At 40.8% G+C, this 72,089-nt stretch overlaps 2 protein-coding genes and 1 long non-coding RNA gene across 7 annotated transcripts in view; 1 reads left to right on the plus strand and 2 right to left on the minus strand.

Annotated features, from left to right (window-relative positions):
* Positions 1–752: 752 nt before the first annotated feature.
* Positions 753–30,202, minus strand: VEZF1 (vascular endothelial zinc finger 1). 5 transcript variants are annotated; one of them, XM_088152574.1, is made up of 9 exons: positions 29,964–30,201; positions 17,599–18,317; positions 16,974–17,037; positions 12,554–12,737; positions 11,051–11,092; positions 7,814–7,957; positions 4,520–4,558; positions 3,705–3,749; positions 753–3,104 (listed from the first exon to the last, which is right to left on the minus strand). In XM_088152574.1, exons 1-9 carry the CDS (start codon positions 29,994–29,996, stop codon positions 2,677–2,679), a joined length of 1,698 nt encoding a protein of 565 aa, XP_088008700.1. In that variant the 5' UTR covers positions 29,997–30,201; the 3' UTR covers positions 753–2,676. The 5 variants fall into 5 exon arrangements, with proteins under 5 accessions (XP_088008700.1, XP_088008701.1, XP_088008702.1 ...); XM_088152575.1 differs by having other exon boundaries at positions 17,620–18,317; positions 29,964–30,200; XM_088152576.1 differs by lacking the exon at positions 3,705–3,749.
* Positions 30,203–30,342: 140 nt separating this feature from the next.
* Positions 30,343–45,254, plus strand: LOC112540477 (uncharacterized). The gene is made up of 4 exons (XR_003084559.2): positions 30,343–31,083; positions 35,730–35,791; positions 36,785–38,653; positions 42,981–45,254. It is a non-coding gene; the product is annotated as an uncharacterized LOC112540477 (long non-coding RNA).
* A 15,192-nt stretch (positions 45,255–60,446) lies between these two features.
* The window catches only part of SRSF1 (serine and arginine rich splicing factor 1), a 14,728-nt gene continuing 3,085 nt past the window's right edge, over positions 60,447–72,089 (minus strand). The window contains exons 3-8 of the mRNA XM_088152204.1: positions 71,101–71,273; positions 70,657–70,843; positions 70,128–70,247; positions 68,982–69,323; positions 66,836–66,908; positions 60,447–63,571 (exon numbers count right to left, since the gene is read on the minus strand). Of these exons, the coding sequence (XP_088008330.1) occupies positions 70,225–70,247; positions 70,657–70,843; positions 71,101–71,273 (383 nt within the window). The 3' untranslated portion in view covers positions 60,447–63,571; positions 66,836–66,908; positions 68,982–69,323; positions 70,128–70,224. The remainder of the gene's footprint in view (positions 63,572–66,835; positions 66,909–68,981; positions 69,324–70,127; positions 70,248–70,656; positions 70,844–71,100; positions 71,274–72,089) is intronic.

Here is a 72,089-nt window from a genome sequence, read left to right on the forward strand (position 1 = left end):
TTAGCTTATGATCCACTTCAATTACTCTGAATTCTTTCCGCTAATTCACTAATCAGTCATTTCCCTTTTGCATCTGTATCCTCATCTTATCCAACTTGTTGAGTTTCAAACCTTGCCTTTTTCAGTTTGGGTTTTCATTCACTGTATTTAAAAGATGAGGTGATCTTTAGTACAGTTCAGGCAATTAAGAAAAGTTCAGGCATTTCACTATTTGCTTGGTGCTGACCAGCTTTATCATTATTTCAAACTGGCTTTGAAGCAGAGAGTGTCAAGATTTAGTGAACTATTTATCGGTGGAAGTAAGCTGTAGTCAAAAAAAGACACAACCCTTAATGTACAATAATAAATGTTGAGAAAGCAACCCAAAATATAAAATGCTAAAAAGCAATGCGTGGTGATCACATAAAAAGTTCCATAGATTATTGGAACTTGACCTGAAATGAAGTACTGCAGTGTATTCTCACCACCAGTAAGATATACTTCAAGCTCAAGGTATCTTGAACACATCAGTTACTGCATAAATGTACATACTTACAACCAAACTGTAGCTCCAAGTCCTTTGCATCCATTTTCTCTACGGACTGGGATGGTACAGGAAGCCATCCATATTTAACACAATAATTATGCCCTCCACCCACAAAACATATCCTTAAGATGTACTTCAGGAACAGATTTCAAATGCAGGATGCTCTGAGTCAATCGAGAAACAGGACACACATTTAAAGACTGCAGGGTAATGCACTCAGCTCAACTACAAGGTCTCTACATTTCTGTTTATTGAGACAAACTAATTAAAAGGCACAAACATGGGGCATATGTTTACATGACATTATAACAAACATATACATTAAAAGTGTAGGAATGTGTTCTTTTTGCTACACAGGAAGTTCCTAAGCTTTTATATATACAAAAGTTGTACAATTTGATGTCCTAAGGTACAAAAGTTCATTTATAAAATTATTTTACACTAAATTCTATTATTTTTTTCCCCCATTTTTACTATGTAATCCAAGCCCCTAGAACCATTTTCACATAATCTGGACATCAGTCTAACCCCAGACATTTGCCTCAGAAATACGAAATATGTCGCTTTTACACTGACACGATGGGTATAAACACAAAAACAGTAGACTTCCACCCTCTCAGGCTTGCCAGCATCCTGTTTAAAAAAAATGAAAGTATTGATTGCTATTGGATTGGCATCCTTGCTCTGAGCAAAAGCCTCTGAGTTTTTCCCTTCCAATTATTTCTTATACTGTCTTGGCTATAGGGTACGTCTTTAAAAACAAAGATTAAAAAGTGACTGTGACATGATAGCCTAAAAAATTGCTTCCCTAGATTTTCCATCCTACTTTATGTACAGATAAAATAAAGGATGTATTTTTGTGTATTTTAATGGGATTGTTCGGGGGGGAGGATTTCCCTTCGCTGGATAAGTCAGTTAACGGAAAACCTCCACAAATCAATAACTATTTGTTAACACAATTAACTAAAAGTACAAATGATGGTTGTCGCTTCTTCTGCAAATATTTACAAAGTTGAAGAAATCTGCACAACACTTGATTAAAGAGGGAACAAAAAGGTAAAAAAATGAAACACAAAATAATAAGATGCACTCTCTTGGCTTGTCCTGAAGGGGCATCCTAACTAGTTAGTGGTTAGAATAAAAACTGTATACCATTTTATAATATAAGACAAAAAACTTTTAGTGAACAACACCTGCTCTCTTGTCACAACATCAGCAGGTTCTGCTTGAGAGAGTGAGAGCAGACGCATGTTCTACCCCAGCACCTCCACAGTCTTCAAGCTTAAAGCCATTTTCCATGTTTCAAAGCTCACGGTTTGCTCTCCAGAAAGAGTCCCAGCTGGATTTCGACTAGAGACTGCACTCACGTAGATTTCAAATCCTCTTCTACCAGCCACAGCTGTCCCTTGCCAAACATGAAACAGTTCTTTTTAATATGCTGACTATTATGTTATATTCCCTTAGGGTAATATGTCACTTACTATTTACATTTCCAAAATATCAGGTCACAATCCCTATTGTTATTTAGAAGTTAGAATGATAAAGTTACCATATGCTTTGCATATCAGAGTTGGTATCACTTTTCCCATAGGGAATTCGGCCTGAAATCATCATATTCCCAAAAGGTAAAATGCATAATTACTCAAATGCATTTTTTAAAAAAAATAGGACCATGAAATGTATTTATTTAAAAAAACAAACACTACAATACTTTCTGAATCAGAGAGACACAGAGCTGGCCAGTTAGTGATTCACCTCCACCCTGTAGTTGTGGAAGTCTCCATATTTAGAGCCTTCTAGTGTTTAGATTAAAAACTGTTTTTTTTTTTCATTTGCGATTTCCTCAGTTACCAGTAATGATGATTTTTTAAAAATGTTTAGCAACTGGGCTCAGTTCTCATCTGATCTTCTTCAAACATCATTGCCAGTTTAAAGGAAAGAAAATGACCCAGAAACAGGTCAACAGCCAGCCAACTGTACAGGGATTTGATTATGTTTTTTTTTCCCTTAAACTGGAGCATGATTTTTTGCATCAAATGAATTAGCCTGGTTTCATTACTATGAACTTAAAAAAGAAAGGTTAACTGCTGATAAGGACTTGCTTTCTATTCCTCTTTTTAATACTGCATGAAGTTTTTGCTCTAGATTTTTTACCAGGGGGGAGAGGTTGGCAATGCCTGGGGAAGGAAAGGCATGCTTTCCACAGGTCTCATGGCTATATTTAAAGGACCAGCTAATGTCATTGGTGTTGGGAGATTCATTGGTGAGGTGATAGTGACAGGATGTGCGATGTTCACTGGAGCAGTGACTGGAGTTGGTAAATTGACAGGTGTGGTGAGGGTTAACGGAGAAGTCATGGACAAAGGACTTGTTATGGTAACAGGGTGGCCTAAGCTCATTGGGCTGGAGATGTTAACTGCGCTTGAGACATTGGCTGGGCTTCTCATATTCATTGCAGCAGCCACGGTGACTGGATTGGTGATTGTCCCAGATGCCACGGAGGAGGTTATATTGAAGGGAGTAGAGAGAGTCACAGGCGTAGGGGCAGCAGTGGACGTTTGGCACAAGTTGGCAGCTTCTAGAAAACAAGAGAAGAGATGACACCAAAGTTGTTGCTTTACTAAAAGACAGAGTAGAGAAGATTCTGAAGCACCAACAGGACAGTCCTTAGAATAAATTTTGATGCAAGCTTTTGCAAAGCCAGCCAGCCCTTCTCCTATCTACAAACCCCTTTCCCACTGAACATTTAGCCCTCTCCAGCTCTAGCCCGTTTTGCTGACAGTTTATGCCACAATAGCAAAAACATTCAAATCACAATACAGGATGGCTATCAGCAATTAAGGGCTTGCAGACAAGTTAACAAGCCTGTGTCTCATGTATCCTGGTAAACTGGCAAACCTAACATTTAAAAAAAAAATAGCAATGAATATATTCTGTGCTTTAACATTTTCTTTCATTATACAATAATAAATACTCTCAGGCAGAATACTCTGAAATGCAATTATTAAACACTAATTCTATAGCCTGTAATATCTTTAGTCATGCAATTCATCTGTGTTCAAGACATTCCCTGGCAATTTTTAGTAATAAAAAGAGGGGGATTTGTTCATTAAAACAGCACAGTATTAGCAGAAAGTCCTCTCAAGAGGAATATTATAAGTAGAGAGAGTGTACATACCGAATGGTACGTACTCTATAGCCTTCTCAAAGTTGTACTGACATTCTGTGAAGGTTTTAAAAAGTCATTATTAGGGACCAATACACAAAGCTAGTTTTCACTATTACCTGCTTATTTCATTTTAAAATAAATTTAACCACAACTTGTGGAATCATTCAATCAGTGTAGTTGCTTAGTTATTGTAAAACCCCAGTCAATGAGATGAGTGCATCAAACCCCACCAGTCAGATAGCTTTCATCTTGATTAAAAATGGGTTCCCTCTGGAAACTGAAAGAATGTGGCTTATACTGTAACACCAAGAGCACTCTGGGACTACTTGAGCTAGAGAGAACTGGAATACTATATAGTAAAGACAGATACTTTTATGTATCAGCACCACCTGCTGGCTATCAATAAAATACTAATGTTCCCATGGAGTTGGAAAAAGAACAGACTAACTACTGGTATTAGGAAAACCAGCAGCCACTGGGAATCTCAGCCTAAACAAAACTCGGCCATAAAGCCATTTGTGTCCATTTCATCAGATCATATTTACCAGGCGACAATGACATGGTTTCATGAGAGGCTTGGGCTATGACTCCAATGCATCTAAGAAAGTGGGACATAAGTGGGAAGACCAAGAGAAGACTGCACAGTGCAGGTGGTGCTACTGCCAATGCAAGAGAACGACAGGGTGCTTCTCTTTGTGCTGAGCAATTATCATGTTCAGTCTGGAAACTGCAACCGTGTACCCCAAGATACTTCAAACGGGGAGATTAAGAGAGCTGGAAGTCTAGCCTTATAATACAAGCTATATAAATGTATCTGACCCTACCTTGCTTGACTGAAGTTGGCCTCAGAGTCTGTTGACTTTCTGCAATCAAAATTGGGAGGTGGAGGAAAGGTGTTGCAATTAAGCCATTCAATGATACAGTTTTCCCTTTCCCATAAAATCACACAGATTGTATTTGAGCATGTGCACGATTAAGAGGTCCAGCTCTAAAGTTCTGGAACAAGCATCAGGCATTTATGTCTAGCATTACTTAAAGGCTGTGTTCACACAACCAACTAAATCTGGTTACTGAATTAACCCATTTTTTGAGTTTGCATAATAATGAACAAGCAGCTAGCCAAACAGCCTGGGTTCACAACACACACATATACACACAGAACTATTCAAAGTAAACATTAACCGAGCTTACCAAGTGTACATGCAACTAAGTTTGTAACTGACCTTGTTAAATATGCTATGAGCCTGAATGTATGATAAGACCAGTCCATCTAGCACAGTTCTTTCAAGTCTGACCAACGGTGCCCCTCCAAGGTACAGAACAATGATTGTTCCAAATCAAGGCTTTATTTTTTTGATCTCAAGATGCCAGAGCAGTTGTATTTTTCACTATCTACCGTCTACTACACAGGGAAAATTAATGTCCTCATCCTGACCACCATGCTCCTTAGGATACTGAATGTACACAATGCTACTCTATTTAATAACTCAAAAAACTGACCCACAAATTCGTTTCACAATACATGGGGGGGGGGAGGTGTGCCAAAGGAACTTCTGGATTTGATCTTTCATCTGAAAGCAAGGGGCAAATAGTAGTAATGTATACAAGCTTCAAGGTACCAAACATCTGCCTTGTGTGCCAGGAAGCCAGAGCAAGAACAGCAGTCAGATTTACTGCCTGGGTCTTGAGCAGCTTCATGCTGCAACTGGGGTCTCTGCCTCAACCATTCAGTTCTACTTTCAAGGTAACCCAACTGTGGCATCTTACTGTATGGCTGTGTTGTGCAGCAATCAAGTTGCTGGACTAGGACCATGTTCAAGTCACCCACAACCATGTTAGCTCACTGGGTGACTTTGTATCAGCTCTATCTCTCAGTCTAATATACCCCACAGGGTGGTGGTGGTGGTGGTGGGAGGAGAGAGTGCTACATGGGCTGCCCTGAGCTCCAGGAGGAAAGGTGTGGTATCAATTCAGCAGGTAGATTGTTGAGCCTTCCACACAAGAGATTCAGAATCCACCTCTGCTTTCTGTCCTTTCCAACTACCCTTCTGCTCTCTTCAGGCACCCTCCGCTATGAATCTTTCAGTGATTACCTCTGCCTCGCATTTTCAGAAAATACACAGATGCTTATCCTGCATCACATAAAAGGACATCTCTCACATGTGTCTGGATTTAGACCTGTCTTGAGGAATGATCACTGCCAGTCGCCTGCAGGAACCTAGGCTCTCTTTCACTGCCTGCATTTTTCTCCTTTTTAAGTTGAAGTTATGCTCTACCCTTTGAAGAGTTTAGTATTCTGTAGGTCAGCTCTACCTCATCAATTACTACCAGCTTCCTAAAAACTACTGGACTATGCATATGGAATTCTATATAAAACAGGGAGTAAAATGCTCAAACTCATCGTAGGCATCAGCAATAGGTGAAAAAAACATTAACTATAGGGGAATTAAGGTTTATAGCTGATGTGAAAAATGAAGGGGAACTCTTGCAATTCACCATGGTGCATCATAGTATGTAAGTAAACTGGATTTGAACTGCAGAAATCCAGGTCACAGAGCTCAACAGATGGCTGTGGGCCAGTTACATTCTCAATTTAAGTGTGTAACAAAAATATGCCATAAGGTAAGAGCAGGATTATATGTCTGTGGATGCTTAAAAGACTGCCACATGGATGGAATTCATTCACTGATTCAGCATCCCCAGGAGTCTCAACTTTTTTACAAAGCAATCTGGGGAAGCTAAGCAGGGAAAAAACAATACACTCAAATCTCTTATTGTAGGCTTCTCCAAAAGCTCTAAATCTCAGGGGGTGGGGCAAGTTACACAAGGAAGAAAAGCCAGACAGTTCATTCAGAATTCACATTTCTTTGGCATATTTAACACAAACATATCGGGGTCAACAATATCCTTCTATACAACTTCTAAAACCATATAATTTAAGATTGGTAAAAAGACAAGTCGGTGGTAAAGTAAAAATCAAAACAAGGCACCAAATCCCAAGGATGGAAATTACTCTAAATTTCTATTCTGCATAGTACATGTCTGGTATACACTATTATATTTGCTTTAGGATTCTTTGCAATGAGAAGTGGTATAAAATAGATTTAATATTATAAAATAAAAAGAAACACTAATTTTAAACACTGAAATAGATGCCTTGGTAAAAATCATTACAATAATAAAAACTGCTTATTTATTTTATATAAGCCATCAAAATACATACAACTCTCCCCTTCCATTAATATGGAACACACAGACACACACACACACAAACACACGGTTCCATATTAAATGTGTAGTTCTTTTAACTTCTAATAGCTATTGAACATCTTCTTGTCTCACTAGTTTCCAGAGTTAAAAGGAAATGTGCCATAAAAAGGCAACCTAATGGCTAATAGAAGTCACCATGGCAAAAGGAAACCACAGCATTTTTTATTTCTAAAAATATATAAGCAAACAGCAAGAATTAATAAAAAGTCAAACCAACTTTATAAAACTGGAAGACAGATGCAACTGCAATAAGACAGGCATCAAGGTCAAGAATCATGGAGGCTGGATGCCTTCTAGGCAAATTAAAGTGCTTGAGAAAAACTGAAAATATCCACCTTATGAAGAATTATAAACCAGTTTAATTTTTCAGGCTTCCTCCAAGTTGTAGAGAATTTCCTCTGTGGAAGCCTGAAAACCAGTGTTGTAAAGTGGCCCTATTGACATCAGACTGAAGCTCCAACAAGCAACTTAAACGGACAGCTAGGGCATTGAGTATGTGTTATGCATAAACTGATTAAGTAACAGAAAACTCAGATCCTCTTGGAAATTATGTCCCCAACTTGGACATAGGGCAAGAGCTCAAAATTTTGACATAAACAACAAATGGGCAACCCAGCAAGCTACAATATCTCCTAGCCTGGCTTTCATAAAGCATCTGCTTGAGACGATCAAGAAGTAAAAATCTATGGCAAGACAGACTCATCATCACAGTCACCTGAGATTATCCAGTAGCAGTTGCCCCTGCACATTTATATAGCATGAATTTATTCCATGTTTCTTGCCCACTATACCAGTCACATATACATATACGAAATTAACTCCGACAGCCTGCAGCCATCGATTTTTACCTTTTTTCCTTGCTTTAACAGCTTCTTCCCATAGTCTCAAGGTCTCTACTTGTTTTCCAGGCCAGTTTGTGACATGTTGTTGTTGTGGTTGCTGCTGCTGCTGCTGCTGCTGCTTCTGGTTGTTGCTCTCTTCATTCATACAGGCTGTTCCAGTGAAATTATTTTTTAAGAAAGAGGTAGACATACACATAGGTGCAAATTAGAATTTTCCCAGTCAGAAGGAAGAATGTGGCTGAAGTTAAGAAGCATATTTTACAGACTCTAAACACAGTATTAATATTTCCACAAATGTTCTCCATAATGAACAACAAAACAAGTGATTTTGTTGGTTTAGCACAGGAACAGCCCAAGTGAGCCTCTTCGCAAGCTAAAGAAGGAAGGCAACAGGAGAGAATTCCCACTAAAATAACAATTAATATCCAGCCGCCCCAGTTCATGGGTTTAGAGATTGACAGAAAAACAGGGAGAGTAAGCAAGAATCCATTCTGCTTTTGGATGCTTGTCTGCAGGCATATTGCAACTTTGTTGTATGCAGATGACATAGTACTCCTATCACAAACACAAATTGGACTCATAGGAGCCATGAGTGCTCTGGCCAGTTATTGCTCTGAAGAAGCTTTCAAAATCAATTATAGCAAGACTAACATTTTGGTCTTTGCAAAGAAACCTAAACTGCACATCTGGAGGATAAACGGCCAGAAAACTGAACAAGTTAAATCCTTTAAATATTTGGGCATGGTTTTTCATAGCTCCACTAAACGCAGTGCGCACCAAAGCTACATTATACAAAACGCTCAAAAAACAGTGGCTGCAATTCAATCCTTTTACTTTACGAGGGGAGCACAGCATATCCCAGCAGCAATGAAGCTATACTCAGCTAAGGCTCGCATACAATTACTCTTCGGTGCCCAGCTAGGACCCTATCCCTCTTTTACAATTTGGATTGAACCCTTTCCAAATTCAAATACTTCAGGTAGACCCTTGTATCCCAAATGTAGCACTAAGGAGGGAAGCAGTGTTTTCCAAAGTCGAAACAGGCGCATGGACTTGCATTATAGCACATTGGCTGAAACGACTGTTTTTCCCTAAAGGTTTGGGTTCTTTCCTTATCAAGGATAATTATAAATCAGTATGGTTCAAGACTATCTTATAAAAACTTCAACATCTCGGCTTCTCTAGTGAGGCATTCCTAATGATGGGCTACAAGTGTGCACTCAGTGAATTCAAACAGCGTGCCAAAGACCTGGAAATCCAGCAGGACCAGTCCGCTTTGCCTAAGAATGTTTTTTTGAACAGTCAAGCCTTTTCTTACAAGCCAGCAAGATACCTAAATTACATAACTGTCTCCAAATTTCAGAGGGCATTAACTCTAGCACGCCGTAATACTCTTCCTACAGCAGTTTTGGAGGTCCAATACAAAAAAGTCCCATATGAGCTGAGATTGTGCCGCTGTGGACAAGGGGCTATTGAAACTATAGCACATGTCCTGTTATACTGTACTTTCAATAAGGACTCGCAAACCCATTTAATAACTCCTCATCTGATAAAATATCCAGGAAATTCTGATCTTTTTTATGTTGCTATCTGATCAGAATGATTTAGTTTCCCTGAATGTGGCTAAATTTTGTTATACTGTCTGCAAAATTAGGCAGATTTTGACTGCCCACTGATGACCCCACCAATCTGTAAATATATTATAATGTGCTGTTCATTTCATTTAATGCATTTTTAATGTATTTCAATGTATTTTTATTTGTAATTCTGGTCCATGACCATAATAAAGATGATGATGATGCTTGTTTGCCAACGAAATGAAGCTGTTAAGATACAATCCCTACTCAAGTTTCAACCAAATCTACTGAAGTTTAGAGTTTGTCATGAGTGAAAGATCTGATGATTAAATGGAACCATACAAAGTGTAACACAAGCTAGAATCTAACTAATCTTATTCATCTCAAGCTGTAAAAAGCAGATATTTTTTAATATTTCACTACTGATAAGCATGTCGTGAAGAATCTCATTAGCACGTTGAGAGTACCAAGCAGTGATTTAAAAAAATTACAAGACAGCTATGTGCAATATGGTGGCTTTAGAGAATTTCTTCAAACATGTCTGATACAAAGTATCGATGAAGGCTTTCATGGCCAGCCTCAATGAGCTTCCGGGCTAAGAAGCGTGCTACAGAGCAGACCACTTTCACCACTGAATATGCCAGCCACAGTTGCTGGTGAAACATCAGGAGACCAAATAATTAGAACCTGGTCTATTAGCCCAGAAGCTCATCTCCACTGGATGTCTGATACAATTTCAGTCCTGCAAAATCTGTTCACCCAGCTATTATTTAAATATACACAGAGACAGACAGTGGATCAGTGTAGCCTAAGTTTACCAAGCAAATGCATACATTTGAGATCTCCTTAATCTCAGAGGCAACAGAACCCAGTTTTCAATGATATAAGAAAGCGAAACGTTCTTAGGTATGAAATATAATAATCCAGCATTCAATTACAGCAACCAGCAGGTTAGAATGCTCATTAGAAATTGGCCACTAGTCTATGCCGTGCCTTCTACTATCTCTTGTGTCACTTTCATGGTCTTCTTCTTGGAAGAGGAATTCCTCCTGCAGAATGACCCAGGTGGTAAAGGAAAGCTGGTGGTAAAGGAAAGCTGGAAGCACTCATACCTAACTTAATACTTCTTCTAAAAGGCAGAATGATTTTACCATCTGCTGGGGCACATCTCAGACTCAGGCACATAAGACCAACTGCACTTTCAAATAGATTTAAGAAGAGGAAGACTGAATCACTGCCATGACATCTGCTGCTGGTGTTCCTTGACAATGTAGTTTAGCCCTTTCTACCCATTAAGAGTTTTAAGATGACCTGTGTTAGGAGAGAGATAATTGCTTTCCTCCATGTGACTGTGAACTGGAGGTACAAAATTTCTGTAATATAAATTTGCCAAAATAGAGCACGTAACCCTAAGACAAACTGAGTGTACACACAGAGCACAAGAGTGTGTGGTTCTTTCTTCCATAGTGATCACAGCTGTTGCTAAAACAAATGAATGGGAGGTAATAGGAAGCTTCTACCATAATGGCCAGTACAATATTTAATATCATTCAATAGAAAATGGAGTGCAAACAATCTTTGAAGTAAACACAAGTTATCAATCTTGCAACAAGCATTTTCTGACCAACATACTAAAACATATCAAATTTAAACAATGGCTACTCACAAGCAGGAAGATGCAGATTTTCTTGCTTGAAAAACCCAAATTCTGCAATGTAAATGAAAAGTAAATGAAACTAGCTCTGTATAATTTATTCCACTGAGTCTATGTAATAGATACAAGTTATACTTTGGATATGAAGAATCTGAATGAAATTCCTGTCAAGCCATGAAGCTCATGAAAATAACTGTTTCAGCCTAACTTACCTTTCCTGGACTGTTGCAGGAACAACATTTATTCTGAACCAACCCAATATCTGAAAAACTTAGAACAGGAAAGGCAGTACTGTGAAGGGCTATTGCAAAACCCTTCTCACAATTGTACTTTTGAAACATTACATAGATTCCCATGCCTTAGTATTTAAAAACAGACACATTAGCATAAACTTATGTTATTTCATCTATGTTTGGGCAACCACAGAAATAGGGCCTATAGAAAATTACTGTATCCATTTATATAGATGTTTTAATCAAATATGATCTGCATATGCACAAGAATAGGATGACAGAGCTGGCAGATGAATCTTGTAGTTCTTTAGGCAACAGGTGGCAGATGCCTTTTGACGTGTTCTATAACTGGAAAAATGCTAGTACATGAGAGAGAATATTCTATTGTAGGTGGCTTCCTGTGCTACACTCGTACTTGCAGAACAGCTAACAAAAACATGGTCCTTTAGGCGCAGACTATTCTATTGCCTCATCTCTTTACTGCCTCATTCTACTGCGTGCATCAGCCAGATTTCATTGTAACATACAGAGAAAACTAACATTTCCAGAATTCTTGCCTACACACCTAAGCAAAAACCTTACACAACTCCATTTAACTAATTAACTGTTTACAAACATAAGCTATGGTTCCACAGATTTTGAAAAATGTAACCCTAATCTACTCTTAGAGGAACCCATGGTAAACGCATCCATTGATCTTCCTATTTTGTTTGCCCATAGTATGAACACATTTGAGCTTCTAATTTAAGAACTGAAGGAAATGGTAAAGAGGCTTCAGAGAGGAACTGAAGTGAACTATTGGGCAGTCCTAGTCTCCAGTAATCTCCAAGTCTTCACCAATTAAACTTTTTATAGACTTGGCATGACTGGGCATTTTTTGCTGAAACAGCTGAAGATTTACCTTCAGTAATACCTGCATCAGGATGAATACTTGTTTTTCCAAGTACTTGTTTAGTCATCAGTCCTAGCATGCCAAGGACACGGAAGCAGCAATTCAAAGACTGCTGAAATCAACAGGATTCCTTACAGTGTTCAAAGGCTTTGGAGAGACGCTACATTCAAAGTTTTAAACCTGGCAGTTTTCAGATTGCTTCTTTTAAGAGGAAAAAATGTTTCCAAAAACCACTCCATAAATATAAATTCCCATCCTCACAGATCAAATTTATAAGATACCAGTCCCATCTTATATGACCTAAATCATCGGGGGGGGGGTTATTTTAAACAATTGCATGCTCTACTTCAGAGGGCACAATAAAGTCTTTTTTAAAAAGTAGCCACTTACTTTTATTGATGCCTTGTTTACAGGTATTACAATTGATGCTTTGGCTCTGCCCATGAGTCTTTAAGTGGCTGGTAATATATGCTGCACTCAGAAGTTTACCACAGATATTACATGACACTTTTCCTTCGTGGCGCACCATGTGAGTCCGCAGCCTGTCTTTGGTAGCAAAGGCAGCTGTGCAGGTCTACACAGAAAAAAAAAGAAGACCTAAAGCAGAATACTAATTTACTGAACACTAATATTTAACTGTAAGTGCATGATAAATACCTTGAATGCTCCATAAAAAATCCCTACAGAGGAAGTTAATGGGATTCAGTTCAACACTCTCCAGATGTGTGCAACTAATAAGTACATACAATGACTATGACATAATCAAACAGGTAGGGCTATTGCTCCCACAGTAACAATGCCTATCAGTACATACGTTTAGAAACAATAAAGTAGTAAACCTAAGTTTGGACTGTAGTAGTACACAGGAAAGATGTTTTGCATACATGTAGGGAAGCAGGAAGAATCATGAATAAGTGCTCTTAATGGAACAAAGTTTTCTATCTGGATGGACTGGACTATAACATTATGTGAAATTTACTAAATTAGAATAAATAGAAAATCACTTTAACTCCCATACTGCAAATAATAACAACAACAACAACAATAGTAGTAGTAGTAATTTTATATGCCGCCTGACTCCCGGTGACTCTGGGTGGTTTACAAATTGTTAAAAACATTTAAAAACAAGTAACAGTGCAAAAACACAAAACAAAGATGGCAGAGAAAACAAACCCAGATGGGAACAAGGAAGTGGGAGAAAAGAGGCATTGATTGTCCTCCCCAAAGGCCTGGATGAAGAGCCATTAGCAATACTATTTAAACTACCCTGACTATCTTCAGTACACAAGTTAAACCGACCACACTAAGACACAGCGGTGTATTTCTAGACGTTGGGATTAAATAAATGAGATGTGTTAGCTCCTTCTCCAAACTTTCTTCATACTGATATAGCTGCAATTCAAAATACTTGTGCTGAGAACCTGTAAGAGTTGAATATTACTCAGGTATAAAGAGAACCTTCATTTTTTAAAGAAAGACAACTACACTAACCAAGTTGACACACAGTTTTTATAAATCCTTGGAACAGATCCAGGGAGTCTCTCATAACAATCTTCTGATAATGCTCCGGGACATGATTTTTTTCCATTATTCATTACATTTAGTCAAATAAAAACCCAAAAACAGAATGCAAGTCATGAATAGTCATTTCTTGTAAATCAAACCATTTAGTGGCCAAAATGAGTCATCAGGAACCAGCTCAGAAACACAATGATAAAGCTAAGTAGAAGTGGAGTAGGGCAGTTAAAAAAAATCAACTTTGTAAATTATTAGCCCACATTAAAAAGTACTAGTCTGCCTAAATATGTGCATAGTCTGACATTTGAGGCAAAGTGACAAGCTGGACAAAGGGAAAATTACAAACCAGCAGAGATAGGCAATCTTTTGGTAGCCAGAGAACTCTTTATTTTTTAAGGGAGAGAAGCTGCAGTGGATCAGGCAATAAAGTAAGGTGGGCAGAGCCATGCTATACTCATAAGAAGGCCCTGGATTTATCCCATTCCCCCAGGTTTTAGGAGTTTGCTTTTTAAACTCAATGTTTTATTTATTTGCGCAATTTCTAATAGCTGCCCATCTCAATCCAAGTGGCTCACCCTAAATACTCCCTTGTGTATTTTCCCCTTCAAAACAGCTGGAAAGTGCACTGCCAACTTGGGGCAATCGTGTGACTAACCTTCAGTGACTGAAGGAAGCTCCAAGGGCCACTGGTTGCCTACCCCTGCTCTACAATAATCTGAAAACAATTCTGGACTCCAGTCAATATTTATGAAGCCATTTTTAGGGCCTAGGTAAGGCTCCATGTCATTGACTATGCAAAAGCCTTTGATTGTGTGGATCACAACAAACTGTGGCAAATTCTTAAAGAGATGGGAGTACCAGACCACCTTACCTGTCTCCTGAGAAATCTGTATGCGGGCCAAGAAGCAACAGTTAGAACCGGTCATGGAACAACCGATTGGTTCAAAATAGGGAAAGGTGTACGACAAGGCTGTATACTGTCACCCTGCTTATTTAACCTATATGCAGAGTACATCATGAGAAATGCCAGGCTGGAAGAATCACAAGCCGGAATTAAGATTGCAGGGAGAATCATCAACAACCTCAGATATGCGGACAATACCACCCTAATGGCAGAAAGTGAAGAAGAACTAAAGAGCCTCTTGATGAGGGTGAAAGAGGAGAGTGCAAAAGCTGACTTGAAACTCAACATTAAAAAAACTAAGATCATGGCATCTGGACCCATCAATTTCTGGCAAATAGAAGGGGTAGAAATGGAAGCAGTAACAGACTTCATTTATTTGGGCTCCAAGATCACCGCAGACAGAGACTGCAGCCATGAAATTAAAAGACGCTTGCTCCTTGGGAGGAAAGCTATGGCAAGCCTAGATAGCATATTAAAAAGCAGAGACGTCACCTTGCCGACAAAGATCCGCATAGTCAAAGCTATGGTTTTTCCAGTAGTAATGTATGGCTGTGAGAGCTGGACCATAAAAAAGGCCGAGCGCCGAAGAATTGATGCCTTTGAACTGTGGTGCTGGAGAAGACTCTTGAGAGTCCCCTGGACTGCTAGGAGGTCAAACCAGTCAATCTTAAAGGAAATCAACCCTGATTGCTCATTGGAAGGATCGATAATGAAGCTCAAGCTCAGATATTTTGGTCACCTAATGCGAAGAGAGATCTCTTTGGAGAAGACCCTGATGCTGGGAAAGATTGAAGGCAAAAGGAGAAGAGGACGGCAGAGGATGAGATGGTTAGATAGCATCACTGAAGCAATGAGCATGAAACTGAACAAACTCAGGGAGGCAGTGAAGGACAGGAAGGCCTGGCGCAATATGGTTCATGGGGTCACAAAGAGTCGGACACGACTTAACGACTAAACAACAACAAAGGCTCCATAACTAAAACAGATTGTCAATATTAAGCCCAGAATTGTTTGGCTGGATGCAAGAGCTACTGAAAGTATCTTATAGCAGTCACAGTATGGTATCTGAAATGAAACTTCATTAAAAGGCTTTGCATTTTTCTGAAACTTCTGTTATGGTCACTATATTTGTATTATGTGTGGGTTTACCTATTATTTTTGAGGGGCTTGTTTTTAAGTAGAGGCTGACTATTAGTTGCTCAGAGGCTTTGGGGATGGGCAGCATACAAGTAGACAAAATAAAAATAAACCCTTGTTCAGATTTTCCCTGGAACATGCATGGGCTTGAAACAGTTAGTGATATAGAACGCCTTCCACTACACATCCCTCTATCGCATGAGCTTTCCTCGTCACAAACTATGAAGGGAAACTGTGCTCATCTTCTTTTGTGTAAAGCTCTCTGGGGCCCCTCTCCTGGTATCCCAGGGAATGAAGTCCAGCAGTAGCTGTAAGGAAGAAGGCATTCCTGGATGTGGCACAGGCTTACCGGGTACCCACAGAGTTCTATTTCTGGCACGACACGAAGACTTTATTTTTCACTTAGTTATTTTAGATTTTAATGGTACAGCTGATTATTCACAAATACCCAACATACTGTAATGCAACAACTGCAGATTTTATGCACTCTTCATTGCCACATTTACTTTATTTGTGTGTTAATCATTGTTGTACTTAAGCTTTCCCCAATCTGGTCCCTTTCAAAATGTGCTGATAATACAACTCTCATTATTATAACCAAAATACACGCATGCTGGATAGGATAAAAATAGTTCTGACATTATCACCTAGATTTTATATTTCCAAGAACAGGGATTCATCAATTACCTGCCTATTTCTCCTCCCTGATACAGCCAAACTCCATCTCTGCCCTGACATAAGCCAATTTGCAAACCTACATTTAGAATGGAACCTGCCACATTCTTAAAGATTTTCTTCCATCATTATTTTTTGTGTGGACTTTAATAACTTACTTTAGGGTTCTTGGAATCCCTAAAGCTTACAATTATTTTGTAAAGCTTCAGTTGGCTTTAATAACTTCCAATGTATCCTTTAAAAGATAGCCCTCCGAGCCAAGCTCATCTACTATAATTTCCTTAGCAGCAGAAACATTTTGCCACTATCTTCTTCCAGGATGTTTTTTTGACTTTCCAGAGTAGCCTACAACTCTGGTATTTCCTGATGGTCTCCCATCCATACTAATCAGGTCCAACCCTCCTTACCTTTTAGAGATTATGTATGTGCTGTCCAAGGGTCATAATGGGGTTAATTTAATACTTGGCTCTGAACCTTCCATTTCAAGCAGTCTTATGATGTCTAACTTCAGATTCTACTAGAGTCCAGTTGGGTGTCTAATAAGCTAAGCGCTACAGATCAATACAAAATTCTTACTTGGCATTTGAAGGGTCTCTCTGTGGAGTGAACATGTTTGACATGACAACTTAAGTGATCAGGCCTGTAGAAAAAAAAGAAAAGTAGAGACACAAGCAAGCAAATTGTTACACAAACACAGAATTGATCAATTATACAATCCAACATCCTGCACAATTCCCAAATAGCACAAACCTATGAATCTCAACTTTTATGAGAATAACCTTCACAGTATCAGAAAGCTTCTGCCACACAAGTTTCCAGTGGTTATTGTATACCTCCCCCCAAAAATCTAAACTGATAAAAATTCTTAAGGTCTATTAACCATTTAAAACTGGAGATTATCCAAGCAAAATGGAGGCTTTATGATTCCACAACACTGCTAAATTAATGCCTTACATAGTAACACTTACAAAATGTGCTAAAAAAATGCCTACACCTTCACTACAGGCTCTAGGCAGGCTAAATTAATTTTGGGTTTTAAACAAGCAGTTATTTCCCATCACTAGCAAAGGCTGGCTGTAGATTCAAATTTAAAGATATTCTTCCCCACCCCCATCCCCCCAGTTCTTACTTTCCTGTTCCAATTCCTCCCAACCTCCCACCCACCGCGAACACGGAATGAAAATCCAATACTTGAGCTCGCCTGGGATTTTCTACATGGTACCTCGAAAAGCCTTTTCCACAAACACCACAGGTGTAAGGTTTAGTGATGCCACCCTCATGAGACCTCACGTGATAGGTCATGCGGTCCTTCCTTTTGAAGCGCTGATTGCAAATTGGGCACTCAAAAGGCTTCTCATCTGAGTGGGACAGCTTATGTCTGTTTAGGTGATAGACATCCCGGAAGGCCTTGCCGCACATCTCACAGGCGTGGTTCTTTTTGACGGGCTTGCTGGGCTTCTTCACAGTCTGTGTCACCGGCATGGCTGTGGCACCGGCACTGCTGCTTGGGTTGGTAGCGGAGGAAGACGTCGTGACTGTTGATAAGATGCCTGCAATGGTGGAAACCAGCGATGTCCGGCTGTTGTCCCCTGCAATGGTAGAGATTAGGGGCACCATTGTGGCAGGGGCTTTCTTTGGCCGTGACACCAGCTTTATCCCAGTATGGCAGGATTCATGGCGCCGCAAATGGTAGCTGTCCCTGAAGGCCTTGCTGCAGTATGTACATACAAAGGAGGTTTTCGGCTTCTCCTTTTTAATGCCAACAATGGCATCTTTTAGTGTTTCAGGTGGGGGTTGAGGTTTCTGTGTTATCGGCAAGGGTAAAATGGGCTTCTGGTCAGGAGGTTCGACAGCCGAGCTCAGGAGAGGCAGCAAACTATTTTGCGCTGCTTGCTGCTGGTGATGTGATGCTTCATGTGCCTGAAACCAAACATTCACACTTTCAGAAATGCGGGATGCAATGTGTGTTTGATCAGCAGGAAAAAAAAAAACACAGCTGAGGCTACCCATGCAGATTCAACACATAACTCTGACTTTAAAAGAACTAAAGGCACTTAACTGCTAACATTCTTGTATTCAAGTGTTTACCATACAAAGTACACTCTTAATTTTAAAAAAAGGATTCTAGCCACAAACCAAAAATGGTGAAAGCAAATGTTTGCAGAGATAGTAGCTATCTCTGTCTGTCCATCCATCCAATGTCTACCCCACCACAATCAAACAATTCTCAGTAGCCTTCAGGCTATATAAACCAAAGTTAAAATATTCATGCTGAGGTTAAATCCAATCAAAACAATCATAATAACGATAGCAGTAACAAGATCAGCCACCACATAGAAACATACACAAAAATGACAAGAAACAAAGAACAAAACAGAATGCAGAAAGCAAGATGGCATCAGGTAGACTCAACCAAAGGCCCTCCAAAAAAACTCAGTTTTTAAGTTTCCAGAAAGCCAATAAGGAGATGGCCAGCCTGACCTCTGAGAGGCTGTTCCAAAGTACCAGCGCTGCCACAGAAAAGCAGCCCCACGAATCCCTTGGAAATGTGGGGTTACAAAAAGTTTCTCCCTAGCTTTCTGTTTAGAGGTGATGATATCCAGGTGCTAAGCCATAAAGGCTTTATAAGACAATACCTGCACCTTAAATTGTACCCAGAAACTAATTAGTAATCAATGCAGGACCCACAAAATCACTGTTATATGCTCCCAGCAATGAGTACCAGTAAGCATGAGGGCCACTGCATTCTGGATTAGTTGCGGTTTCTGAGTACTCTTTAAGGGCAGCCCCATGAAAAGTGCACCATAGTAGTCAAAATGGGTGGTGATGAAGGTGTGAGTTATTGTAGCCAGGTCCTCTTGCCCAGGGACAGCTGCAAGTGGTGCACCAGCTGTAGCTAGGCATAGGTTCCTCTGGCAATAGCTCCCCTTGAGGAATCAGGAACCAGGGTCCAACACTGGTAGCAACAGAGAACCCCAATGGACAAACAGCAACTCCATTTTACTAGGGCTCAGCTTCAACCTTTTCTCTCCCAACTAAAACCTTATAGCCTCCAGGCACCAGGAAAAGACAACAGCATCTGCCTTATAGTTCAGGATAACAACATACTGTTGAATATCACCAGGGTACCAATGATACCATACCTTGAATTGCTGGATGATTTCACCTAGTAGCTTCATATAGATGTTAAAAAGCAAGGGGGTGAGAACTGATTCCTACAGCACCCCATGTATTAGGGGCCACTGAGTTGATCTCTCATCCCCTTCTTCCACAGACTGAAACTACCCACTGAGGAAGGAATGGAACCAATGCAAAATAAGGCTACCAATTCCCTACCCCCACAGGCAGTCCAGTAAGATACCATGGTTGGCTGTATCAAAAACCACAGAAAAAAACTGCAGGACCAGGAGGGACACATTTCCCCCATTCAGGTCCCAACATAGCAAAAGGAACAATAAACAGAAATAGTAGCCAGCAAAATCATCAAGCAACTCTTAAGTATCACATTTTATCAGAGCCACATCTGCTGAAAACCATGTTCACATCTTCAAATTCAGCTAATGTACTTTGATTTATTTCACAGCTCTTATGAATAACACCATTTGTTTTAACAAATGAAACTTATCATTCACAGCCAATCTTTAGTTCAGATAGCCAGCAGTTTGTGCACACCCTTTATAGAATTATCTCCCTTGGGAGCTCCAGTAGAATCCAACCGTTTCTATTTATAGGAAACAGGTGAATACAACTTTTCAGAAGGCTTTTTTTCCATTGATTTAATGAAGACAATTTGCTGCATAGCTGACAGGACTATCTATGCACTGTAGTGAATATTTCTGGAATAATTTGTGACATTTGCTAAAGGTTGTGAATGTCAAGATGTTCCTATGTTCCACAACTCCTACACTCAAGACTGTTAGAACTCATTGTTGACCTACATCAGTAGTAGGCTATATATGTTAAGGTCCAAGGGGGAAAATTCCATGGTCTTATTTCTTCTCACAAAATATTGAAGAAAGAATGATGAATCATTTGCTAATATTTTAAATGATGCATAAAATAGATAAAATGTGAACTATGTTTGGAAATACTTATACCAAATAAAAATATTAGCACATGAAATGGTACAGAGACTTGCCTCCAAGAGGCAAATAATCAATTTTCAGATGCAGAAATTGCTCATCTCCATGCCTTTATGATGGCCAAAGACTGATATTGCAGCATTGGAAAGATATGTATAGCCCCATTTATTCAATGGATTGAAGACCTGATTGCACTTGCCATTTATGAGTGGATGGCCTATAGATGTAGACTTTGTATGGACAAGTATAATGAAATATGGGACTTGTTTACACAAAATACCGTAGGTTAAATAAAAACATGGTAGTCATATAAATAAAATTTAGATAAATTAGATATATATATACTTGAATATTTGTATTAGATAATATATCATAAACAATTTCAATTCTATATATGCTTAACACTTCTTTCTCTGCTGTATTTTTTTCACTTTTTTGTTAAACCACTTTTATGTTTTTTCTTTTTGTAATCAAAAATGTAAAAAAATAAATAAAAAAGTAGGAACTGCTCATAATGATAGTACTTCAGATTCAGAAAATGAGACTGATTAGACAAAATCTGTATTCTGAATCTTGACTCCCGAGTTTTCTTCTCATCTTCTGAAAATCAGTGCTTTCTGTATTTGTTGGGGATACAAAATTTAAAGTATACAGGATTAACAAGCAAAAATGGAGATAAGTTGCCTAGAGTTCAGCAGCTGTAGTTTCATTTATAATTAAATCATTTTAAATCATGCTCAATCATTACATTTATAATTACTGTATTTCAACACCAAATATATATTTATAAATAAATCAAGTTATGAATAGAAGTACTGTACATTTTTCAATTTCCCAGAAATATTTTTTTTTCCCACAAATCCCAGAACTTTTTCTGCTTCATCAAAATGTCAAGAGATTTTATGCTTCTAAGGTAGGCAATCTTTGATCTGAGCGCAACATAACATTTTTGAGAAGATTGAAGGTGGCAGATGGAATGATAATAAACTGGACAAAGCCTTGCCACATGCATAGGTAGAGGCACAGCTAGCATTTCTGGGTTTTTTCCAAGTTTTGGAAAGATAATCTCTTTTTAAAAAATTATAATAAACCTATTTTGAGGCTTATACTACAGTATTTGTGTTACCTGGTGAGAAACCATACCACCAATTTTCATAAATTGTGTTCAGAGGCTGTTCTGAGGGTCATGAAAAGCAGTCTGGTGGTCATATGCAGCCCAGTGACCTCAAAACTGTATATTCCTGTCTTATATGAACCAAGCATACACATCCCAGTACAGCTTTTCCTTTCTATTTAGTTGGAGATAATGAGTTGTGGTACAAATCTGCACCTTGCAGGGAAAGATAAATAAGACATGGACATTTTAGCAAGCTTATTCCATACCTACTACATATTGAACTTTTGATAGGAGAAACAGAATTTCCAAGGTAACTCAAGTGTTTTCAGTAACACAGTCTGAAAACTATTACACCATGCTTTCCTAAGTGAGAGCATTTATAAATTATACTCTTGGGCAACTTAAAAATTAACAATTTTCACTTATAAACAAAACCATGGAGGAATCTCCCTTTAAATTCTTTTTCCATATAACATTAAGAGCAATTCCTCAGCCCAAGAACCCTAGCTGATACTAGAGTTACATAATTTTACCCACAGTGATTTCCCCAATAAGCCATTTATTTTCTAAACATAGGCACTCATCACAAAGGGATGTGGTAAGGTGCTCATTACAGGAACCCATCTTTTGATTCCCTGAGGAGAGCAATTCTTGAGGTAATGACTGGGTGTATTTCATGATATTCTACATATTACATGATCTCTATCTTAATGACAGACTATTTGGCTAACTACAAGTTACAAATATAATTATAAATACCCAGTTTACTTTATTAGATTGTGAATACATAAGAAGGAATAGCACAATTATAGGCTTCACCCCATGAAAGAGCCTGGTTGTAACCACAGCTAGCTAACCAAGGAGCTAGTTGATTCAGTTACTTGCAAACGACTCATTTTGGCTGGAACTAAACTTACAGAATATGTATTTGAAGCTCACACCTTCTGAAACAATACAACACAACAGAATGACTATGGCATTCCAAGCAGTTGAAAACAGGTAAAAATAACAATTATTCTTTTTGGTCAGCTACTGCTTGGGAGAAAAGTTTAGAAGGAAATTAGAGGTCATAATTCCAAAACACTGATTTCTAAAACTATTCTGAGCTTGAAGTCTGGAGATCATATCACTATGCCTGGGTATAGACATAAACAAGTTACAGAATGAGGTATGGTTCAAGTAACTTATTTCATAGAGGATCCAACCAAGAGACAGAGCAGATAGAATGTCATTTGAATGTTTCTATTTCCATGTTGAAAGTGTAGAGTTCAAGTAGAGAATAGGAAAAAGAGGGGCAATTATCACAAAAGCATAGGTATGTTTAAATCTATATTCTCCTAAGCATAATTTGTGTTTTCAAGCACAATTCCCCTTCCTCACATGCCATATACCTCTAAAAAAACCTCATCTATATTAAATAGAACATTAAAGGGGAAATCAATATAAATAGGTTTGATCTCATAGGAGAGGATATAATCTACATGAAGTTTTCTTAAATAACCACTTGGATTCAAAGACAAAAGATGCTACAGAGCATGGGGGGCACACATTTAGCTCCTGTCTGCAATTCCTTAAACCAAAAACTCATTTTCCCAGGACAGTGCTGCAACTGCAACAGGCAGTAGTGCAATCCCACAAAAACTCATAGCTTTTAAGGAACTGCAGAGAGGTGCTATCTGTCACTCCAAAGCACCTTTTTGCCTTTGAATCCAACGTGCTGCCCAACTGTTAAACATGCCAGAGTGCAAGACAACTCTGAATAAACCATACATACTATGCCATTGCAATGAACATTTTATCTCCAGTTTCTTCTACATACTACAGTATCAGCATCAGATCCAATAGCCTTTCCTCAATTCAAGCTTTTAGATACTGTATGCCAAATGAACTACCTAATTTGAAATATAAATAAATAAAAATAAAGAGCTGAATTAAGTTTGATTAATACAGTTGTTTTTATCAAATTCCCTTTATTATTGCATAGGTTCTTCCTTGTATTGCTTTCCTATACTTAGGCTTAAACAGAATTAGCCATAGGCAGGACTGTTCTTATTCTGAATCAGAACCTATTCACCCACTAGTGGATGAAACAGACCTGACCTGAAGACACTGAATACACTTTAGTAGAAGAGTTCTTTTAAAACAACCGCATTTTAGAAGAGCCATTCTTTGTATACTGCCACCAGCGACAACTACATAACATTCTCTTCTATACAGTCCATATCTAAGGGCAACAATCATCTTATCAACAAAAAAAAGTGTCAACAAAGATTTTCAGAAAAGTTTGCATCTGGAAATAGTTTACAGGTTCCTTTAAAGTTACAGTACTGTATGCTGAATGAAGAAAATCAAGCTAAAGCTCTTGCAAAGACTTGTACTATATGCACCATCACAAGTTAGTTTTGAAACACTCCATTTCAAAAGCAGTTTATCATGCAACACAGAAGGCTTTTGTCTGACAAAAACTGATTGAATGCCCCACCCCCAAGCTACTTAGAGTTCTTTGGATCCCAGCCCCAGCCTACAACATGCAACCCTCTCATGAGTTGCATTTCAACAGGATTTTTTTTCCACTTGAATAGTCTGATCTAAGTCAAATAGCCCACACTTTTTAGGCAGGAAAAGACCAGCTGGTGATCCATAACATGATTTATCGGGCTTCCACAATCTATTACCCATACTAAATAAGACAGGAAATGGCAACTGAGTGATTATGTTCTTCAGCTTTGCTGACTACTCTTCTGTCTTTGTCTACTACATTTGTACATGAGAACAGAGATGTGGAAATGAGACAGCACTTCTAGCCAGTACCTGTGAGAGCTGAAAACAGGGTTTATCTATGCAAAGTTAATTTACTGTATTCCAATCTGAAAAATTGGGATAAGAAGAATATGAGCAGATGTTTTGCTTTTGGCTGCTGTCACTATATACAAGTTAATTTTAATTCCACCAACACCAGTATTAAAAATTAACCACTTACTGGAGATGGGAGATATGGCTGAAGCTGTTTTGTCCTTTAAGTATAAGGTAGCTTCTCAGGATAGGTACTACGATGAGCTCCCAGTTCTGTTCTGCTGCACAGATCATTGCTGCCTAGGAAAAACATAAAGGTCTGCAAGCATAGCCTGCATTTCAAACCAACATGCATATTTAATAGCATGAATGGAGAATGGGTGACCAGAGAATGACCCCAACACAAGGTTCCACTTTCCATCAGGATTTCACCTAAAGAATGATTCTGCAACTAGCTTTTTGAGCAATGAAACAAATATAGCCAAACACAATGCTGAAGTCAACAGACTTCATGCCTCTTTACTGTATGTTTCTATATATATTTACTAAAAAAAATCATCCTAGAAATTTTGTAAGCAGTCAAACATTTATTTTCATATAGATCCTTCTGAAAGTATTTTAATGCATCACCAATATAATCTAACCAAAGTACTGGCTAGCAAACAGGGAATCATATGCAGCAGATTTCTCCAATCTTGGAATCCTTCAAACATGCATGGACTTCAGCTTCCAGAACTGCCCATCCAGCATAGCCATTGCTAATAATTCTGGAAGCTGAAGACCACACATCTGAAGGGCATCTGAAGAAAAGAAAAACTGAAGAAAATTTAGAGAATATAATGTGGCAGGCCAAAATCCATTCCACTTTCTTTCAAAGATGCCCAGTGCTGATCAGTACTAGTCAGCAAAAATCCAGTTTTGTTTCTCCGTGCAACTGAAAAATAACCTGAGACACAGTTCTAGCCCAAGTTCTCCAGTAGCTGATTCCTGACCTAAGATCACAGGATACACAATCTGAAGACATACAAGAGCAATTCTGTAAAGGACCAGATCCTCTGGCCAAGGTCAAGCAGCCATAATTTGTAAGCTCTTTTATGCTCTGCATGTTTGCCATACACCTTTACTAATGTTACAACTCATATTTATACCTTCAGTTATAAAAGTCACATGCACATTGACCCGATCCCAAGTTGACTGTGTGGCTGACTATGTTGTTTGAGTCACAGTCAACAGTGCCACTCTTTCACTCCAATGCATATGCTGAGAACTGGATAAATTATTTTGCACATGAAACTGAAAACACTACAATAAAAATTAAGTAAAGTTGCTGCCATTCATGTACTACAACTATATGGCCAGAGGTGACCACCTTATTATGTCTAATGGTAGGCTGGCTTAATTTGGACAGCTCTTGCTTCCTAAAACGGATAAATTGTTAACATGTAATCAATTCTACAAATCTTATTGTCCTTTATGTTATGCCCTATAAGGGGATCTTAAGAATTAACTTATAAATAAGGGCATGAACAACAAAAGCATTTAACATGTTTAAAGTATTTTTTTAATCATTAAGTATGTATTTATTGTGTCCTGCCCACTCCTGCAAAGCCCAACCAAGGGTCTAAATTAAAAAGCATGGTTCATTTGGTATATCATACAATTCAACATTTGTTGGATTTCTATTCTATCACTGGGATTTCTATAATAAAACAAAATCCTGATTCATGACCCAGGGTGGAAAAATTTGGCACTACAAACTTCTGTTGCTAGAGGCAAAGTTTTTTTATACTGTAGTTTGATGTCAGAGTAGCTAATTAGCATCAGTGAGTCATACCTTGATTGAGCTATTAAATGCACGATCTCTTTCTTATTAACATGCAGCCTGCACTTTCTAGGCAACTTAAAGACTGTTTTAAGACACACGTTAGTTCTGATATAAGCCAGAAATATATTTCTTTAGATAACCAAAAACCATATTAAGTATAAGGAGGCATAACAATCAATATAGTTTGTGATTTTAAAGCCAAAGATCTGAAGATGACTTTTAAGAACTGATTCTAAATTACCTATTTACTAAAAGTAGAGAATGGGAAAAAATGCAAAATTTGTATATATTAATTCCAGCTTTCCAAAAGCAAAAATACAAAACAAGGATTGCCAATATTTTCTGGAAAAGCACTGTAGTAGCCTACCACAACCCATATTCTGTCATTCGGTTATAAAAAAAAATTCCACAAGGATATAAAGAGGAAGGAAATTACTTCCTAACTCATGCAAAATAGATGATGCTTCAGTAGAGAGATTAACAATATTCAGAACCACCAAAATAATTACACTTTCAACTTACCTACAGATATTTCATAACTGATATTTGTTAATGATAACATACATATAGCAGGCATGAAATATTTTAAGTCACACAAACTTTATATGAGTTATCACAGGATCAAACAGATTTTGTTTTCAAGATCATGTTCTAAGCCTGTTTCCAGAGACTGGGCACCTAAGCAAATGACTCATCTTGTACTTGGAAGACTTTTGCTTTTAGAAAAGAAAGACTGCAGTGCATTTGCCTCAGATTTATTCCTTCAGTTCATGTTTTCAAACTGGAGTCATGCTTTGTATTTTAAAAAGAACAGAAGACTAAGTGGGCAAATGACGCAGACTCATAATTTGTAGGGTATTATTTTACCTTCAGGAAAGAGGAGGAGAAGAGGTATTGTAATTAGTATACAGTTTCAAGCTAAAAAAGGAAAATGTATTATAACCTAGGTTCTCATCTGGCTTGTAGATTTAAAGACAAAGTAATCTGACATGCAGCATTCCTTAGAGAAGATTGATGCTTCTAAATGACTCAAGTTGCAAGCTACATACCATCATTTTTAGTACATCATTCTCTAGGATCCTTAATAGTTCTTAGCAGTCTTTCTTTTTTTAGAAAAAAGTAAAGATGCTGCAGAGATCACTGCTTAACTGAAGACATGCTTTATCACTCAGTAAGCCCCAGATGAGAACAATCTTTGGAAATTTCTCTTGAGCAAGTATTTTAAAAATCAGTCTTCAAGCAAGTAAACTGATTAGGAAGCTGAATATGTTTTCTCTCCAAACTACCCTACTTCTCATCTCCACCATCATAAAATCATTTCTGCCCCAATATTTATTTTAACTCAATTTCAGTAAACAGCTTCATTCCTCTGAATCATCAAAACAGACTATAATATAATCTGTACATAAGGGGATACTTGATCTATACTCCCTAAAACGACTGCCTCCGAAAATTAATATTTGTTCTTAAGTTCAAGATGTAGTTATCAGGCAAACAATCACCTAAAATAAAATGTAGCATTTCCCAGAGTTGCAGCAAAAAGAAACAGGAAAACTAATGCCTTAATGTAGCAGATTAGCAGAGAGGGAAAAATAGATTAAAGACTAAAGAGGATAATATAGGAGAGCAGAACAAAAGACAACTGAGTAGATAAAGTGTTTTTTAAAAGAAAGGTAAGAAGATACAATGAAGCATCTTTATACATATTTATAGAAAGGAGAAAGGAAAACAGAAAGTAGTAAACACAGAACTCTAAGACAAAGTGGTAAGAGATGATCTCTCTGTAAGAGATTATGAGAACGAAGGAAAAAGGAAAATCGCAAAATTAAAGGTAGATGAAATTGTGGGGATCAAAAGGAAGTAACGGTGACAATGACATCCTAGGAGGAGCTGCAGATATAAAAGAGAAAAAATAGTACAAAAGCAGAGAACGTACAGAAAAAAATTGGAGGACCAAGTTGTAAGCAGTGGAAGAGAGCCTAAATTTGTCATGCGTAGAGATAAGTAGTGCACTTCAAAAATGGAAGACAACAGGAGGTAGCAATGGAGACAAAAGTAAAATACTGCATACAAAATAAAAGAACCCGTCATTTGCAAGAACAAAGATGCTGAAAAGAAAATAGAACAAACCAAGAACATGATAAAAAAAGTGATAATCAAGGGTAACATTATGTGCAGAGGGCAGAAAAAGTAGCAGCCACAAATTAATTCCAGGGTGGCTGAGTCTACTACAGATCACCCCCTACAAGCTCATGTGGCACCTTAAAGGCTAATGGGAGTGTCAATGATAGTAATATGGGGGGGGGGGGGACAATTACAATTAAAAAATGAGGAAGCATGCAAAGTAAACAGTAAAAGTAAGTAAAAGAAAAAAGCAAGAGAAGGGGGGTTATGCTTTAATATGAGGTAGCAGAAGTATTTGATAAAAAAACAATTCAAAGCAAACACTACTAGAGACTGAAGTAAAATGTACAGAGAATCTCATGGCGTGTGTATGCAAGGGAGAGAGTCAAGAATCCATGGAAAGACAATGATAAAGCTGCCGAAGTACTGGAGGAGAGAGAAAATAAGCTCCTTGAGAACACAAGATGGAGAGAAACTGAAGCGAGTGAAGTGTGCACAGAATCCCATTTTGCAGTACATGGGGTAAGGAAAATAATTTTAGAATATCAGTGAAACATTGGGAGGGAAGAAGAAAGCAGAGAGTAGATGTAGGAGCAGGAGAGTAATAGTATAATCTCACCACAATTTATCCGTTACAATCTTCTTCCTCCCCCCTCAAATGAATAGGGATATGAGAAGAAATAAGGAATGCAGCAATTTTTTTGGTAGAGGAAAGAGTAGGAAGAAAATCTCACACAGTGAGAATTTGATGAAATAGCTCTAAAGAACTGGAGTGAGAAAGAAATAAAAGAATGCAGCAGCAAGAAAAAATGGTGGGGGATGGAGAGCAGGGTGTACAGATAAGTCCCATAAATAGATTAGTTGCAATCTTAAAAAAAAAAAAAAATTAAAGCACAGAGGGGAAAGGATTATTTTTTTTTCTTTTCAAAAATGCAACAAGGACAGGAAACTTAGTTAAAAGCGAGAAGTATCCAAAATATATACTCTATAATCCCAACCACAATAAGAGCATTACCCTTTTCCTTAAAACAAAACAAAAAAAAACCCCGGGGAAATACTTTGGCGCGGAACGGCCAACACTATTCGGAGCAAACCTTAAAAAGTAGAAAAATAAAACCACCCCACCCTCCGTCCCCAATAACACGGCTTAACTCTCCCCTCTTTTCTTCTGCCCCCCGAAGAGGGGGGGAAAAACGGGGAAAGGTCGCCGCTCTTAGTTTTGCGCGCGTGCGAAGGTTGCGCGGGGGGGTCCTCCCGCTGGCGCTGAGGACGAAGGCAGCTACTTATGGGGGGGGGAACAGAGGGAGGGGGGGAAAAGAAGAAAACGCGCTCCCGTTGGCCTCCCATGGCGCTGGCGAGCGCAACCAGATTCTCCTCCTCTTCCTCCTCCCGCTATTCCCCCCCCGTCTGCGCTGCGGGGGGGGCAGCAGAGAAAAGAGAGGGCGCCCGCTGCTGACAGACCCAGCCGGCCGGATTCCTCCTCCGGCGAGGAGGCCTAGCGGGGAGGGGGGCGCGCAGGCCGTCTGGGGGGGGTGGTTGGTTTGCTGTTGATGTTGTTCCAAGGGGCCGAAAATAAACCGAAAAAAAAAAAATATTAAGCGGTCGGGCGTTGCTCTCCCCCTCACCTGAAAAAGGAACGCGGTCCAATTGGCCTCCATGGCTTTGCGGCCGGGAGAAAGGCGGGAGGGGGGAAGAAGAGGAGGAGGAGGAGCCGTTCGCAGAAGGAGGGGGGTAAAAAATAAATGTCTTCTCGTCGCTCTATATAAATGGTTTCTCCTCAGGCCCGGCGGCCTGGTCCTGGTGGTGGCGGTGGCGGCGGCTCCTCGCCGCGCTCGCTCTTCCTTCCTGCCTGCCTGCCTGGCTCGCCCTGGGCCGCGCTCTCCCCCGCCCGCCCCCCTCCCCGCCTCCCTCCCCCGGGCCCCCAGCTACATGGAGCCGACAACAAAGCACAAGCGGCGGCTGCCTCTGCTGCTGCTGCTGCTGCGGCGGCGGCGGCGGCGGCGAAGGAGGCGGAGGCGGCTCAACATGGCAGCGCCTCAGCGGCCGCGCTTCCGCTAACCCCCGGACCGTACCATCGCCGCGAACGGGGGGGGAGAAGAGAGAATCGAGGAGAGCCGGGCAAGCCGAGCGGAGGAGGAGAGGGCGCGCGCGCGCGCCCGCCTTTCCCCTGCCTTCCTTACGGCGCGAGGCGAGAGGCGCGCGGGCGCAACGTCGGGCGGGGGGGGTCGCGAGACGGGCACCCCCGCCGAGGCCGAGAATGGGATGGCCCGTTCTCCTCAAGCGGCTGAGGGGGATTAAAAAAAGTGGAGGGGGGGAAGCTGCGCTGGATTCTCTTTTGAGCGCTGGGAAGATGGAGGAGAGGGTGAAGGCCGGGGCTGGTCCCTCAGCCCCCCCCCCCCAGCCCGGGCTCTTCCCTCGCTCACTTTGAAACGGAGCGTGCTCTCGGGGGGAAAGGGCAGAAAGGCCTCTCCAGGCAGTCTGCGGAGCGGGAATTCCCTAACTGCCCCCGCATTGTAATCAGCTTTAAAAACAGAAGACTCATCCAATTTTGGACACTCAGATTTGTTTCAAAGTATGAGAAGGCCATCCTCAAATCAGAGCTTTCTTCATGTTGGGAAAAAAAATATATCCCCAGGAAATCTCCTCAAACGGCACATTTTCCCTCAGACTTCGGCCTTTTCCTCAGCGGCCTCCGGCCTTTTCCAGCTACTGTTGTGCCAATACATCGTTAATGAAGACCGTCAGGTGGGTGTGATATCGTCCCCAAAAGGCTGGCAGAGGCTACAAATCAGCCTGGGGGACATGGCCTTGGGAGCATTTACTCAGGAGTAAGTTCTCCTGAAAGTCAGGAAGCCAAATACCAAGCTGATCACACCCAAAAGGGCCCCAGTGCTGGTTTCAGAGTTTCCTGAAGGCATGAGCAGAACCTTATCCATTTCACTCTGAAGCAAGTTGCATTTAGTGGTTAAAGATTATATATCCCATCCCTTGCACTGCAGCTGTGAAGAGAATAGAAATAACCATTAAAAGCCTACTCCCTGGCGTGCAAAAGACAGAAGTCGGCAGTCCAATCCTAATTGAACCTGGAAGTAATTCCAATTAACATTAAACAAGCTTACTGCAGACTCTTAAGCTCTATTTTTAGGATAGGACTATATTAGAAAGTTACTCAAGATCGATGGCATTCAGTTATAACAATTCTCCATCTGGCAATGCTGTGTATTTTAAAATAAAATATTAAGTTGCTAAGATTATACTGCCCAGTACCTATTTTCCAACTGAATCCAAGAATGGGTGCTTTGCATTTCTATTGTTGGTGCCTCTCTTGCTCAAGTTTTGACTGAATCTGATCTCTATATTCACTGCCATAGAATCCAACCCGTTGCCCATCAACACTTACAACACACTGCAGCTTTAATAATTATAGGACATTTAGCCTGGATTCAGAGATCTTGCTTAACTAACATGCTGATTGTCATCTTAGCATGTTGCATGAACCTAGACAACATGGTTTGTAAATCACAATTTATGGCTTGATATGTAAACCCAGCTATTATGGCTTCTTGAACACAATGGTTAAAACAAGTCTTGATCTGTGAACCCAGCTTTAATATACAATAAATAATACCTGGGAACAATTCATGCTTCTCTCCTTTTAATTTCTGGAACTGGCGATTTGGTCAGTTAAAATCAGTGATGGCTTTTTCCTCAAGGAAGTTGTCTCTGACCACATAATTAAGCTCAACTTTACTAGCTCTAATAGTCCAGAAATACAGGAAAGTCCAGCAGTAACACTGAATTTCTTTGACATTCTTTAAGATGCCACAATTTTTAATGTTTTTGCTCAACCATCTAACAGGGCTTACTCCTTTGATTTAACTACCTGGCTGAAAAATGCAGATTACCTCTCTATCCAATCCTAAAATCACTCTATTTTAGAGATATCAGGTAGTATGGCTAAAGGGGTTAAAATCCTATTGCATTTGTAACCTCCCACTGAAGTGCTTTGTGGATTGAACGATTAAGGGTCCTAGCATCAACTCAACTGTGTGCTTACAAAAAGTGCTTGACCCTCCTCTCAGAAGTGGTACTCACACACCTTCTGCTTCCTCACTAACCTGAATTTCATTGATTTTTGGCCCCTTCAATCCCACAGGCTCTTTGCAGGTTACATATAATTCTTGTCCTCATCGAAGGCTTCATAGTATAATTCTTCAGACAGCAAAGGCAAAGAAATGGAATTTAACAACTAATACCAGGATTACTAAGAAAATACAGCATTTAATGCAACAGGTTTGGAGGGTTTTAAGAGCTTCAAACACTTTATATTGATATAATCCCTATAGCCACTTTGTGAACATTATCTACTCCATATTACAGAGTGAAGGGGGGCATCCAAGGCTCAGAATGTAATTTTCCTTAAATAACTTGGGAAAGATTCAAACAGAAGACCTTAGCTGCCAGCTCAGAATCTTGATATCTTCAGTACATTAGTGAAGAAAAATACAAATTCACATATTTGGTTTATTCAGTACCAACTTGCAAGCCATCTCCATCCTAAGCATTTTTCTTTGAATTTTAACCCATTAAGATAGTAAATGATCCCATCTCATATATTCCCTTCCACAGTAGAGTTGGTTGTCATCCCAATAAATTTGAAGTGATATTAAATAGTTGATCAGTTGATAAATCTACACATCTCAGTATCTGAGTAACTGTCCTGTAATCTTTTTAGAGGTACAAGCAAATCACAAAAAGCATTCAATATCCACACGAGTGAAAGAGGACCACTTTTCTATGTTAGATACTTTCCTTGACACCTGCCAAGCCTCCTGCCCCCCATTCCCCCAATATCATACATCATTTAACAACTTGGAACACTGGCATGCTGCAAAACAAAGCACTCTCCAACTTGACCTTATTTCTATGATGATTCTGGGCTCCAGAAGTTTTCTTAGAAAATGGGGAAGGCTGCAGGCCAGTGCTTTGTTTGGAAGTATGCCCACCTGACCAGAAAAGCAGCAAAGATAACCAGGGAATAGGCAGCTTCCTGTATGCATGTTAGAGAGCAGTGAGTTAGAGAAGATACTTATAAATTGGTGTTTTGAAAGGGGCCCCAATAGCGATCATTCTGTGAATATGCAACACTTCCTCATGATCTGTTTTGTGACAATACCTTCTACATGTTCTCAGAATCCCCAATATGCCCAGCAATCCTGAAAGGTCTCCAATTTGAGTTATGTTAAACAAATGGAAGCTGCCCCAAAGTGTTGTCATGCATCATCCTTTCTCTACTGCTCTACTCCTAATCAGAGACCCAGCCAGCCATTTCCTCCAAGTAGGCATTTTATCTCCACTTTTTTTTTATTTTCCAGGTCATTTGATGCCTGAGTTTACATCATCTACTGAACCAAAAGTTTAGCATAGTGTTGTGTAAGCCCAGCATGCATGTGGTTAATTTCTAGTTCAGTGTGTCATGTGTTGAGTAACCACAGGTAAATGTGTTGGCAAACAACTTACGACAGAAATTTCCAATCTCAACAGAGTTGTTTCTTGTCTTCCTATTCCCTCACCCCACCCCTGTAACTTATTCCCCAGTACTCCCATTCTCATTTCTCAGTAGCACTGTTTTGGCAACCATTCTTTTGGCACTCACCACTCATTTCCTAATTAGACGGAGTGATTAACTGTAAAATCAAGTCATGTGCGTACTTACCATTTGTGTGACATTTACAGTTTAACAGGTGGGACACATTTCCATTTTTTTTACCACTAGAAGCAAGTGGTCAGGGAGACCACTCTTACACTAAAATGTAGAAAAGATGTTACCTTTCAGAGTACCTTCTTTGAATATTATATGCTCCAAAAACTCCCATCCAAAGACCAAACATTAGTTTTTAAGCAATGACTAGTCATCTGAGTATAATATACAGCCACATATGTAAATAGAATGTAGGCATGTTGATGAAGATTGTCAGTCATCCAGGTGGAATTATCTGTCATCCAGGTGGAATTATCTAGAGGTTGAGTTGTGGCAACTGGACTTCTTTTCTTTTGGTCTGATCCGTTTCACTGCTTGTCCAAGCAGCTTCTTCAGTCTAGAAAGTTGGTTGGGGGGACCCCATAAATGTCTTCCAGGGTGGCCACGTTTCTCACTGACATGACGGGCTCATTGAAGGGACAATAGGAGATGTGATTAGTAGAGTCTTGTGAAGGATAGAATTAGTGAAGGAATAGGAGAGAAGATAGGTGGTTTCTTCTCCTATCTTCCTTCACTAATCACATCTCCTATTGTCCCTTCAATGAGCCCGTCATGTCAGTGAGAAACGTGGCCACCCTGGAAGACATTTATGGGGTCCCCCCAACCAACTTTCTAGACTGAAGAAGCTGCTTGGAGAAGCAGCAAAACAGATCAGACCAAAAGAAAAGAAGTCCAGTTGCCACAACTCAACCTCCAGATAGAATGCAGGTAGTTTTTCCACTAAAGCCAACTACAAAACGATATTGATAAACTTGCATTACTAAATATGAATGGACCCAGAATTTATTCTTACAGTGAAATACTATAGCTTTGACAAAATATTACTAGTCCAACATTTACCAGTTTCATGGCCATATACAATATAAGTTACCCTAACAGTCTATGGACCAAAATAATGAGAATTGTTGAACAGCTTCTTTATCCGTGTCCAAGCAAGATCACTCACCAAAATAAGTTAATGTCTGAAACAGCAAATTCAATCCCTAAACGTGTGGTTGGATTCACACAATACAGATCAGTTTGCAAAAGTGGTTAGGTTTGGTTCACAAAGTCAAATCTAAACAAATCAAGATTTAGCATATGTCACTCAACTTTGTATTCTATCTAAAGCTGTTTCACCCATAGTTCCAGTTAAAGTCATACAACTACTTAAGCTCATTCTTCTATATCCTGCAAACAAAGGACATCAGCATTAGGTATAAAATTTATCTGCACATTTTTAAAATAAAGCTGATGAAATTAAAACAATGGGTTTTAAAGGTTTTTTCTCTCACCCCATGGCTGGCAGAATGGATTATGCAAAAAAAAAAAAAAAGTAACAAAAATATAGCAGTTTTAACATGAGAATCCTGCAAAATCAAACACAAGGTAATCCATATAAGCATTTTGTTTCCCAACATGGTTAACTAGATGATTTGAAGAAGCCCAATAACAGAAAATACAACTCATAACTCTCCGTTTCTCTTTCTCTAAGGAATATAATAATTGAAGCTGGAAGTTCTATTTAGCTAAACACTATTAAATGGCCTGCCCATCCCAGTCTTGAATGTAATTCTCTTGTAGATTATGCAATAGGTTATGTTTAGCAAAACTCTTATAACATTTGTTAATCTTTTTCTCTCCATTGCAGATAAGAAATTTTACCTGAGCCGTGCAAAGAAACTCATCCAGCACACCAGTAAAGAAATAAAAGTAAATAACAACCCCACTACTTCTCTTACATCTAGTTTTATACTCTAACAGGAAAAAACAGAGATTAACCACCTAAAACTACCTCCCAGATCCTAACAGATTTATCCATTAGCTTTCTTGGGATTTAACTTCAGGGGGTAATGATTCCCTCAATAATCTGGGTTTTTTTTCCCAGAGATCCCTCTGATGTAACACTTTTCAAACTTTCTGCAGCTCTGGACCACTAAATAGTTGTGTTGAACTGTGAGGACCACCTAATGGAGGTGTCAAAAAAAGGCAACATGTTGCCACAATTACACAATCAAAGCCCCACCCCTTTTTATGTGTACATAAAAAAGGTTGGAGCTTTGATTACATGGTTGTAGCACCATCTTGTGCTTTGTAACCCATCTGACCAGTAGTAAACATGAGGCAGTGAGCAGGGCTGGGCAGCTGACTGAGATTCAACCTAATTGAGGAAAAGATTAACTTCTTACTATAGGTTGGACCAACAGGGAATTCCAGAGTAGGATGTAAAAAATAAAAAACTCTGGAAGATGTAAAACTATGAAGAAAATTGCATGGATGCAGTCATCAGAAGTCATGGTTGATTTGCCAGTATCTTTATACAGTATTTTATTGGTAACAATACAGCAGCAGAGGCATATTCTTAGAAATACAGAGAGCTTTCTAACCTTCAAAGCCATCCTACCGTTCAGGAACTTTGGAAGACCTTTTCATAGGAGAGGAAAAAAAAGAGCCAGACACAGATCTGCAAAATTGGCCAGTCTCACTGCCCTGTGTTTCCCCCACCCTGCTGCAATGTCTGTGCTTTCAACAACCCTTATTTGAAGGGTTTTCCTCCAGCCAAATCTGTGTATTCCAATGGGATCTTTCATACTACAGTGTAGCAAATATGAGAAGGAAAAAGTCTTTTTAAAAAGCTAATCAATGCATCATTTGTGAAGCTGCAGAGCCAAAGTTTTGCAACCTGTCATTTTTTCTATCTTGCAGTCCACCTTGGTGTTTGGCATATGTCTTTCTCCTTTCCCCCCTCACCTGCCATACCACCATGCAGATGTATTCTACTTTACCTCTGAAAAAGAAGGAAAAGAGGATGGAAGATGCTGATACAGCTGCTTGAATAAAGAGATGCCCTGTTAAGCTGCAATCTGTAACTCACTAGGGATGTACTACTTTTTCTATTGGAAAAACGGGGAGGGAGGGAATTGACTGCAGTGATGATAAGCTGAAATTGAAGGTTGCACACTGCAGCTTGCAGAATGCCAAACAGGAGGGATGAGGGTTATCGATTCCCTGGACTGTCTTTCTCTGCTTCAAAGTCACCCCCCCCACACCCCGCTTCCACAATTTCATAGCCAGATACACCTTTCTGGTATACTCATATGTGTGCACAGCAGAGGGTTGGCATTTTGCATCTTGTTCCAGACTTCTCATGCTTGCTATGGCTAATAACTGAAAAAAACAACCCTCCAGGAAACCCAGGCGAGAAAGGAAGGCAGTTGCAAAAAAAAAAAATCCATGACACCACCTGGTTGAAATTCAGCAATCGAGACGTGTTGAAGCCACATATGCAGTGGGAAAGAAAAGGCCGTTTATTAGACACAGCCGTTCAAGCCTGTGCTAAAGGGGAATGCTTTAATTATACACTCTGTAAAATTCTCACATTCTCCAGCAAATTAAGAACACTTTGGTGCTTCCACAGAAGTGTGCAATATGAAAGAACCATCCTTTGATCAACTGGCTCTTTTTTAACAGGGCATCTCTCTGACTTTCCTATCAAGCTATTATCTTATGTTTTCCTCAGGTTTCTTAAATCCTTTTTCATCTTGTCAAAAATCTGGGTTTGTTTTCCCTTGGGGAAAAAATGCTGGTAGGTGTGAAACTGAAATTGGCATGAAGAAAGTAAAGTTTTGGCAGCAGAATTAAAGAGAGACACAACATAGAGGCAGAGATCTAGTTCTTATTTAAAACGAATTAAATTACAATGCATGGTAGATAATGATTCAATTAATAAAAATTGTTACTGTACATAAAGGCAGATAAATCCATTCCCCACACCACCAAAATTGGATATTATGTTAAGGAAAGCTATTTAAGGTTTCAGAAACTACAGGACATTTGCATTTGCAGTTAAAAGGATAAACAATATTTGTGAATCAGAAAAACAGGCTTACCAAGAATTAAAAGTCATACTTGTCAATTTACAATTGCTCTTTTTTAGTTTTTACCAACTCTGCTCCCACATCTTTTAACAACCTGACATGTAGAAATGTAGCTGCTTCAGCTTTTCCCTATGTTTTATCTCTGCCAGAAACAACAGCAAAATGTCAGTTTTTCCGGGCTGCTCTTAAAAGCAAGGAGTGAAAATCAATCACCCTATTAAAAGTTTTCCATTAGGTTAGCTTCAGAAGGAAGCTCTTGCAATGTACTCTGAGGTATTCTAGACATTTAAAAGTTGCTAAATTAACCAGACTTGATTACCCTTGAGAACTTAAAGTTTAGGCCAGGCTGGCAAAAGAGGTATAAACTAGACCAGGCAAATGTAGGGCTCAGAGGCTACAGTCAGGGATGTCTGTGCGAGGGGGTGGCAGTCCAGAAGCAAAGATGGTGGCCATGACATATGAAAAGGGGCAAGGCTTGGATCACATAGCTGTGGCTGCCATCTTGACTTTCTTGACCTTTCCCCTTGTAAATGCCCCAGTTGTTTTTTACATTGTTCTGTCCAAGGATGATCTTCCTTCCTTCCTTCTTTCCTACAGTCAGCTGGAACCAAAAACATGTTAAAAGAAAACCGTTTTAACCTGCTCCTAGAAGTGCAGCATGGTGGCTGCTGCACAATTTCTGCGGTAAGAGTATTCTGTAAGTATTCCATTACAGATAGTCCTCGCTTAATGACCACAATAGGGACTGGGAAATTTGCTGTTAAACAGGTTGCGCCCAATTTTATGATTTTTGCAGTGGTCATTAAGCGAATCACTGTGGCCATTAAGTGAATCACATGGTTCCCCATTGATTTTGCTTGCTGGAAGCTGGCTGGGAAGGTTGCAAATGGTGATCACATGATCCCAGGATGCTGCAACCATCATAAGTGTGAGCTGGTTGCCAAGCCCCCGGATCACGATCACATGACCATGGGGGTGCTGCAATAGTTGTAAGTGTGAGGACCAGTTGTAAGTCCCGTTGTTCAGCACCATTGTAATTTCGAACAGTCACTAAACAAATGGTTGTTATTTAGATAATGTATTTCTTAAGTTTGTTACAGACTCCATTAATCCTCCCAGTTAATACCAAGGATGCTTTGCCTGGGTTAATCATAGTTGGTTTAACTATAGCTTATTGTGTAAATTAACTGGTAATGCTCAACAGGTTAAGCTATAGATCATGATTAATAAACTACAGTGGCTGGATTGGTACTACATGCTAAGTCAAACCCCAGCAAATCACTGACTACACTGTTTCCCAAATCTTTAAGCAGAAGTTCCTCAGATGAAGCTTTCAGGCAGAGTGATAAGTTCTTGTAGGACTGCCAGGCAAAGGGAACAGGGTTTCTTTGTGGCTTGCAGTTATATGAAGAAGGCCATCCATTAAGATTCCTCCCCTTCCAGCGGTTTGGCCTCTTTCAGCTTTACTGCTCTGTCTGGATGTGGATTTGTGCTAATACAGAGAACCAAGAAGTGTGGCTGATGAACCCAGGGCTGAGGAAGCCCTAGGAAGTTCCCTGAAAGACTTCAACCAGCCTGTATCTCTCGGCCAGCCAGCCAGCCTCATAAGTAGGTTGTTCTGAGGATAACACTGAAGGGTACCTACGTCATCCTGAATGTCTACAGCAACTTGTGGGCCACAGTCTGCCTCGCAACCTCCACCTCCCCCAATTTCAGATCATACCCCCAACATTTGGTAGCAAATTGTCTAATTTTTAGTGGTATCCTATTTAGGTTTTATTATAGTCGTCGTTGATCATTTTAATAATGAAAATGTCACCTTCTCATCCCTCCAAAGGGCCAGAAATGTTCATTTCCACCCACCCAGCAACATCACCAGAATACCTCTTCCCACCCCATGATTGTTAGGCTGAGTTCATGCAACACACTTCACTATTAACCATTTCTTGAAAAAAATGCTTTGTGTTCATAAACCCGCTAAGCTGCAAAAATCCTAACCAAGCTTAGTCTGTTGTGCAAATAGAGCCACTGGGTCTTTAACTGATGGGAAGAGCTCCTTGAGTGAACTGATCCTAACCTGGGAGGTAAAAATATGTCCTTAAAAACCCTGGCCTCAGGCCAAAAAAGCTTGCATTGTTGCTGTCCTAGAGGAAAGGTAGGCTACTAGTCTGACCAGTAAATTGGTATTATTAACATCTGCATCTTGCTTTGGGTGTTTGGGGGGTAGGGAAGGGGAAAGGAAAGTAGTGTTGGAAAACACATCCTTTCACGCACATCTAATTTTCCTGCAAACCTTAACACTAACCTGCATGAAAACTGGATTTGCTTATCTGATCCTGTTTTCCTGCCCAGCGTGGGTATTCACAGGTATAGAGAACTGCCTCCTGTCCATTTTGTCCATGCAGGTGACATGCACAGCTCTTCAGAGGGTTAGAGGATTTTCTCTAATCATGTTTGGAAATACCAAAGACTGAATTGGGGATCTTGGGTTGGGCCTTATACCCCTGCAAGCATTACTGTTTGGCTCCAAGTTTTGATGTCAGGTAAAAAACAAATGTCTAGTTCTCATGGGGACTAGAAATAAATAATACTTAAATTATATTTTTGCCAAGTCAGGCTACTCATTCAAGTTAATACAACATGCTCCTGTATACTGGCTGGAAATGGCTCTCAATATTCTCCTTTCCAACCCCCAACCCTGCAATTCTGTTTGTAAATATTGGGGATTGAACTTGAGGTTATTACATACAAGTCCTTTGAGAAATTCAGCTAGGTAGAGTCACAGAAGACTTGCATGACCTGGAAAATTCACTTCCCCTACACTGCTTTCCTCCATTGCAAACTTAACCAATGCCATTCAGCTTTGAAAATAAATTTATTTCAAACTTTTTGCCTTTGGTTCTCGTGCTTTCCTCCATGAATTCCTTGGGGATAGAAAGAGACAGAAAATATTAATAAGTAGACCAGAGGTGTGAGACTGCGCTGAAAAGGCAGAAACAAGGTGAGATGTTAATCTGATTTATGATTCAGCGCTCAAGACTTCCCTAGTGTGCATTTCTACCTCCTACCGGGATGACTCAGCAGAAAATGCTTGTTTCATAAGTCACATTTTGAGCATTTACAGATGATGAGGTGGTACTTTGCTCTGTGGCAAGTTGAGGCCTAGGAATCTTTCTTTGCAACTTCTCTTGCAGGCATGCCTACATAAGGTTGCCACCTGTTCCCTATTGCAAAGAGTTGCTTTTATTTAGGATTTTAAAAAATAGAGCTCCTTTTCGATTAATCAGGAACACAGACGGTACTTTCTTTACTTTCCTAAAGATCACAGTTTTTCTTTCTTTCTTTGGCCTTGGACATATGCCTTAAGTGAAAAAAGTGATTTGATTTTCACCCACCATCTGTTTCAAATACTGTTTTGTTTGAATCCCATCTTTCAAAATTGGTATTGTTTCTTGTGCGACTGACGTATGAGAAGTGGCATTGAAATCAGTTAGTTATAGTGACCTGTTTAAGGCCTATTTAATAATTTATTTTTTACTAACTTGGTTTGGCTGAATTCTACAAGCAGCTTACTAAGAAAGCTAGCAATATACAGTAGCTATATTAAATTATATTAAACATATGTGGCATTTTATTCAAGTGTACATTTTTTTTCTTTTTGCAGCTTTTCACATGGCAAGCCTATGTCTGGGTTCAAATAACTTGCTAAACTCTAAGATTAACAAAGCACAAGTAATATTTACATAACATGCTACACCCAAGCAAATAAACCATATTGCCGTAATATTATTACAGCTTAATGCAAAGCTTTCAAACTTGCAGCCCGCAGGCCACGTGCTCTCCAGATCATTTCCTGCAGCCCATATCGATAGTTAGGAAAGTGAACATTGCATGGCATGTATCAGGCGGTGAGAATGATCCCCCAAAAAGGGAGGAGTACCTTGAAGAAATTATCTATTTATTAAATTTATATGCCGCCCAACTCCCAGCAACTCTAGGCGATTTACAAAGTGTTAAAAACATTAAAACAAGAAAACAACGCAAACAAAAAAGAACAAAGATGGCAGAGATAACAAACCCAGATGTGGACAAAGAAAAAGAAGGAAAGGGGGCTTCAGTCATGCTTGCCAAAGGCCTGGGCAAAGAGCCAGGTCTTCAGGGCCCTTTGAAACAGCAGTAGAATAGAGGCCTAGGAAAATGTGATCTTAGTCTGGAAAAACAGGAAGTTGTAAGGAAGAAACTCAAGACTGCCCTGCCTTGACTCTCTTTAGTATGAGAGAAACACTGTCAGGCTTTCAAGATTCTGTTACTACAGTGGTTCTCAAGGTGTGCTCTGGGGACCCTGGAAGTCCCTGAGACCCTTTCAGGGGGTCTGTAAAATCAAATAAGTAAATATTTTTTAAAACATTATCAGTTTTAATTTCTAATACAGTAAATATCAAAAGATATAACCCACATAAACCAAAACTCTTTGGGGGCCTCAATCATTTTTAAGAATGAAGGGGTCCTGAGCCCAAAATGTTTGAGAATCACTGTGTTACTATATACTCTATATTACAACGATAGAGTTGTAGTAGTCCTTGTGGAGTGATTTCTGACCTGGCCTACCATAAAGGGCCGACGTGAGCAAACTAAAGTTTGATCACCTGCTGCGTTACTGGGGGAGTACCCAGCAGGTTCTCTTCCGCAAAGCCAACGTCCTCCCTGCTCATAGGCGCTCTCCACGTGAGAGCCATCCAGCACATGGCAGCTCCAACTGCAGCAGCAGCCCTAACTATCCCCTGAACGCCCAAAGTGAAGTGGCAAAAAGAGTTGTTCTGCAATAACTTAAAAATGCAGTGGCAGGCCACAACACTTGTTTTCTTCATTTTTACTCATGAGAGACTTGTGTGTGCATGAAAGCCTTCAATGTTGTTGCAGCATGGGTTCGAAAAGGTTGTTGCAGCTCCAATTGTGCAGTTGCAGCTCCAATTGTGCAGTCGCAGCCTCTATCTTGATCTTTTTTTTTTTTAACCCCTCCATAGGTGTCCCTGCCCTTGGGCTAACGAACTGGTCCTCTGGTGGCATCTGAGTTGGAGGTCCCTGCTTCAGTGCTGGCCTGGTTCACAGAACGTGCTACGGCTGGATATCTGCCCCATGTGAAACGACCCGATCCCCAAACTCTGCTGTCTAACCTAATCACAGAACGGGCTCTGCTTCCCTGCAAAACTGGAGCGAGAGAATTGGAGAAAAAGAGAAATGCTTCGATGGAGATGGCTGCTGCCTTAGAGAATTCGAGGTAGGATTAGCGGTGGTGCTGCCTGCTTAAGGGTCCACATCTGCCGTTAAGCAGTGCTCATATATTTGGAAATAATCCCAACATTGCAAAATACTATAGCAATATTAACCTAAGGATGGTTAGTATTTACATCTAATTTTCATTCAGGACCTCGAGGCAACGTATCTAACATTACCACCTCCCATTTTTTTCCTCAACAACCACAATCCTCTGATATACTGTAGGTTGGGTTGAGAGAACGGGATTGGCCTGAAGTCACCCAGAGAGCTTTGAGGCCTAAGGGAGGATTGGGACCTGGTCTCCCCACTCCTAGACCAATACCTTTACCACCACCCCCACACTGGCCCTTGGGTGGAGAAAAGAGGGTCCGGCCTAAAGTACCCCAGGGAGCTTCGAGGCCTAAGGGACAAGCTAAGATAGACATATGCATGCTGAGGAATGAGCAATTATATTTCAATGTTCAGGAAACTCATGAATTCAAAATTATCAGGGAATGGAATCTTAATGGAACATGTGTGAGAGTAGCTGTCTATTCAGAAGACACTAAAATGAAACAGTGTGAACTTTTCTGATCATTTAATCAAGGAGTTATTACATTTGTTTTTCCTTTCAAAATCATGTCCAATTTCAAGTAAGCATTTATTTGCTAACATAAATATTGTTTCTTTGTCTGTATTTCATTGTTTTTGCAATCCCTATGCAAGCTTGACCTTTTTTTAAGGACACCTGATCTCATTATTTCTCTTTGTTGTATGGGTTATAGCTTTGTAAACATTGCATTCTCTTTCAATCTTGTTTCGAGAATTCCTTTTAGTTACAGGTAGTCCTTGGTTGCCGACTGCCTTGTTTAGTAACCATTCAAAGTTACAACAATGTGAAAAAAATAGCTTTGTGATCTATCCTTGCATTTACAACCATTGCAGCACCCTGCAGTCACATGATTGCCATTCGGGCGCTTTGCAACCGGTGCATGTTTGCAGCCGTCGTAGCTTCCCACAGTCATGTGATTGCCATTTGTTTGCTTTGCAACTGGCTTGCAACAAACAGAGTTAATAGAGAAGGCAGAAGTCAAATCATAAGTCACTGTCTTGTGATGTTTGGCAATTACATTCTCAAGGGAAATTTTATCATGAATTTTGATTAATTCTATTATATACTTATATTTTTCAGATAACAAATTTAATAACCCCTTGATTTTTGCTAGATAGTGGTGCATCATATCAATGTACTTGCAACAAATAGAGCCAGTTTGGTGTAGTGGTAAAGGTGCTGGCCTAGAAACCAGGTTCCTGTGAGTTCTAGGCCTCCCTTAGTCAAGAAAGGCAGCTGGGTGACTTTGGGCCAGTCACTCTCTCTCAGCCCAACCCACTTCATAGGATTGTTGTTGTGGGGAAAATAGGAGGCCGCCTTGAGTTATATATAAAAAGGGATAAAATAATAATAATAATAATAATAATAATAATAATAATAATAATAATAATAATAATACAAAATGAGTGTATTAGTTTTGATGAATCTTATCAAGGATAAGTTAATTTAGCAAATGCAAAGTTGATAAATATATATGGAGAAGGCAGTAACTGAAGTGCCTGTTAAATCAGAATGAAAGGAAGAATATAACATTTCAAGAAGCATATTATGAACCTGAATTGGATGCAAATTACATAAGTCTAAATGTTATTTTGTACAACGTGGCTATAAAATCATGCTTAAAATGGGCTTTGCTCTGTAACAAAAGACCCTGAAGTAATATTAATCGGGAAGCACAATGGAACGAATTTGCTAGAATTTATACAACCTAAAGCAAGCAGAGTAGAGGATGCGCGTAGAATAATCATCCTTCAGAATGGCATGGAAGATTTGGTCACAGATACTGTATTAGTGTCTTTTTAAGAAAATAAAGAATGAGAATGTGCCAATTGGCTTGAACATTTGTCCTTGCAAGAAACAAAGGGAATCAAAATATGATTGTTGTTTAAAACCACAAGGAAGAAGGAACAGTTTTCCTGGGCTTGAATTCAAGCCAGCCGGCCAGTCAGCCAGCCACTGAAAATATTTTCAGACATTCGTAGTCCCATGTCAATCAAAATGAAGGGTGGGAAAACTTAGTTTATAGTGTTCATAGACTGTCACTTAAAATATACATGCACCTCTCTCTTAACCAATAAAAGTAAGTGCTTGAGACATTCAAACTGCACTGTGCTTACACTGAAAACATGTCTAGGAAAAAAAAATAAAGAGATTGAAATCTGATAATGGGGAAAATATTGCAACCAGGAATTTGAAAAACACAAGGCATAAAACATGAAAAAAGCACTGAGTTATAGCCCTGAACAACATGAGGTTGCAGAAAGAAAAGCCCACTAACTATGATAGGGTGTCTTTTGGTTGACGCAAAGTTATCAGGCTACTTTAGGGGAGAAGCAGTTAATACAGCTGTTTTTCTGCAAAACCATTTATCAGTGAAAGGTGCAGTTAAACCCCCCTACGTGGTATGGAATAGGAGCAGCTCAGTCTGCCACAGCTAAATGCATTTGGATGCAAGGCTTATGCATATATCCCTAAAGAAAAAAGGAATAAATTAAATGAGAAACCAAATTAGGAATAATACTGGGCTGTCAAATAGGAACAAAAGACTACAGGATTATGGACTTGAAAGAAGTAAACATCTGTGCAGTGTTGTTCATTTTAAGTAAGAAGAAAATATGACCCCAGATGAGCTTCAGTATTCTCCTACTGGTACAAACCAGCCTAATTTTACTATTAGTACCTGGACCTATCCAGGAAGTTCACAAAGAGAAGCAGGTGGTGGTGGTGGTGGTGGTGATGGTGATAGATGAGATCCAGAAGGGGCTGCTGACACAATCAGACCCAGAATTAGAATTAAGAAGATCTCAAAGATCTACTAAAGGAACCCATCTGAGAGAATGTATTGCACAGCTAGATGTGCAATCCCAATTCATGGCAAGAAATACAGGGACTGCCATCAACTGAGGCACAGAAATGGAGGGAAGCTACATGGGAAGACATGGAATCCTTGTACAAAAACCATGGATTCTAACAGAGCTACCAAAAAACAAGAAAGCCGTAGGCTGAAAGTGAGTTTTCAAAGCAAAGCAAGATGCTCATGGAAATCCACAGTGTCAAAGCTAAGTTAGTAGCAAAAGGCTGTGCACGAAAATATGGCAAAAATTATGGCAATGTTTTTTCACCTATCACTAAACATGGAAGCATCAGAATACTACCAACTGTAGCAGCATTTAGAAAATTGCACGTGCAGCATTTAAATATTAAGACAGACTTTCTGCATGGTGATTTGAAAGAGGAGATTTACATCTACTAACTGCCAGATTTTGAAAAGACAGGAAAAGGAAAAACTGGTGTGTAAATTGCAAAATCCATATATGGTCTAACGCAAGCAGCCAGAGCATGGTCTGATGAACCAAAGGTTACAAAACATGAACATGGAAATGCTGATCCATGTTTAAAAAAACAATTAAAAATGGAAGACATATGTACATTCTTTGTTGTATTGATAATTTATGTGCAGATGACAGAAGACAAGAGAGCGAAGAATTTAAATAAAGAAGTGGACGTAAATCTTCTTGGGGTTATTGCCTACTCTCTTGGTACTGGAATAAAAAGGAACAAAGTGGACTCTACTTGCTTAATCAAAAACAAAATCAATAGACCTAATAAAGTTTCTAGGCCTCAGTGAGGCAAAGGAGTCAAGTAGAGGTACCTTGCTTACTGACTGCTTGTTCAGCAACTGTTCAAAGTTTTGAAGGCACTGAAGAAGGTGATTTATGACCAGTCCTTGAACTTGCGGCCATCATAGCATCCCCAAAGTCACTGGTGCTTGGCTACCAGTGTACATTTATGAGCAAAGTCAATGGGAAAGCCAGCAGGAAGTAGCAAGTCGCGGTGATTAACGACCCACGGTGATTTGTTTAATGACCACAGCCGGGACGGACATTATAAGTTGGGCGTGGTCATGTGATGTTTCACTTTATGACCGCATCGCTTAGTGATGGAGTTGCCAGTCCCAACTGTGGTCAGTAAGTGAGGACTACCTGTACACCCAGCTGTACAGGTATCAGCTGGATACCTGAACAAAGGAGGAATCCAAGTTGGCAAGTAACGAGCCATGTGGGATAGCTGTGGGAAAAGCTACTATACGTTGTATCTGTGAGCATAGCTGATGTAGCCAGTGAAGTTGGTCTGCTAAATAGAAAGGTTGGTGACCCAGTGCAAGAAGACCAGACAGGAGTAAAAAGTTTAGGCAGATATTTAGTTGACTTTACTTGAAAACTTCCTGTAGCAAATCATCCAAAACCTATTGGATATACAGATTTCAACTGGGTTGGAGATCAATCTGATAGCAAAACTGTGGGATACGTACTCTTTTTTGGCAGCACCCATCGCCTGGTGCAGCGAGAGGCGAGGCGTCATAGCCCCATCTTCTACAGAGCCTGAATACTGCGCTGCTGAACCAGCGTGCAGGGAACCTGGGGGTGCACAGGCTACTGCTCGTCCCAGCCAAATTATCTGAGGTATCAGAACTGCAGATGTAAAGAAACACAGATTCAATATGGAACATGCAGACACTGAACTGCACCATGTGAAAGACGTGCAGATAAAACCCAAGTGCCTAACTGATGACATTTCCTTAGGCTGTGAGAAGCATTGGGACTTCAAGCACAACTCATTATAGTGCACAATTTGGTGCATGGAGCTGAGGAGAAGGGGAATGCTGGATACATCATCCCCATCCATAAACAGTTTCCTTCAGGGTGCAGGATAGAGGGGGGATCACCTGGTGTCCTACTTTCCACCTCTTCTGCTGCTGTTATGCATATAAAAGGGTTAAGACTCAAATAACCAAAGGCCCCTCCTTTTGGGACCGTCCATGCTAATTACCCACAGGATTGTTTCCAGTGGCTCTGGAAAGTTCTGCTAGAGATGTTTAGAGAATGTAAATTCTTGCCCGTTTGCTCATACTTTTCGCTCTCCCTGCTTTTGCCCGCCTTTTATCCCTTTTTGCCAGTTAACTGTTCTGGATATTTGCTGATGTTTAATAAATAAACATCAAGCTGGATTTTTTGCTAGCTGCCTGGAGTGGCGTCTGGGCTTGCTCTGATCCGGATACAGAGGTTGATCGGTGCAAACACAACTGGAAAGGACCCACAGTAATTCTTCCACCAACAGCAAGGCTGCTTTTCTTTCTCTTGCTGTGCCTGTTCAATCTGCCCCTGCATGCGAGTAAAAAGAAATTAGGAAGAGAAGGTAACAAACGGGGCTCTGGTCTGGAGCTTTCTACAGAAAGGAGTCTCCTGCCGTAGAGGATTGAAAGCCAAGAACGATCCCTTGCGAGAAAGAGGCCCCTGGAAGAGGACAAAGGCGCAGATTCACAGGCACATCAAAGGCCGCTCAGAAGATTAGTGCGGATGGCTAGAATTCCAATGGAAACAAGAAACCCTCCTCGGCAGCCACCGTTGGTGGCATGTGGGGAGCAAGCAAGCGGCAGATGCTGCACCACAACGGGGCTCTCCAGTCCAAGCTGCCACATACCAGACAAACAGGCTGCGCCGGTCCACAAAAATTATCCACGGCTTTGTTGGCAGACCAGGCAAACTGCAGGGTAAAAATTTTAAACAATCTGAGGATTGTGCCCGCGCTAGACTCTCCGGCCGCCAACATCTACACCTCTCTCCCAACCCCAGCGGATGGGGTTTTATTTGTTGCATTTATTATGCCGTGTCTTTCCCCGGCTTTTCTGCTTGTAAAGGTCGGCCAAGGTGGTTTTCAGCAATAGAACAAAATACAAATCTAGGCTGCAGGAGGGGGGCAAGGGGGGCCAGTGACAGAACATGGATCATGATGTCACCAAGCAAACTCTTCCCCTCCCATCCTTGAGTGTGACGTCACAGCATAAGGGCAAAGACTTTTTCATCATTCTGGCCACCTATGAATACATAACAGAAAACACAACCATAAAATCAAGGCCATGGAAATGAAAAGAAAAACTTAAGAGCGCTGTGATTAAAATCAATTCATGTAATGTACTAAGAGAAAACCAAAGAAAGCACAGGGAAGAGGGGGAAAAACACAATTTAGCAGGGTTCAGAAATCCAGCATGTCCAGAATAGTCTGCCACCCCATCCTCGGGAGCTTAAACACAGAAGTTAAATGTTCAATCCTGAGGATTGAAAATTAAAAATTCTATGGGAAAATATTTCTGTACAGATGTATGCACACAATGCAGATAGTCTATTATATTTAGCTTAGCCTGTTGGGCAAACCCAGAATACTGCATTAATTTGTGGTGATTTAAGGTGTTACGCGAACCCAGAATGTTGGATTATTTGGAAAAAATGTAGATCAATTCACCATTGGGAGGCCTGTTTGTTTGTTTCTTTCACCAATTTATTGGCCTCCTCAGTCATCCAAGCAGCTCTGTCCATAGAATCTACCACTATGGATTTTATTTTCTGACACTGTTAAAAAAAGATGGAGAGATTGAGAGAAGTGGCCGGCATCTGTGAGAAAGGCTAATGCTATCAAACATAGCTACAACTCTTTGCCACAGCTTTTCCTGGTTGAATCCTTTAGCCAGAGTTAGTAGCAGATTAGGTCAGGCACATATCATGCCAGAATCATCATGCCTTGTTAAACGAAGACTTTGAGAGAGAAAGAGCTTCCCTTTCTGACATAATGTTTTTAGAATGACCAGTTTTCCTAGTGTATAAGCAAGAGAAAGAGATACTATTACTATAATTATCAGGGACATCAATTCCGGGGATAGTTAGAACCAGGGCTGCTAATAGGATTTACGGGTCCAGATTGTATGTAAACAAATGTCTATTTCATTCACACTAGTCCGAACTCAGCCATTCCCCCCCCCGCCCCGTGCAGATATAACTCTCTAACCATTACATTATACTCTCCCTCAGATAAGATACCAGCCAAAACCAACTACTAAGAAAGCTCTTGAGAGTGTTTAAAGTTTCCTGCTAATTTTTCTGCTTCTTAATTAACAGCAGCCACTTCATTTTAGCGATATAATTGTTCCCCTGTTTAATTTTATAGTAATGGCTGCTTTAATTAATTTAGTTCATTTATTTAAAGCACTTTAGACCTGCTCTTCAGGCAAAGCAAGCTTCCAGAATGACTTAACGGATCGGCATAAACAAACCAGGCATTGCCTGTCCGCAAGAGTACAAGTTAACGCTGTTTTATTTATTTATTTGTTTGTTTGTTTGTTTATTTAATTTATATAGCCGCCCATCTCATCACAGGTGACCCTGGGTAGCGTACAACAAAGCTAAAAACAGTAAAATACATTAAACTTATATAAAACAAAATAAAACAGAGAATAAAAGGAAGTTAAAAATAAGGGAGCCATCTCACTAATTCCCCTGTCCCCTGGAGTTTTCTTCCCCTTCACAAGTAACGCTGACACTCGTAATAGCAGTCTGCTATCTTGCACATTTTGACAACCTCCCTGTGGATGACTTTGGAGGCTTGGAGGTTGGTGTCTCTCTTCTATCTTCCTGGTGTTTCTATTCCCACCCCAACCCCCAGCCCCACTGGAGCATTTATTTCCCTTCTTTACATTCCCATTGTAGACGGCTTAGGGAGGTAAACCAAGGTGGCCATCAAGACAGAGTGCCTGCGCCTACAAGGCTAAAGAATCTTCTACTAAAAGTGTGAAATAAATCTTCGTATTTTGCTGTTACTACTATGGGACGAAATGAAACTCCAGCAAAGCCATTTTTTAAAAAATGGTTTTGCCAACAAAGGCACCCAAGGGATCTTCCAGATCAGTACAGGACAACCCCTTTGACATAATTACTCAGAAAGAGAATTTGGGGAGGAAAGCACAAGGTGATTCGGCAGAGCTGATGGAACAGCCCTGCTTCTCTTCTCTTCCTGTCCTAGAGAACTACGACAACTATTGCTGAGTGAAGAGCTCTCCATCCATCCTTGAGTCAGGAGAAAACTCTACCAGCATCAGCCAGGTTGCCAGTCCCTTCTCTGCCTTGAATCACTTAACTTCTCTCTCTTTGTCCTTTGGGGGGGGCAAAACCTAACACATTTTACAGATCTTGAGGTTGCCCTTGGAGCAGGGGGGTCCCAGGGAGATCAGAAAAATCACAATGGCAGCTGTGACTGCGTGATCAAACCCCCTCCCCACAAATCCAAGACATGTAAAAAGGGGTGGTGGTGGAGCTTTGGCCATGCAGTCACAGCTGCCATTGTGACTTTTCGGACCTCCCCCCTGCCTTGGACAGAATTAGAATACAGGAGAACGCACTACTTTAAAAGCTTTGGTCTCTAGACTCCAAAAATATTTGTTAACTTCCATAAATCTCACTATCTAAAATTATTATACACTAAGAAAGAGTATTGTTCTCGCTTTAATGGATTAATAAAGAAGCACGTATATTGCTACATAGCATATTTGCTATTTTTAAATATTTTGATAACTGTAGTTGAGCATAATTATTGACTTCCTTTGTAATACAATACGTTTCTATTGATTCTATTTTATGCATCTAAATATATTTTTCTGAGAAGGGGTCTGTAGGTTTCACCAGACTCTGAAAGGGGTCCATGGCATAACAAAGTTAAGGATCCCTGGTATGAGGGATAAACATTTTAATTTTATTTTCCCAAAACAAACCAGCACAAGGCCAAGGGCAAGAACTTCTGTATTTTAATCCACCTTGGAATCCTGCTTCTCTTCCTCGACATGCTGGGAACAGGGATGTCCCCAGGAGAGGGTTAGATGGCAGCCACAAATTGAAGCCCCATCCCTTTTCAATGTTTGTTATGACTTTGCACAGTTGTAGCTGCTGTCTTGACTTTTTTGACCCCCCAAGCAGATATCCCTAGCTAGAAATCACATGAATAGAACTCCCCCCAAAAATATGTGATTTCCAGCCCCTCAAAGAAAAGTGTAGCAATGAATGAAAGAACTTGAAAAATTGGTCAGAATAGCCTGCTACAGTTCCAGCAAAAGTGTGCCCAATTCTATTCATAACTGATAAGTCCAGTATATTACAATTACTTTCCTTCCAAGGAGATGAGAAGTTTTTTCTTATTAGTAAGAAATAGACATGGGACTGGTAAGTCCCTCTCTCTTTGTTTGAGACTTTAGACCAGTGTTTCTCAACCTCGGGAACTTTAAGATGTGTGGACTTCAACTCCTAGAATTCTCCAGCCAGCATGCTGGCTGGGGAATTCTGGGAGTTGAAGTCCACACATCTTAAAGTTCCCGAGGCTGAGAAACACTGGTCTGGATTGATTGTTTGGGGGAATGGGCTAAGTGGTATTGGGCCCTCCTGCCGCTCTTGGGTAAGAAACTGGAGTTGGGGGGAGGCTTTACCCATGAACCCCATGAGGGATGAGCCTCCCCTTATCACCTGGGTGAGAGTGAAGTACTTGGGGAGGGGGGGGACTTGAATGAAGTGAGTTAAGAAGGTGGTTGGTTCAGAGGGAGAGGGAGAGCCTGACAGGGCAGGGACACTGAATGCTAGGCAGAAGCACCTTTGACTAGGACTATGTCTCTCCACCCCCATTTGTTTGTGGGTGAATGTCAAGATGGGTTCCTTTGCCTTGGGGGAGGAGGAGGGGAGGGAGGGGAAGCTGATGGGTGAAAGGGGGAGAGGGCAGGGGAAGGCTTTGTGGCAGTGAGGGGTATGGGGAGATATGGCAGGAGACAGGGCAGGCTGCTCTCGGGGAAGGCAGCCCCGGTGCTTAAGACCGATGCCACATTCTGGCCCTCTGTACTCAGCCCCGGGACCTGGTTTCCGGAGTTTCGGTGGCTCTGGATTCCAGCCAGATTCATGACTTAATTGTGGATGAGAATGCTGACTTGGCTTGTATTACTGAAACTGGTTGGGCATGGAGCAGGGGGGTTCCCCTCTCTGAAATGTGCCCTCCCGGGTTTAGAGTGTGGCACCAGCCACGACTCCAGGGCAGGAGTGGGGGTGTAGCTGTTGTCATTTGTGAGTCTCTGGTGGCCATTAGGAACTCTGCCCCAGACATTGCTGGATGTGAGACCCTTTTTGTGAGGTTGGGATCAGTGGGGATTGCTGCTCACGTACCTTCCTCCCTGCAGAGTCACAGCATCCCTGCCTGCCCTCCTGGACTCTGTGCCTGGGCTGGCAGTGGAGTTCCCCAAGCTTATGGTTTTGGGGGACTTCAGTCTGCCTTCTCTGGGCCTGGGGTATGGTGGCAGCCATGGACCTGGTCCAACTTATCCATGGTCCTACTCACACAAGGGGTCACACATTAGTTCTGGTGTTTGTCTCAGGACAGTGGTGTCATGATCTGGATTGTGGGGACCTTACTACCAGTCCCCTGCCATGGATGGACCACTCTCTCTTGGCCCTGGAGTTCTCTACAGCCGCCCCCCACTGCCCCAGGCACCTGATAGACCCAGTGCGGTTTCAGAGGGAGCGTGGGGGTTTCCCCAAAACTCTGGTACACAGTTTGGCAGAGGCCCTCATCACAGCTTGGAATGAACAGGTGATGGGGGCCATGGACCAAATCACGCCTGTGCAGACTCTCTGTGTACGTGGATCTGATAGAGCGTCATGAGCCACCAAGCAGCTCAGAGAAATGAAGTGACATAAGAGATGCCTAGAGCATCGCTGGAGGAAGACAGCGAGGCCAACCAAGCATAGGTAAGAGCCTATATTAGGATTTACCTTGTGGCAATAAGGGCAGTGAAGTGTAATTACCTCTCTGCCCTCATTGCATCTGCAGGTAGCCAACCAGCAGCCCTGTTTTGGGTGACCAGGTCCCTTCTGGATAAGAAGGAGCCTGGGAACCCTTGCAGGGTCACTCTGAGGAATATTCTTGGCATCTATCAGATAAAGTCACTTGACTTCGTTTGGAGTTGGACTTTGGCTAGGCAGATCCTTTGGAGGTGACAGAGACACATCTGAGCCTTGTTATCTGGGAGGAGTTCAAGCAGATTGGTCTTCAGAAGTGGACAGGGTCCTTGGGGCTGTGAGCTCAGCCACCCGTGTTCTGGACCCATGCCCCTCCTGGTTGGTTAAGGCCTCCATGTGGTTGGGTTCAAGTGGTGATTAATGCCTCTTTGAGGGATGGGGTGGTACTGCCTGATTTGAAGGAGGCAGTGGTGTGCCCCCTTCTCAAAAGGCAGTCCTTGGACCCAACAGGGTTAGACAACTTTCACCCAGTCTCCGAACTTTCCTTTTTCCCTTGTTGAGAGGGCGGTTGGTGCACAGCTACAGAAGGCCCTGAATGAAGCAGATTATCTAGACCAGTGTTTCTCAACCTCAGCCACTTTAAGGTGTGTGGACTTCAACTCCCAGAATTCCCCAGCCAGCATGGGGAGTTGAAGTCCACACACCTTAAAGTGGCTGAGGTTGAGAAACACTGATCTAGACCCTTTTCAGTCTGGGTTCAGACCAGGGCACAGCATTGAAACGGCATTGGTTGCACTTCTCGATGACCTTTGGAGGGCTCGAGATGGAACTGGTACAACTGTTCTGACCCTCCAGGATCTCTCAGCGTCTTTAGATATCATCAACCATAGTATCTTTCTGGACCAGCTTCAGAGTGGGAACGGGAGGCACTGTGTCACGGTGGTTCTCCTCCTTCTTCCATGGCCAGTTCCAGTCGGTGGTGGTGGAGGAGAGGTCGAGCCGTAGGCCCTTGCAATGTGGGGTGCTTCAGGGCTCAAGCCTTTCACTATTCCTTTTTAACATCTACATGAAATTGCTGGGGGAGGTCATCCGCCAGTATGGGGTGTGGTATCATCAGTATGCAGATTATACCAGTTATATATCTCCACCCCTAACTGGACAGGTGATGCTATGGTGGTGCTGGCTGAATGGCTGGAGGCTGTAAGGGTCTCCATGGGGAAGAACTGGCCTCAACTCAACCCTGGCAAGGAGGAATGGCTCTGGTGTTTTGGCCCCCCAAGTCCAGGTGATATTTCAGCTTTGACTCTGGACAGGGTGGCACTCCCCCAGACTGAGCTGGTGCATAATTTGGGGGTCTTCCTAGACTCATGGCTCCTGCTCAAGGAGCAGGTGGCAGCCGTGGTTAGGGGGGGCCTTTGCACAGATTCATCTGGTATGCCAGTTGTGCCCCTTCCTGGACCAGGAAGCCTTGCTCACGGTCACTCATGCCTTGGTCACTTTCCGTTTGGATTACTGCAACATGATGTATGTGGGGCTGCCCTTGAAGACTACCCAGAAGCTACAACTGGTCCAGAATGCGGTGGCATGCACAGTGATGGGTGCACCTAGGTTTACCCACGTAACACCTCTGTTGTGCAAGCTGCACTGGCTCCTGGTTTGCTTCTAGGTGCAATTCAAGGTGCTGTTTATTACCTTTAAAGCACTACACGGCACAGGGCCAGGTTATCCGCAGGACTGCCTCTCCCTAAGGACATCTACCTGTCCTACCAGATCAGATAGGATGGGCATCCTCCTAGTCCCTTCCCTTAAACATTGCCATCTTATGGGATCTAGGAAGCTGCCTTTTCCATGGCAGCCCCTGCCCTATGGAATACCCTCCCTGCCTGAAGTTTGGCAGGCCCCCACCCTCCTAGCCTTCCGAAAAGCACTTAAGACCTGGCTTTTCCCCCAAGTGCTGGGATAGGGTGAGATCGATGAGAGGACTTAGGGATGGACTGCATGTGAAAGTTTAACTTGGTGCCAGGTTTTAATGTTTGTGGTTTTAATAGATATACTGTATGTAAGTACTGATGTTGTTTTAACTGTTGGTTGGGAGCCACCCAGAGTTTGATGTAAGATGGTCAGCCATAAAAATGTTTTAAATAAATAAATAAGATCTTCCGTGTGTGTGTGTGTGATTTAACATCAGACTGTTTAGTTTCTGGAGACTTTAATTCTGTGTACCAGTGGGAATAGCCCATCCTGAACCTGCCAAAAAAGAGAAAAGGTTATAGCTGCACCATAAAGGTGTTTGCTCTCTCTGACCACCACAGCCCAAATGACCATTGAGGAGTAGAGCCCAGTGGCCAGACAGGAGGCATAGTTCCACAGCAACCTGTTGGGTCACTAAGAGCCCAGCACATCAGCACCAGAAGTTCTTCTTCCACACCCTGTAGAATGGGATCGCCAGGGAAGCCTTGTGTCGTCCTAAGAGGAAACCCTCTGTTTTCATGCTGAAACCCCAAAGCTGCCTCAGAGACTGCATCATGAGCTTCATCATGTCTTCCACCAACAGTTAGCGAGGCATCTCTGTGTCGCAACAAGTGGGACTTCAGCATGAGTCATTAAATGCTCAGCATCATCCACCCTGATTGACAGCTGTTCCCGAAAGCAGCTTGTTGAAACTTGGCACCTTCCAGGTTTGCTGGACTACAGTTGTCAGCATGCTCTTTCCATCTGGCGTTCTACCTGAAGGTGGTGGTTGAATCCGGAACAGTCTCTATTCAAAGAAAATGTGTTGCTACTGTAGAAGTTCAACCCAGTTCTTGGAAGATTCTACACGGAGATAACACAATCTGCATTTTCCATTTTTTCTCACTAGGTGGCTACAGCAGGCCACTGTTTCATTTCAGAATGCTGATCACAGCAGAACTGAGCAGACAGAGACCTTTCCCAAAGGGGCGGTATATTCAAAATAATTGAAATATAATGTTAAAAGGCACCTTCATTTAGGGTTACCAGATATCTGAACAGATGAAGGAGGACACGGACAATTGGAAAGGAGGACAAATGGGAAAAGGAGGACATGTAACTTTTAACAACAAAAATTACAGCAAAAAAATGTACTTAGGCCTACATATATATGAAATTACTTTTTTCAGCATCAGAAAGACTGTTTTTTCGATCGCAAAAACGAATCTTCATTTTCAAGAACATGTGCTCACGATAATATAGAATCGATGATGGCACAATTTTCAGATTTCACCATTAAAATGTACTGTATGACAAGTCATGTGACCTACAGAATACAATGATTGTAGAAGGGGCTGATTTGAAGGGGCTGATTTGAAGCTGATTGCTGGATTCAGGAAATAACAAATCTAGGCTGTTGAGTCTGTTGATGGACGAGGGAAAGGAAGAAGCAGACATTTTCCAAGGTCATAATACATTAAAGTTTGAATTATTGCTGTTGTGAAAACAGTCCAAAATGAAAAAAAGATACTCAAAAAGCTGGGAGATATTTGATTTTTAAGGCTAAGCTTGCTGGATGGAGGACATGAGGACAAAAAGGAGAACATGGCCTCTTTTTGCTGTACGTCTGGTAACCCTATCTTCGTTGGACATGTATTTAACTATTCTGTTCTGGTTCCTGCAATGATCTCTTTAAATGGGTCAGAATCATTTATTTACTACATTAGCATGCCACGCATTCCCAAAGGCTCTGAGCTGCTAACAATCAGAAACATTATTCAAAAAACCCAAAATAAAAATAAGCCCACTGAAAAATTAACAAAAATCTCAACACCATCGTAAAGGATTTTTTAAAACCTACCAGAGTCATGTGACTGCCAGTGAATCCCAACATTCAAAGCATGATTCCCTTCTGGGCTGGATGGAACAGGCAGGTTTTCACTGCTCACCTGAAACCCAGGAGAGAAGTGGTAACATGGATCCCAGTAGGGAGGGAGTTCCAAAGCACGGGAGCAGCTATTTAAAATGCCCGTTTCCTAGGTCCCATCAGATGGCAAGGAGGAAGTTGACCCTGTTTGATCTGATTGCATGAGCAGGTTAATATAGGAAAAGGCAGTCCCACAGATAACTAGGTCTGGAACCACGGAGGGCTCTAAAACTGACCGCTGGCTCCTTGAACTGCACCTGGAACCAACTGGCAGCCATGCAGCTCCCGAAACAGTGGGGTCACCAGAGTGTAATGGGAAATACCCAACACTGGCGCAGCTGCAATCTTTTGTTCTAGTTATAGCATCCACATACTCTTCAAGGGCAGTCCCATGCAGAGCACATTACAGTAGTCCAAACACAGCATGGGTGACTGTGAGCCGGCTTCCTAAACTAGGAATGACTGCGGCTGGTACACAAGATGTAACTGTGTCAAAGCCCTCCTGGACAGAATGTGCTACCTTCTCTTTGAGCAGGAGCAGAGTGTCCAGGAGAACCCTCAAGTTGGGGAGCACAACCCTGTTCAGAGCCAAAGATGTTGCTATCCCGGAAATTTGGCCCATGGGTCCAAAGCCACCTTTTCTTGGAAGGATTCACTCTGATCGCCATGGCCTCTTTCAGAGGAGATGGAAGCACCCTGTCACCCAGATTAGTGTTTAGAGTGCTCAGATCCAACTCCTTCCACACTGCAGAAGGTCTTAACCAGCCACAAGGGACAGGGACCCAGCAGACTGGTAGAAGAGCCGACTCTACAAAAAGTCCCATTTGCCCGGACATGCAGACTCAAACTGATCCCAGGTTACTTTACAAGATGAAGCCTCAGTCATCTGCTTTAGCACTGACCAGCTAGAGTCCAACTCAGCTCTGATATGGGAGTTTTGCCTGCCAAAAGTCATGAGAATCCTTCACAGCAGCCTTCAGGCGTACTCGGTGATCCCTTGCTTCACCCCACTAAGTCTCCACAAACTGGGCCACTTTTTCCTATTTGGGACTGTTTTTAACAGGCAAAAATAGCTTCCTTAAGCTTCCTTTGGCTTCATAACCCCCCCTCCATTCCACCCAAACTAAGTAGAACATTTTGGCCCTACTTATTCTGGTCAGTTTATATGCCAGCCTCCCCAAGATGCACCTGGTTTGTGTCTTTGCTTGGTGTATGACCCTGATCAGTTAGGGCTTATTCAACAAGCTATTGTTACATGACTTTAATACGTTTAGCCCAATATTGTTTGTTCTGGCTGGCAGCCATTTCAAATCATTTCAGACAGAGGCTTCCTATTAGCTCTGATCCTGCTAATTATGCTACCAAGCAGTAACAGGAATTGAACCCTGGGGCCTTCCTTCAAGCAGTTGTGTATGCAGCTGAGCAACGTTCTACCCTCCCACCCTGATGATACTTATTGAAGAATGCTTACCCTGAAGGGTAGATTTAACATTTTTCCAAGGGGAGAGAATAACCATCCATAAATACCAGGTAGTACTCAGCTGGCAGCTTTGTACACAGCATACTAGATTAAAATTTAAGGTTTGCATCCTGCCTTTCTTCTGGGAACTCAAGGAGGAATTGGAACCTGGATCTCCCATCTTCTAGGACAACCCCCATAATCACTACACCATGCCCACTCTTTTAGACACCTATTATTGTGTTTCTGCGTGAACACTCTTAACCAGGTCAACACCTCTCAGCTGGATTTGCACAAGTACTTGGTTAGGCTTAACCTTGTTTTCTCTTTGGAGGCTTAGCATCTCAGGCAAGCCCTGTCTGGGGTGAACCTACTATGCAAGTTCAGGAAATAGGTGAATTGGGTAAACAGGCTAAGTGTGTGGCATGTCTGCAGTTGATTGCCAGAACTACTCTTAATAAAAAGTCTGCTTGGAGCTCCTTCAAGCAGTATTGTAATAATTCAGAGGCAGAAGGGCTCCAATTTCAGGGCTGGCATCCATTTAATTGATCAGGCAGTCGTTGATGAGACCTCCAACAACACCCAGGGCTTATTTCTGAGAAACAAAGATACTAGCGGAGTTAAGAGTCCAATGGATGGTCTGGCCTGCACTGAAGCAAGCACCTTCTAAAACTAGCTCCCATGCCCCACCGCTGCAGCCAATTCCATGCTAAACACCCTAGAGAAGTTTAGGTCTATCTTCTATGGAAAGATAGCTGGGAAAATTTCCACTCTGCCTCCCACTAGCCATTCACCCATGAATCAGGACTAATTCTATCACCATTGTATTGCTAAATACAACAATTTAGAACTGTTTGCCACCCAGAGTCACTTGGTTGAGATGGGCGACTATAGGAATTAATTAAATAAACTAATGCAAACTTCAACCTCTCACTCCTTAATAGCATCAATGGACAGGTGGGAAAAAGACTCTAATAGAAAACCCTCAAAACTCACGCTTGGAAATTGGCTTCCCTTGGAAATTGGCTTCCCGCAAGCACAGCCACCCTAGTTAAAATTCACAAACTCAATTCTAAAGGACAATGTTATGGTTCACTCACAGCATCATTGCCATGAATTACCCAGAGATTACTGATTTAGACAAGGCGAAAAGAGACACAAAAGGCGAGGATGGAATGAGTTCAAATGCACTTATGCAAGTCGCAATTTTATTTACGCATTTCAGCCAAGAGGCTTACAGTCAAAATCTCCAAAGATACAGCATACTTAGGGGCACATTAGGGCTCAATTTCAGGCTTGAAAACTGGGTGGAGCCAATGCAAACAGGATAGAAACATGTATTTTTGTGATACTCTTCTCCCTTTTGAATTTTGGAGGTTTAAAATAATCTCTTGCATGCCGATTTTGAAAGTCATCCATAAGTTGCAAAAATGTGAGTCCCTCTGATGTTATAGACCAGGGTTTCTCAACCTTGGTAACTTTAAGACGTGTGGACTTCCACTCCCAGAATTCCCCAGCCAGCATGGCTGGCTGGGGAATTCTGGGAGTGCAAGTCCACACGTCTTAAAGTTATCAAGGTTGAGAAACACCGTTATAGACTTATACTGGGTTAAAAGCAGCGGTAGGATGATCAGCTAAAGCGATTATGAAATTTCATGGTTCTTCAGAGAAACTATTCTCAGGGTGCATGTGAAATCGAGAAGGAACAGGTGGCCTGTTTTAAGCGTGCAATAGATAACATTGAGATTTTGTACCTAAGACACAGCTGCAAGTAAAAAGCTAGCACAAATCAGGCACAATGATTCTAACTGAACCTGCTGTTTATTGTTGACACTACTTGCAAGGATTCCCCCAAATGTCAAGGAACATTTGGAACACTCTTGTGGTCATTAAATGGCAGACCCATTCTGCAATTTAATTTTCAGACTTGCAGGCTAAAGATAACAGAGGAACTGATACTTGCTAATTCCAAAATAAACTAGTTAGATATACTGGTCTTGATCGTATGGACTGGCACAAATCTATCTGCTTAGTTTTCCTGGTCTCCTACTGCTGTCATACTCCTTGGCTCAAACATGTATAAAAAGGCTTTTCAATAATTAAAGCTGTGCTTAAAGGAAAATGTTTAAGTGAGCACGTCAAAGAAACAAGGAATGGAGACAGGTGATTCCTTTATGTCTCAATGTAAGTTGTAGACAGGTTAAGAAAAATATCAAGCTTAAACTTTAATACAGTACAGAGGATCCAATAAAAGCTTCCTTCAAATTATTAATTATTATTATAATTATTATTATTTTGAGAAGGCCTTTATGCATGCCTACTGTGCTTATTCTACTCTGATACAGGTCTCCATTTGACTAACCAAACTGAAGAACCACTAAAATTCAGAAACTGCTAAAGTCAAATCCAACTGGGTTGTAAGAAATGGACATTTTCTGTGTCTCAAATAAGCATGGCTGCATCCCTACTCCACAACCCAAATTACATCTCCCTCTGTACCTTCCCATTACTGCACTTCTGCTTTTCAGTTGTTCTAAAATCTGAATATTAAGAAAAAACAGGTGAGGCTTTTCAAAGGACTGCTCAAGCTGGAGCTATAGACTGCAGAAAGCAAAACAGAAGTAAACAGAGAATGTGAATTTGACCCTTTCCTATCTTAAATTGTTTTCTAGAGCTGGGCCCACAGTTTGTATCGCAAAAAATATTTGAAAGGGAAAGAGGGAAATTAGGTTCCTAAAGAGGCAGCAGCATTCCTTGTAGAAAGATTGGGGCACTATACTGACATGTATTAAAATATTTTTATATGAAAGCCATTATGTATTTAGGCCTTGATCTACACAAAACATAAAACAGTCCATTGACTGCAGGGTGAAATAAACCATTTGAACTAGTCTTAGTTTGGTGTCTGGAGCCCCAGCTTCATCCATTTGCTGTAGATCCTTTGTGAATCCATCACACATGGAGTCTTAGTAGTTACGGTGTACCACATTTTCCAATTTCCTTGAGAACAGATGAGGAGAACCTTATAAGGCAACAGGGGATAGCTTTGTGGAGTGGAAAATTCTGTGTTTCTGGGCCAATCTGGAATTTCAAGAACCTGTCACGGGACTCCTACAAAAGTTATTGAAAGGCATGTTTATTTACAAACAGAACCCTACGATCAGTCTTAAAACAATTTACCAAAGGCAAACTGGTGGACTTGCTCCTCTCCTCTTCCCCTGGTCCCTAGCATGTCCTCTACCAACCTAACTCATTTTGGCCCTTTTCCACAGCTAGATTCACTTCCAAGCACTGTACTGCAGCCACCCAACAACTTCTATGAACTATTATGTCTGACGCTCCTCAGCATTCTGGTAAATAAGAATTATGCTAGAAGCTGATGCTTCACTGCATCCCAAGTTTTCTTTTTTTCAATTAGAAGACATCCTTTGTCTGGCTCAGAAGCTACACAGAGCCAGGTCTAGTTCATACTTGGATGGGAGATTAGAAAGAAATATTAGGATTGTAGGCTAGATTTTAAGTCAAAACATGGACACGCCTGCAAGTCCTTAGAAGTCAAGCTCAAAGCAGACTTTACCTTAAATGGATGACAAAGGCTGATGGATTCCAGCAAAGCTGTCCATTGGCACATGCCTCCCTCATTCCACTGAAATTTAATGCTCTCCAGATGTTGACCAGAGCTGCACATCAGGTTAGTAGTTTGAACAGTTGTTAGATGGCACAAGTAGAGACGTGCATAGCTTGCTGGACCCATCATGGTACCTGTGTATTTGGACCTGACGTTGATAGGCACCTGGCACAAAACAAGCTACCAACAACTGATAACGTCAGGTCTCTCTATGCAGATGTTAAGGGTGGCTGCATTTCACGATATTCATTACCGAGTACAAGGGCAAGGCCCACAACCCCATCTTCTGTCCAGCAAAAGCCAACAGTTGCAGTCCTTCAACTACTGCAATGCCTACATTCCCTTCCCTCTGGAGGAGGTGGGTTCTTGAAAACGTGATGGCAGTGATGCTGCAGAAGTGTTACCCTAACGTTTCCCCGGTCATGTTCCCGCCAATAAAAACAGCACTCCTCCTCCTCTCCTCTGTACGGGTGAACCGTTCTGCAGGGGAATGAAAAGGTGGAAGGTTTGTCTTTTGGACAGTCAAGCCTCAGGGAATCCTCTCCTGGCTCCAAGTGCAAATCATCCACTAGCAGAGGTCCACGTCTCCATGCACCAGTCATCAGTTAACAGGAATGATATGCAACCTAAGAGCAGCCAGGGAGCTCAGCTTTCATTTCCTGGTTTTCCTGGTTATTTTCAAAGTGCTCTGAACAGTGACATGGGGGAGGGGGAGGAAAAAACAGCATGTTAAACAGATTAGCAACAGGCATCCAGAAGTCCACTTAGGTCTAGCCTGCCTATCTATTTCACGTTCTAGGAATTGCAACTCATTACTGAATTCTCATTTTGTTTCTTTCAAGATGATTAAAACATCTTTACAGCAAGGTTACCATAATTTGCCTTTTCAGACTTCAGCAGCTCAAGGTTTACTTCCACTCTTACCTCAAAACTCTCATGTGACTCACAGATGGCACGGTCACATCTTTGTCAGATGGACAAATATATTCTGTAAACTCTTGCTGGCGTTATCTGTCTACCTAACGTCTAATCCAGGCACTTTAGCTGGGCTGTTTAGCCAATTTCCTTCTAAATATAGACATCTTGGTAAACGCATTTGTGATGTGGAAGAGAAAACAATTTCCACTAAGCATTTCCGGCACCCAGTTTGGACAATTCAGGACTGACACATTGCAATGAACCACAACCCCAAAGATTGTGGGTTACTGACGCTTCAGATTTTTGACGGGTGAAACAAAAAAGCATTGTGAAACAGATGTCAGGAAATCTCCAGTGAGCAAGGCAAGAGACAGGGACATCTGAGGATTGAAGGCAATCCAGGGGACTACAGATGGAGATACATGACAGAAATAAAGCGACAGGAAGCTCTTTATGCAAGATGTGAAGCAGAATCTGGAAAATACTTGCTACACTCATATACTATAATTATTGCCCCCCTCTTTCTGTTACTTCTCATTTTATGCTGCAAGCAACTTGAAAACAGGGATTGTTCTATTGTACATTCAACCAGGTAAAATGCCGTATGCACAGATGACAGGTCGTTAATTTATATATAGCATCATGAACACCTGAGTGCTTTGCAGATCCTGTTACCCTCACATGACCCTGTAAACGAATTATCATCGCGCAAGTGCGGCAGTTAAGGAAAAAGGAAAACATGAAATTCAGTTTCATTTGTAAAGAGGGGTTTCTGATATGAGCATTTCCCAGTCCAGGGCTCCCTGCTTTATACAAGCTACGCTGCACAGGAAAGACAGCAAGGAAGCAGTCAGCAAAGTTAATGAACATCAGCTATTGTGAAATGGAGAGCAGGAGACTAAAGGGAATACACAGAAATGTTTATTAGCAACCAAGATGTGGGTTGGAAAATTTCCCACTTTGAGCAAGTTTGAGTGTTTCTAAATTGTAGAGTCCTTGGGGCTCTCTGGGCTTGGTTATTTTCTTGCAGACGTTTCATTACCTGACTAGGTAACATCTTCAGTGCTACCACTGAAGATGTTACCTAGTCGGGTAATGAAACGTCTGCAAGAAAACCACCAAGCTCAGAGAGCCCCAAGGACTCTACAGTTCAATCCTCAGCTACGTATATTCTCTCTTAGTTTCTAAATTGTGTGCTTGCTTTTCAGCCACTTTCTAAAAAAACATTCGGGACTTTGTTGCTCTTCCTGTTCCAATGGCTGGATGAGAAGGGGGAAGCAGCTAGAGAAATGAGACAAACATTTCTTGTTCTTCCATGCAGCTGCCATGTGGGAAAGGCTGAAGTTATCATGTAGAGAATTCTCTACTATGAGCAGATGGGAAACACCCAGGCTGTGCGTTCTCTTGACAATGGTCCCTCGCTGGCCACCCCATGGCCTGTTAGAAAGGGATCTGCTTTGCCAGTCCACTTCTGAGGCACGAGGGACCACGCTCAATCTCAGAGAGACAATCGTGTGGCATTAACAGCAGCTTCCTCATAAAGATAACACTAAGTGTTGATATAAGGATGAAGCATTTAATACAATGCAAGAAGCGTCCTGAAAAAGTAGACTATTTACAAAAAGCCAGCAGGAGAAAGCAACAAAGCCCCATCACCTGAGAAGCCAGCACTGGAAATCCTATTGCTTTTAACATTTTCCACAAAACACGCTACATTTCATACCTCTCACTTGGGCAGAGCGTGGATATTGACATGAGCATGCTAATTTAAATCACACTGATTTGCATGGAACAATTTTCCAGGTCCTGAAACAATTGGACAGCAGCATATAAGCAACTTTTCAACTGATTTTGATGTGTGCATTGAAGAAATGCACTTCTAAGCCCAAGCAGGTCAATCCACTAGTTAGCGTGATATTATCTGGAGACTGCTATCAAAAGAAACAGTTCTGGACACTTTTTTGAAAGGCAAAGCTTTTGGTTTTCCAATTCACCGATTCCAATTTACTGTCTATCAAAGATGGACTGTTATTGTGCTGGTTATCTCAGGGGCAACGGCCCCAGATGAGCATGTCTTTTTCCTGATGTTTTAATCTTAATGCCCATGACAACATTTTAATGGATTTTTAAAAAAATTAGTTGTTGGAGATATATTCAAATTCCATGTACATATAGGTTTATAAGGCTTCTCTCCTCAAGATCAAATTTGAAATTAGAAAAAATCTTTGCCAACCAGCTCCTTCCTTCATTTTAGCACTGCACTGTTACAATAAAATTGAGCCCCAAACTGGGAAAGCTATAGTTTTCCTAAAATCAGGTTACTGGACTTTCTAGTCCACCTTAATCTCAAAGAATTTCCTTATTTTATAGCTTGTCATTTAAGGCCTGAAACATCATTTTCCCCCTGCAAAGCACATTAGGCCATTTAACACACTTTGGTAGAGGTCCATATCCCAATAATGCATAAGCAGCCCAATAACCCTCATTCACTTATTTCTCTCTGCTGTCACATTAAAAACTACAGCTCAAGGGTTCTCAATGCTGCCTCCAAGGATTCTGAAAGGCCAGGATTTGTGCACCTCTGAACTATGCAATATATGGAATACATAAATGAGTAAAACGAGAAAATATACCTCCCCAATAGTGAAAGGGCTCCATATCGTAGGCCATCTGTTAGTCTAGAGATTAGCTAGCCTCAGAATGTCAACTCATGTTTTTTCCATTGCACAGGTGCATATACAAAAAACCCCAAAACAAATTCAGTTTGTACTCAGTAACTTGACCACAGGCCAATTATACAAGGCTATCATTTTCATTATTGTGAGCATCAGCCTAGGTGCTTGCCCAGAGAGCTCATACAGGCTGAAAACCTTCAGCCCTAAGCTATAGAACCAGGTGTTTGCAAAAACAAATCACAATCTAATTACAGGTCTGACTTATCAATCTTCCCCTGCTACATACAAGGGCTTTTCTCTTGGTTGTGCTTCTTTAACCATTACTAAACAAGCGAGAGCTGTTTTCACTAGAAACTTACCATGCAATTATGCAGCCTTTTTATGCAGCAGTTATCCAAAGGCCTATTTTCGAATTTTGTGAGGAAGCTTAGACTGTAAGGCAAGTGATTTATATGAGGAATTTGAAGCTGCTATCAAAATTTAAAATAATATAGCTCATCCTCAAGGGTTACATGACCCCTTCAGCAGGAAATAGAAGTAGGAACAAGCACAGGTAGACCTCATTTAGCAACTGCCTCATTTAGCGACCATTCAGTTATGACAGTGATGAAAAAGTAACTTTGCAACCAATCCTTGCATTTATGACCTTCACAGGTCTGTAAAGCAAAGGAAAGCTGAAGTAAGATCATAAGCACAGGTGTGGTTTCACTCAGCAACCACTTCGCTTAATGACCAAATTGCTGGTTCCAATTGTGGTTGCTAAACGAGCACTACCTGTATAGCATCATAAACATATGAAATCCACTTCTTGCCAACTCTAACAGCTCTGGGAGGAATGAATAAACTTAGCGGTCCACAACAGTAACCGGTAGGATTCCTGATTGAGTAAGGATCCATACCTAGTCTTCAAACTCCATACATCATTAAATAGAAAAATTAATAGGGAAAGTAATATATCAAGGACCACTAGAGAATTTAGCATCATTCTAAAGCCCTTTGGATCTGCCTAAGGGGACTCAATCAATACTTTTAGCACTTCAAATATCTTATTGCTTCCATTCCCTATCTTGAGGTTTTTTTAAACGTCTTAATCCAATCTCTTTTAGAGAAACTAAAATTCAAATCAGTTTAACAGCAACCAGCTTTGACCAGCATCTGATGATCCTGATGTAACTAGAATGCGTATCTGAAATGCAAGGTATATGCAGTTACAATCAATTGCCTGTTATTCCCATTCCTTTTAAAAAAAACAAACAAACAAACCCTAGAGCTAAATATTTATCAGCTAACCAATACTTTTTAGAGTTGGTGGGCTTTAACACCTTTTCTGTAAGGATTGCTATTTTATCTTCTTTATGAGAAGCATCTAGAAAGTAAGATAGCCTCAGTAACTAATACAGGGCATATCAAAACAGCATTTAATCCTAAACTGATTCATTCAAGTTCAAAAGCAATTCTATCATACCTTTAAGAAGCATGTCCAAGATCAATCCCCTTGTTCCCATAGGGGCACAATGAATCCTAGACTATTTGCACCATGGCTTTTTCTGGGGTTGGAAGCTAAGTACAGCCAGCTTGCTAAGGTCTTTGACGGGAGATAATAATTTATTATATTTATATGCCACCTAACTCCCAGTGACTCTGGGCAGCCTGGGAAAACTAGGGCTATAGAGTAGATTGGAAAAGCAGCAATGGCAAACCATTTCCATGCTACTGTCATAGATGTGTTTATGAACACATTGATGGAGTTTACTAAGGTGGCACCAAGATGGAAACCAGGGTTAGCCCCGAGAGACCACAATTCAGAGGATGGGCCCTGAATAAGTATTGTGATTAATCCCTTGGGAGACTCCTTCCATTGACTTTTAATCAAAAACTGCAATTGCTAGATTTTTTAAAAAAACCTGCAAGAATGTTAGGTTACAGAAGTTACAAACCTTATCTACAGGCAGTTCAACCCCAAGGATTATTCACGTGAAGCTAGAGCACCTATTTGTCAATCAGTCCTACTTGATACGGAACTCTGTAGCTCTTACCTCGTCATCCAAATTCTGCACTCACCAACAGCTGCATGAACCCTTGGCTATCTATTATGCTAGAGTAGCCAAGTATTTCGCTCCGTGTGCCTGACCATGTAAGCTCCAGGATGTTTACCTTCATTCTCATACCTTCCCATCAGGGTTTATTTGTGCCCAGGCTACTACCAGTGCTCCAATGCATATGAATGGACCACAGAGCACAAAACGAAGCCCAGTCAGTTACCAGGCCAAGAATCAGAGGAACTTAACAGGTGAATTCATCATAGCACAAGACAATATAAATGGGCATTATTTAATACAACAAAACCACCATGCACTTTTTTATAAAATTTTATTTGTCAAAAGAAAAAAGGCAATAGCCAATTGAAAGCCTACTTAACCAATTTCTTTGTGTTGTTAAATTTAGATAAATGACTTATTGGCTTAACGTTTTTAAACAACCCCCCTTTTCCCCTTTAACATTTACCATCTACTTGTGCTGAATCCTTCCAAGAAGAATGCTCCAGCGTACCTCTCCAGGTCCTTGCTTTGCTCCTTTTACAAAAAAAAAATTGAAAACTCCATCGTGCATCTTATGGGCTCCAATCGTCAAAAATAGGAAAAATCTTTGGAATAGCCAATTGAGTTGAATAAAACTCCACACGAGTGCGGTTTGGTTGGGGCAGGAATCCACTCCTATGTTCCTGGTAATTTGATCCCGCTCCATGAATCCTTGAAATTGATCCTCCCTATCCTATCCACATTATGATTTGAATCCAATGATCCAGCTCCAAGGATTGGGATCCAGTGAGCCCTCTCCAATCCAAACCTTTATAACCAGCAAAACCAAAAAAGAGGAGGCAAAAAGTTAGATACCGTAATGAAAAATAGGATTCTGGGGAATGATCAGTTATGTCTGCCGCTGAATAATAAAAATAGGCATTGATAACTATCAGTTCCCCAAGACAAACTTTTGTATTGTGAAGCTCAATTTTTAGCAGTGTTAATCATTTGGAAGAAACGTTCTAGTATTTACAAAGGATAACTGATAATTTCAACATCTCAATTCCTATATGTGCATTACAGGTTTTGTGGTTAAAAAAAAAAAAGATGTTATGAAGTTGCCAAATCTTGCTGCTAGAACTATCCATGCCTAAACTAAAAGCTCATTATACTCAGTCTAGAAGTAACAAGATTAACTGAAGTATCAGTCAATTCTGAGTTATTTTGTAGGGGAAGAGGGCAGACTTAAAGAAATCCCCAATGTGTCCCTCCCACTGCTTCCATTCCGTTACGTTTAAGATGAAACAGCAACGCTCTATCAGTCACACAGAGGACATGCAGATTTTAGCAGTATTGAGATTATACTTCCATGTCTGAAAAACCTGCATGTTACAAGGGTAAAAACAGGCAACGCCTGTAATCAACTGATACAGTACATTCCCACCCCCTCCCTTGATTTGAAACCACGTGGGCCCAGCTAAGCCACAATTGTCATCAGTGTAGTCAGAAAACTTCAGCTGACTAGAAAATGAGTGGAACAATAGAGAACAGGCGTGCCTATTTAGCTATTCTTTCTGTATAAGGTCAATACTGCCAATTTAATCTGTGACAATAGCACTTGGAGTCATACCATTGCCTCCATTTTTGATCTGATCCTCCTCAATCCTCCTTTTGACAATCCTAAAATGATTGACATGTGCTCCACAATCCTTTAATCCAAAGCATTCTTAATCCATCTCTTCAGATATGTCTACAGAAAGACACATGAAAAGGCAAGATAAAAATGTAAGCTCCCCCAAAGAGACAATTTAAACCCCACCATCCCAAGCTTGTATAAACCATAGCTGAACAAAGACATTTTATACAGCAATATCACAGTTGGAAGAGAGGGTGGGCAGCAAACTAGCTAGAAAGAACCCTGACTAGGACATGTTAAAATACAATTTATGAAAGACGCAAGGGAATGTTGATGTTAAAGAACAAATACTCACTAGGGATATTATACAAAAATGCAATTCAACATTTTAGCCAATTTTCAGTAAAACAGTTTCAATTCTGTTTTTTTTTTCTAAAAGAAAGGACTATATGGGGCAAAAGAAAACTGCATACAACATGGAGAAATTCTACAAAAGGAGCACTATTAAAGATCATTTATGTACGAGAACGTGATCTGCTGTGACGGGGAGAGTAGCGTGGAGATCCTCTGCTTCGTCTCGGGGAATAACTGCGACTTCTGCTGTTGCTTCGGCTACGGCTTCTGCTACGACTACGGCTGCGAGAACGAGATCTTCCGTAACTCGGACTTCTTGGGCCATCAACTTTAACACGGATGTAGGCAGTTTCTCCCTATCAAATAGACACAACTTTCGATTGAAAGGTCTAAGCTTTTAAGCAGTCTTTGCAGGTATACTGAAGATTTTTTTTACAAGAAAAATTGCATTACTTCTCCATATATTACTTTTTAAGCATGATGCCCAACTAGCCCTTTCTACATTTTTAATACTATAAACAGAAAAGTTGCACTTCCTTACCTTCAGTTTTACTGCATCCAAATGCAACCCTCTGTATCCAATTCTTGCCAAAATATTAAGTGGAAAACCTACCTCATGAGATCTAAACTTAGTGTTATCCAGTTTTCGCACTGCGTAGGTCATATCTTCTTTCCGAACAAACTCCACGACACCAGTTCCATCTCGGAAAACATCAGCATAACATACATCACCTGCTTCACGCATGTGATCCTTTAAATCCTGCCAGCTTCCACTGGGAGGCAGTCCTGAACAAGAGACAGGTTATCAGTTATTGCTAGTGAAATGGAAGCCTTCCCCAACTTAGTCATGTGCAGACTTGAAATTATTTACTCCATGTATTAATCATAGTTTTAGAAGATGCCTATGTTCTTTCAAATTATGTATGAATTGTTTAGAAAATAACAGCCAGACAATGGAACCTATGTTACATGCTTTTATGACGCTGGAAGGATATTCACTTATTAATTATAAAATAGTCTGACCTCTTTCTATATTTGAACAAGCATTCAATTATTCATATGTCATTCGTTCAACTGAAGAACTATTAAGAAATTGACATATTTTAGCTTATATGTTTAATATCTCCCTACTGTTAAGTAACTTGACTCAAAAATAACGTATGTAACATACTCTCTTGGATTAAAATTGACTAAAAGTTACATATTTTGAGTCTTTTCCTGCTTCTTTTTTTGCATTTAGTTAAAAAAACTAATTGGATTATGGTAATACATGCTACTTAAGCACTGCTTTGAAGAGTCTACAGAAACTGTGACTGGTCAGAATGCAGATGTCTGTTTGCTTATAGGATTACGTTATACTTATCCTGTACAAATGTACTGGTTACCACTTTGTTTCTCAATTCAGTTTAAAGTATGGGTGCATATCCTTAAAACCTAAAGGAGTTTGGCACAAAATATTTCACACACCTCCTCCAATACCAACTTTTCTATCTCCAAAATCTGGTGGTCAAACCATTTTTTAATTTTCCAACTAAAGTGCAGCCAAAAGCTGGAAGGAACAAGGCAAAGGCCTTTCTCACTGGTTGCCTTTAAGTTGTAGAA

Source organism: Python bivittatus, unplaced genomic scaffold (assembly GCF_059951505.1).
Source record: "Python bivittatus isolate LINGU-HERP-01145 unplaced genomic scaffold, Pbiv_v1 ctg000690_np1212, whole genome shotgun sequence".
NCBI classification, from domain to species: domain Eukaryota; kingdom Metazoa; phylum Chordata; class Lepidosauria; order Squamata; family Pythonidae; genus Python; species Python bivittatus.

Coding starts and splice junctions, on each gene's coding strand:
- VEZF1 (XM_088152574.1), bottom strand. CDS start 29,996: ATGGAGGCCAATTGGACCGCGTTCCTTTTTCAG. Junction 11,093..12,553: donor TAAACAAGGCATCAATAAAA/GTAAGTGGCTAC, acceptor TTTACATTGCAG/AATTTGGGTTTTTCAAGCAA. Junction 3,105..3,704: donor TATAGAGTACGTACCATTCG/GTATGTACACTC, acceptor CTTGTTTTCTAG/AAGCTGCCAACTTGTGCCAA.